Source organism: Theropithecus gelada, chromosome 8, assembly GCF_003255815.1.
Source record: "Theropithecus gelada isolate Dixy chromosome 8, Tgel_1.0, whole genome shotgun sequence".
In the NCBI taxonomy this organism is placed as follows: Eukaryota; Metazoa; Chordata; class Mammalia; order Primates; family Cercopithecidae; genus Theropithecus; species Theropithecus gelada.
In genome coordinates, this window is record NC_037676.1 from 84667332 (window position 1) to 84739420 (window position 72089).

Genomic DNA, 72089 nt, shown 5'->3' on the forward strand with positions numbered 1-72089 from the left:
CAACAGTGTAAAAGTGTTCCTATTTCTCCACATCCTCTCCAGCACCTGTTGTTTCCTGACTTTTGAATGATCGCCATTCTAACTGGTGTGAGATGGTATCTCATTGTGGTTTTGATTTGCATTTCTCTGATGGCCAGTGATGATGAGCATTTTTTCATGTGTTTGTTGGCTGTATGAATGTCTTCTTTTGAGAAATGTCTATTCATATCCTTTGCCCACTTTTTGATGGGGTTGTTTGTTTTTTTCTTGTAAATTTGTTGGAGTTCTTTGTAGGTTCTGGATATTAGCCCTTTGTCAGATGAGTAGATTGCAAAAATTTTCTCCCATTCTGTAGGTTGCCTGTTCACTCTGATGGTAGTTTCTTTTGCTGTGCAGAAGCTCTTTAGTTTAATGAGATCCCATTTGTCAATTTTGGCTTTTGCTGCCGTTGCTTTTGGTGTTTTAGACATGAAGTCTTTGCCCATGCCTATGTCCTGAATGGTACTACCTAGATTTTCCTCTAGGATTTTTATGGTATTAGGTCTAACATTTAAGTCTCTAATCCATCTTGAATTAATTTTCGTATAAGGAGTAAGGAAAGGATCCAGTTTCAGCTTTCTACTTATGGCTAGCCAATTTTCCCAGCACCATTTATTAAATAGGGAATCCTTTCCCCATTTCTTGTTTCTCTCAGGTTTGTCAAAGATCAGATGGCTGTAGATGTGTGGTATTATTTCTGAGGACTCTGTTCTGTTCCATTGGTCTATATCTCTGTTTTGGTACCAGTACCATGCTGTTTTGGTTACTGTAGCCTTGTAGTATAGTTTGAAGTCAGGTAGCGTGATGCCTCCAGCTTTGTTCTTTTGACTTAGGATTGTCTTGGAGATGCGGGCTCTTTTTTGGTTCCATATGAACTTTAAAGCAGTTTTTTCCAATTCTGTGAAGAAACTCATTGGTAGCTTGATGGGGATGGCATTGAATCTATAAATTACCTTGGGCAGTATGGCCATTTTCACGATATTGATTCTTCCTATCCATGAGCATGGTATGTTCTTCCATTTGTTTGTGTCCTCTTTTATTTCACTGAGCAGTGGTTTGTAGTTCTCCTTGAAGAGGTCCTTTACATCCCTTGTAAGTTGGATTCCTAGGTATTTGATTCTCTTTGAAGCAATTGTGAATGGAAGTTCATTCATGATTTGGCTCTCTGTTTGTCTGTTACTAGTGTATAAGAATGCTTGTGATTTTTGCACATTAATTTTGTATCCTGAGACTTTGCTGAAGTTGCTTATCAGCTTAAGGAGATTTTGGGCTGAGACAATGGGGTTTTCTAAATATACAATCATGTCATCTGCAAAGAGGGACAATTTGACTTCTTCTTTTCCTAACTGAATACCCTTGATTTCTTTCTCTTGCCTGATTGCCCTAGCCAGAACTTCCAACACTATGTTGAATAGGAGTGGTGAGAGAGGGCATCCCTGTCTTGTGCCAGTTTTCAAAGGGAATTTTTCCAGTTTTTGCCCATTCAGTATGATATTGGCTGTGGGTTTGTCATAAATAGCTCTTATTATTTTGAGGTACGTTCCATCAATACCGAATTTATTGAGCGTTTTTAGCATGAAGGGCTGTTGAATTTTGTCAAAAGCCTTTTCTGCATCTATTGAAATAATCATGTGGTTCTTGTCTTTGGTTCTGTTTATATGCTGGATGATGTTTATTGATTTGCGAATGTTGAACCAGCCTTGCATCCCAGGGATGAAGCCCACTTGATCATGGTGGATAAGCTTTTTGATGTGTTGCTGAATCCGGTTTGCCAGTATTTTATTGAGGATTTTGGCATCGATGTTCATCAGGGATATTGGTCTAAAATTCTCTTTTTTTGTTGTATCTCTGCCAGGCTTTGGTATCAGGATGATGTTGGCCTCATAAAATGAGTTAGGGAGGATTCCCTCTTTTTCTATTGATTGGAATAGTTTCAGAAGGAATGGTACCAACTCCTCCTTGTACCTCTGGTAGAATTCAGCTGTGAATCCATCTGGTCCTGGACTTTTTTTGGTTGGTAGGCTATTAATTGTTGCCTCAATTTCAGAGCCTGCTATTGGTCTATTCAGGGATTCAACTTCTTCCTGGTTTAGTCTTGGAAGAGTGTAAGTGTCCAGGAAATTATCCATTTCTTCTAGATTTTCCAGTTTATTTGCGTAGAGGTGTTTATAGTATTCTCTGATGGTAGTTTGTATTTCTGTGGGGTCGGTGGTGATATCCCCTTTTTCATTTTTAATTGCGTCGATTTGATTCTTCTCTCTTTTCTTCTTTATTAGTCTTGCTAGTGGTCTGTCAATTTTGTTGATCTTTTCAAAAAACCAACTCCTGGATTCATTGATTTTTTGGAGGGTTTTTTGTGTCTCTATCTCCTTCAGTTCTGCTCTGATCTTAGTTATTTCTAGCCTTCTGCTAGCTTTCGAATGTGTTTGCTCTTGCTTCTCTAGTTCTTTTAATTGCGATGTTAGAGTGTCAATTTTAGATCTTTCCTGCTTTCTCTTGTGGGCATTTAGTGCTATAAATTTCCCTCTACACACTGCTTTAAATGTGTCCCAGAGATTCTGGTATGTTGTTTCTTTGTTCTCATTGGTTTCAAAGAACATCTTTATTTCTGCCTTCATTTCGTTATGTACCCAGTAGTCATTCAGGAGCAGGTTGTTCAGTTTCCATGTAGTGGAGCGGTTTTGATTGAGTTTCTTAGTCCTGAGTTCTAGTTTGATTGCACTGTGGTCTGAGAGACAGTTTGTTATAATTTCTGTTCTTGTACATTTGCTGAGGAGTGCTTTACTTCCAATTACGTGGTCAATTTTGGAATAAGTACGATGTGGTGCTGAGAAGAATGTATATTCTGTTGATTTGGGGTGGAGAGTTCTATAGATGTCTATTAGGTCTGCTTGCTGCAGAGATGAGTTCAATTCCTGGATATCCTTGTTAACTTTCTGTCTTGTTGATCTGTCTAATGTTGACAATGGAGTGTTGAAGTCTCCCATTATTATTGTATGGGAGTCTAAGTCTCTTTGTAAGTCTCTAAGGACTTGCTTTATGAATCTGGGTGCTCCTGTATTGGGTGCATATATATTTAGGATAGTTAGCTCTTCCTGTTGAATAATTTTCTAACTAATCATTTTTAATAATTGAATCTTGCCTATTAATATGGCATATGCTTCTTTTATCAAGAGAAGCAAAAATTGGAACATTGAGGACTGCTACATGTACAATTCTCAACACATATGCTGTCATCAAATTAATCTTTAGAGTATTACAAATAAAACTTTATAAATTCATCTAAAATAGGAGATTCCACTTATCAAAGACTCAATTCAAAATTACCTGTAAGGTTGTTCTCAAATACTCCATATTGTGATTGAAATGACATTTATGTTAAATTGTTAAAATGTTAAATACTATGCATTGAATAAATAAAGAGTGGTTTTTCAAAAATATAGAACAAATCAGTCTTTGGAATTAATTTCACTATTGTTTTAGACTATATAGAAAATTACACAGAGAGCACAGTAGTTTGATAGACAAATATGTATCATGTTTGAGGGTGGATTTGTTTAGGCAGAATTCTATTTTCATCCTTAGAATTAAATGTCTACTTTGCACCATTAATTAATTTATTTATCTAAGTGCTGAGTAATAATGCCAAATTACAAGACATAGCTTCTCTTCTACAGTATACAAAGGACTAAATCTAACAAATTGGAAAGTGAGTATGAAGGAAATTATGGGAAAACTAACAAAGAGTGTTACTGGGGAAAGGGGCAGAGATACAACAATTTACATATATACACATTGAATATCCCCTTATTTATTCCACTAAATACTGACCAGGTCCTAGGATTCACACCAGCAGCAAGAGGTGACTCAAGGGGGAAAAAGGCAGATGATGTTTTTGCCCTTATGATACCAATAGTCTAGAAGAATCATAATTCACGAGGAGATAATTATGTGAATAATTCGACCATCCCAATTGTGGCCAGAGATACAAAGGCTAATTAGGCTCTGAGAAAGTTTACTGAGGTACGTAGCCAAGTCTGAGAGGGAAGGGAAGGCTCTTTTGGGAAAATGGTATTTAAATTGGAAGCTAGAAAGGGATTGGAGGAAGTGAGGCTCTAGGGGAGGATAGCATTTAACAGAGCAGAGAGCAGGAAAAGCCTGTCCTGAAGAGAGGCAGTAACATCAGCTGGGAATTAGACTCTGTCAGGCCTTTTGAACAAGATCATGGACTTGGGCCTTTATCCTAACAACAATAAAAAGCCATTGAGGGATGTTAAGATGGATCATTATGCTCAGATTTGAATTAAAAATATTACTGCATTTTTAGCAGGGGAAATAAATTAGCATGCAGGAGATGAGTTAATGAGCTATTTTGAGAAATACTGCTTTAGCAGCAATTTCTTTAGAAAGGTGATTCTGGCACTGAAATCCATAGCAAGGAATCACAATCAGTGATCCTTAACACTGGACATTGCAATTTGAAAGGAATGAATTTTGTGTCTGACAAAAGTCGCCGTAAACATAGGCACCTGCTAAAGATAGAGATGGGACTGTCATAAAGCATTGGGCAAATATCTGAGGAACCTGATTAATATATGAGGAACCTTACATGTTGACAAGAAAAAAAAACAAAAAACAACCTATTAAATATATGGACAATATATAGTAAGTATATTTTTGCCAGCAAATGCATATTAAATGGTGCTCTAATTAATAAGCAGCCAAGAAAATGCAAATTCTAAAACTCAATTGAATGCTAGAATATTATTATTTTTAAAGTAGATGACAATGGTCAACTATTACTACAAAATAAAAATTAACTTAGTAAGAATGTATAAAATCGTGATTGCTGATATCTTAGATCTATGTTACAAAAATGTCACAGTTCTGAAGTTTAAGAGAAAATGTTAGAAACCACAATCTGTATTCTCTGGAATAAGTCTGAGGAAGACACATAGTAAGGGTGAATTAGAGAATAAAAACAGAAACTTGTTAAAATAAACACTCCAAAAAAGTTCTGAATATGTAATATTATTGGTTTACCAGGAAACATACTCTTGCTAGAAACTAGGATGCTACCCTATTAGTATATAGTCTTGCTTATCAAATTAAACAGAGACTTTTTGATGGTAATTGATAAAGTAACATTAAAACTTATTCTAGTGAAGACCTCTATGATCTTACATTTTAATGAGACCACAATGCAGAGGAAGAGGGCCACATGAATAAACCCAATATAACAGAATTTAAGTAGTCTGAGTTCTCATAAAAAAAATAAGTATTAGTGTCAATATTTTGAAGAAATATTTAAAAAGAAAAGATAGCATTTTGTTTGTTTTGTATTGTATTTTAAGAGTAGTATAGTATTTTTATTCTTTTGTTCATAAAACATAAATATAAAAGTGCATTAATCTGAACCTTCAAAAAACAGATGAAGAAATATATATATATAACCTAATGAATTTCGTTCACCTGTCACATGGGTAAATCTATACAGGTTCCTTGACAGTATTTTGTCAAGAGCTTTATAGTGTTGTGCAGCTTTGGTCTGATAAATGACTCAAAAAATGTACTTACACTACAATTGCTGTTATATCATCCTAAAACATTGTAAGATTAAATGCTCTTTAAGTATCCCCTGCCCATAGGGAATAATAGTATTATTTTTACCTTCATTAAAACTCTACAGAGTTATGAAATGTTGCATAACTGTGTCCCAGGAAAGTCTAAAAGCAAGGCAGCTGTTAATTGGTTATGCTTTCTTTTCCTGTAATACACAAATAATAAAAAAAAAAACTTCCTCCGTACTTATTGCAATTAGAGTTACTAAAACATAGTTTCCTTGACCAATCCTACTGATTTCAAATATTACTTCATCATAATGTGGTGGCTTGGATATATTTTCTTAATAAAATTAAATTTAAATGAACTGTAATCCAAGTTTTGTTGTGGGTGTAATTCATTATTTAAATCTTTATTCATAAATTGTAAAAATTTAATTCATAATACATAAAAATAAAGATTTATAAAATAAATTTCATTTTATTTTATTTTTAATTACAATTTTTGGAGATGTAAAAAAATCATTAAAACTATTTGTGCCAAAAAATTACGTAACAATAATGAAAACTACATACTGGCAGAAAAGTATCAAGATTAAATGGACTGAAAAAAAATCTGAAAAAAAGTGAATGAAATTTATCTTAATTCTGACCCTGATTTGCAGTCTGGAAAGGAGCATATCATTTGGAGTCCTCTTGACTGGACTTTTCACCTGAAAATAAACATCATCATTATACTCACCATGTTCCAATATAACATGATAATATAAAGTTTAATGAGCGTATTTGTAAATTGTTTTGAGTGCTTAGAGGAAAGATGCTTTATTAACTTGAGAACTTTTCCTCGAGGCTTGAATATACAAGTCATAATGTTAAAATAATTTTATTTTCAGATTTATTACATCTATTTTAAAGTGCCATACTCTTAAAAAACAAGAACAAAAAGCAGTTTCTTGTAAATGTATAACAGCCAACCATTTTAATAGTATGATATTAGGATTGAAATTGTTTTAGAATAGTATTTATGATCAATAATAATATATAGCAGTCTCAAAGTCAGCAAAGAAAACAATGTAATAATAAATGTTAAATACATTTAAAATTAAATACATTGTTAACTAAGAAAATTAAATATATTGTTAACTAAAAAAAGTTAATGCTATAAATCAGTGACTTTGGTTTAATTTCAGTAAATTCATTGAAAACAAAATTTCGTTTAGATTTGAAGACCCATAGCATAGTGAGTGATTATATACAGGGTTGTGTCCCAGAACTGATATAAAAGAAAAGCAATCTGTAAAAAGCGATGTGTCTTCTTTTTGTTTTTTAGTTTTAAAACTTATTTGTGTAATTTTTTTTTAAGTTAGACCTATGGAATTTACACCCTGTATGCTATGTTTTTGATCAACAATCTATCTTTCCTTTTACTTAGTAAAGGAAGATTAATACTGCACTCATATTTCCAAGTATTTAGACTCTTCTAAAGTTCATTAAGAAAGTTGGCTAAAAAAGAAGAAATTTTAATTATTTGATAGTGAAAGCCCAAGCTACAGATTATTTTATTTTTAATATTTTTTTAAAAATATTTTTATTTTTTTATTTATTTATTTTTTTAAAATTTATTTATTTATTTATTTATTTATTTATTTATTTATTATTATACTTTAAGTTGTAGGGTACATGTGCATAACGTGGGGAAACCATCATTCTTAGCAAACTATCACAAGAACAGAAAACCAAACACCGCATGTTCTCACTCATAGGTGGGAACTGAACAATGAGATCACTTATTTTTAATATTTAAAGACCTTGAGAGATGTCTTATTTCAGTGTCATGCCTAAGTCAAATCAATGAGTATGTTTCAAAATTACATGTGTTGCATTAGTATAATATTTTAAAAAATTTCACTAAGATGGCAATGCCATTAACAATAGTGGGATATCTAAGATTTCTGTTTAAATTTACTTTCATTCATATAAAGCTTTTATTTCTTCCTTTGATATTTTATTTAAATATTCTTATTAAATACTTGAAAATAGCACTTTAATGCTCTGTTCTCAGCTATACATACTCAATTATTTGAACTCTAATTTCTCACATTTAAACTTTTACTACTTTTTCTTCAGTTTAATTTTATTTTAGTCATGCCAAAACTCACTTTATAAGTTAAGTTACACTTATGATAAAGCAATGTGAATGATACAAACTACAAATAAATATATCAGAGAGTTCTTTTTGTATGGCTTATTTAATTTTTTAATGGTTCTAAAAAATGTCTTAAAAGAGGTTTAAAGGTAGGTGTTTTTCAAATTACCATCCAATATCTTTGTTTTCTGACATTATGGATAACTTGAAAATATTTGAATTTAGTTGCTGTCAATTTTTAAGACTTTGGAAATTAAATGGATATATTAAAATGCATACATCAATTTCAAAATAATTCTCATTTTCCATAACTTTAAATCAAAATATTGCATTTATATATCTTTCCAGAAATCATACACTTTTGAATTTTTAACACTTGGCAAATTTCATCATTTATACATTAATGTATCATCAAGCTAATTGATGCTTGCAAATATAATTGAAATGAAAGATTGATCTGATTTATACATATTCAATGTCATTTCACATTCCTATCTGTTTGTGAGTTAAATTATGTAAATATGTGTAAGAGAGAAGTAGGTGATGGAAATATGGTTTGAGATATTGACATCATATTCTAGTATATATTTGGTTAACTACAAAGTAGAATCAATTGAAGTAATGAAATATTTTCCACTTTTTTTCTAATATTAAAAATGTTTAACATTGTTGATAGTAGAAGGAAAATTCACTAGATCATAAAGAACTCAGGGTTAAGAATCAGACTAACAACCAAGTGCAGCAAATGTCATAATGATAACCCATTTGTCAGAGTTGTAAGAAAAAAGTGAGATACAATATATGTAATTTCTAGAAAAATATTGGTTACAAGTATGCATTAGTATGTATTCGATTTATTCTAGATGTATTTTAAGTGTTATTTTTTTCTGCAATTGCTGATGGTTCATTACCATTAATATCTGCTTCCTTAGAAACAGAGTTGCCTAATAGCAGCCATTCTTTTTGCTTACTTGACTGTTTTACAATTATGAAATCAAAGACATTTTAAGGCAGTCCAAATAGAATCTTTATTTTCCCAGAATATTTCTGGAAATGTGGCTTAAGGATGAACATAAACAAAATTAGCTCGAAAATCGAGAAAGACATAGGCATGAAGTAATTTATTAAAATTTATGTATCATCTTAGATTCCCTTTACTGCATGAACTAAGCTGTTAACTAAGTCTTTTAAGGAAAATATGTTTTTGCACAGAATTTGCTTTCAGTGAAGTAAGAGACATTTTCAAATGCTTGTGGCTGTATCAGCACAAAACTAGCATGTATCTTAAACAGACAACATACTTGGGGTATCAGTATTTGGTCTTGTATCAATTTGGGTTTGATCAAGGAAGTGGAAACACTGTGAAAGATATGGCGTAAGGTACTCATTAAAGGGTATACAATTTTTGAGTTATTTTCTTAAAAAAGGTTCTATGAGAGCCTATGGTTTCTGTAATTGGTGGAGGACCTGAATTTGCTGTAGAACTGTGGGCTGGTGTCAAGAAGAAATGTCCTAAATGAAGCAGAGGTGAGTGAAGATAAAATATAATTCAAGAAAATAATATGAAATTTGTATCCTTCACTCACTGCAGGCACTCTTTGCCATGGTGCTACAGGCAAACCTGTCCCAAGACATTGTTGAAGGAAGGTGTCCATTGGGACAAGAAGCAATTATACATGGCTGCTTCCTCATGCTCCAATGTGACACAGCAGATCAGGGTCAACAGGGAGAAATTCAATAGGTCCTGGTGCTCATCATTGATCTTCAGAGCCAGGTGGTTCTTGCCTCACTCTGACTTCCAACTCATGCCTAACCTGTAATCATACAGGGAAAGGGATTTGGGGAATAACTCAGCTTAGCTAAATTGAACTAGTACACAAATCAGAATATATGGACTCCTAAAAGATATGGCCCTAGGCTTAGATAATTTAGCTTAATACAAGTATTAAGTATTATTAATAATAAGGCATGGGTTACAACAAATGTCATATAAAATAGACTGTGCTATGCCACACATAATTAGAGCCTTAGATCTACAGTGTCATTACAGCCTTAGAAATTACCACCTTCTTTCTGAGTGCTGAAGAGAGAAATATTGTTTTTATATATAGAATTTATTTACATCCCATCTCTTTGAAGTGTTGACTTGTGACCATTTCATCAGCAATTCCTTTTTTTATTAATTTTTTGAATAGCAACAACTAAAACTAGAAAGGAATAGATTAAAAGTTACTGGTTTAGATTTGACAATGTGTTTCAGAAATTTATTTCAATACATGTTCGTATGTCTCTGATTCCTGGAAGTCATTGAAAGCTTATCCACAAAGGACAAAGACCAAGGAGACAGACTTCACAGAGAGCCATTTATAGCAGAGAAGTCCTGCAGATTTAGACAGAGTAAGAAGGCTTTCCTTTTCTCCCGAGTTTCTACCGAATGCCAGTGTGACTTGCTCACTGGCATTGAGCTCAGCCTTAAAATCAAGAAGCATGAGGATCAAATTCCTTAATGCCAATAATTGGGATGTTTTGGAGAATTTAAATTATTAAATATTAGAGATGAAAAAATTTAATAGCATTGAAGCGTTTTTTAGCTCCTGTCATACCACTATAAATCTGTTTATCTGTACTATAATTTTAAAATCGTGCTTTTCCTAGGCATATTTTAAATAAAATTGGTTAACTGGTTGTTGAACAGTTTGAACTCAGTAGGGGCACAAACATGAAAATCAATTAGCATATTCTAAGTGACTATTATGTGCCAAGCTTCACAGGAAGCACCACAAATTATATAAAAATGAATTAAGCATGACCTCAGCCTCAGAGAATTTAGCTTAGTAGAGGAAATAAGGCATGAGTATCAACAATTGTGCTATAAAATAGACTGTGAAATGCCGCAAGACTATTAGAATCTTACATTCAAGCTATTATATGACTTTAAAGATCAATCACCATATTCTTTCTAAGGTTGGACAAGAGAAGCAGCATTGTTAGCGGCTGAATTTATTTAAACTGAAACGTCAATTTGTGGGCATTGTTATCCAATGAAAAAGTATACACACATTTATGAAAAGTAGACTGCTTCTGACTGGCAGAATTTAAAAGTGGTGTCTTAAAGGAGAGTATAGTATGGGAAAATAAATACTAGTTTTTGTAACTAAGTAAATTTAGATATTAACTTATTAATAATATATTTTGGCCAAATGACCTAGACAAATTTAATTATACATTTAGGTTATTAAAAGCAGTCAAGAGCGTTAAATGGACTATTCAACTAATAATAGGACAATAATTTTTATCTCTAATGTGGTTGTTATTATAAATATTTTAATGAACATTTATATTTTAATAAAATTCAAAATATTCAGACTATTGTATTATATGTTATTTTAGTAGTTTTGGGGGAACAGGTGGTGTTTGGTTACATGAATAATTTCTTTAGTGGTGATTTCTAAGATGTTTGTGCACCTGTCACCAGAGCAGTGTACATTCTACCCAATGTATAGTCTTTTATCCCTCATCCCCTCCCACCCTTTCCCACAAGTGCCCAAAGTCCATTAGGTCATTCTTATGCCTTTGTATCCTCATAGCTTAGCTCCCACTTGTAAGTAAGAATATATGATATTTGGTTTTCCATTTCCATTCCTGAGTTACTTTACTTAGAATAATGGTCTCTAACTCCACCCAGGTCTTTGTGAATGCCATTATTTTATTTCTTTTTATGGCTGAGTAGTATTCCTATGTGTGTGTGTGTGTGTGTGTATGTACTATGTTTATATAAATACATGTACTCTATATATACACATGTACTATATATATACACACACACACTATATATATAATATTTATAAATACCATATTTTCTTTATACACTCATTAGTTGATTAATATTTAAGCTGGTTTCATATTTTTGCAATTACAAATTGTGCTGCTATAAACCTGTGTGTGCAAGTGTCTTATTCACGTAATGACTTCTCTTCCTCTGGATAGATATCCAGTAGCGGGATTGCTGGATCAAATGGTACTTCTACTTTTAGTTATTTAAGGTATCTCCATACTGTCCTTCATAGTGGTTGTACTGGTTTACACTTCCACCAGCAGTGTAAAAGTGTTCCTTTTTCACCACATCTACACCAGTATCTATTGTTTTATATATTTTTTAGTTATGGCCATTATTGCAGGAGTAAGATGGTATCTCATTGTGTTTTTAATTCGCATTTCCCTAATAATTAGTAATGTTGAGCATTTATTCATATGTTTGTTTTCCATTTGTATACAAAAGATCATTCAAGGCTACTATGCACATATTCAAGGCTACTATGCACACACCTCATGACTGAATAGGCACAGATCTCCTGATTGAATATTTTCATGAATTTATCTCCTCTGGATTTTGTAGTTTGTGTGCATAAGGTAAACATTTTCAATCAGGAAGAAATAGAAACTCTGAATAGACCAATAATAAGTAGCAAAATTGAAATAGTAATTAAAAAGTCCAGGACCAGACGGATTCACAGCTGAATTCTGTCAGACATTCAAAGAAGAATTGGTACCAATCCTATTGACACTATTCTATCAGATGGAGAAAGAGAAAATTCTTCTAAATGATTCTATTAAGCCAGTATCACCCTAATACCAAAACCAGGAAAGGAGATTAAAAAAAGAGAAAACTTCAAACCAATATCCCTGAAGAAGATAGATGTAAAAATCTTCAACAAAATACTAGCGAACTGAATCCAACATCATATCAAAAGGATAATACACCGTGATCATGTGGGTCTCATACTAGGGATGCAGCGATGGTTCAACATACCCAAGTCAATAAATGCGATATACCACATAAACAGAATTAAAAATAGAAATTATATGATCTTCTCAATAGACACAGAAAGAGCATTGACAAAATCCAGCATCCTTTTATGATTAAAACCCTCAGTAAAATTTGCATAGAAGGGACATACCTCAGAGTAATAAAAGCCATCTATGACAAACCCACAGCCAATATCTAGTGCTCAATCAAGACTCAATCCCTTTTACAATAGCTGCAGAAAAAAGAACACTTATGAATATACCTATGGAAGTGAAAGATCTCTACAAGAAAAACTACAAAACACTGTTGAAAGAAATCATTGATGATACAAACAAATGGAAACACATATCATACTCATGAATTGGTAGAATCAATATTGTGAAAATGACCATACTGCCAAAAGCAATCTACAAATTCAGTGCAATCCTCATCAAAATACCATCATCATTCTTCACAAAACTAGAAAAAAAAAAAATCCTAAAATTCATATTGAACCAAGAAAGAGCCTACATAGCCAAAGCAAGACTATGCAAAAAGAAGAAATCTGGAGGCATTACCTTATCGAACTTCAAACTATACTACGAGGCTATAGTTACCAAAACAGTAAGGTACTAGTATAAAACAAGCAGATAGACCAACGGAAGAGACTAGAGAACCCAGAAATAAAGACAAATATTTACAGCCAATTGATCTTTGACAAAGCAAACAAAAATACAAAGTGAGGAAAGGACACCCTGTTCAACAAATTGTGTTGGGATAATTGGCAAGCCACATGCAGAGAATGGACCTGAATCTTCATTTCTCACTTTATAAAAAAATCAACTCAAGATGGATCAAAGACATAACTGTAAGACTTGAAACCATAACAATTCTCAATGATAACATCAACAAAAACTCTTCTTGACATTGGCTTAGTCAAAGAGTTCATGACCAAGAACCCAAAAGCAAATACAACAAACACAAAGATAAATAGATAGGACCTAATTAAACTAAAAAGCTTCTGCATAGCAAAAGAAATAATCAGCAGACTAGAGAGTTAACCCAGAGTAGGAGAAAATATTAACAAACTATGCATCCAGGAAAGAACTAATGTCCAGAAACTACAAGGAACTCAAACAAATAAGCAAGAAAATATCAAATAATCCCATCAAAAAGTGGGTAAAATACATGAATAGACAATTCTCAAAAGAAGATATTTAGAATATGTAAAGGAGATAGGTTCTAAAAATTTAAGAGTTAAATCAATATAGAGCATCACTTCAAATCCTTAGACTAATTTCATTTGAAATCAACTCTTCTTTGTTTCTTGGCACATTTTTTCCAGCACTTTCCACTGGGATAATGCTGTTTTATTAATAAAATGGAACTTGCATAAAAACACGAAGAATGAACATGTCTTCAATTATAGTGTCTACAAAGAAGTAGTTGAGACTATTCTGGCATAGCAACATCCTAAACTCTAATAGTGCAAACATACTTTTTAGCTCTGAAGTCACCCACTGACTTAGGTTGTCTATTCACAACATTGTGTATATCTTTTTCCTTATAGGTTCATTCTTTATTTTTTCATTGCAAAATAGCCAAAAAGAAATGCAGATGAAGGGTGAAATTCCTGCTTCCCAATAGTTTATAGGAGATGGGCAAATTGTTAATTAAATCAAAGAGCAATAATAGCTCAAGTATTGTAGGGGTTCTGAAAAAAGTTAAAAAGAGAACTACTATATGATCCAGCAATCCCACATTGGGGTATTAATTATAAATGATTAAAAACAGGATTTTAAAGAGATATTTAAACTCCGTGTTTATTGCAGCACTACATACTATAGTAAAGAGCTAGAGACAATCTAAATGTTCACTGACAGAAAAATGGATAAGCAAAATGCAATATATGTGTGTATGTGTGTATATATATAGGAATATTATAAAGCCTTTAAAAAGAAAGGACTTCTGTCATATGCAGAACATGGATAAATGTTGAGGATATTACGCTAAATGAAAGAAGCCAGTGACAAAATGAAAAATAATGCATAATTCCACCTATATCAGGCTTCCAAAGTAGTCAAAATCATCCAGACCTAAAGTAGAAGTGTGGTTGCCAGGGTCTGAGAGAAGAGGGAAATGGGAAGTTGCTGTTCAATAGATACAGAATTTTAGCAATGCAAGATGAAAAGTTCTAGAGATCTGTGGTACAACAGTGTGCATATTGTTAACAGTGTTTTATTATGTTCTGTTATGACCTTAAACGTTTGTTAAGATGATAGGTTTTATGTTATGTGTTTTATCACTTTAAAAAGAATAGTAGACTGCATTGAGACTGTTTCTGGAAAAAATAAATAAATATTTGCATGTTCTATCAAGAAAAAGAACAAAAACTGCACTAAGCATTCTAAATTTTGAATAAGGCCCACTGCAATTTCTGTTGGCTCTGTACTTTTAATGATACCTTTCAGCTTTATTCCCGTACACCTAGCAGTTAACTCCTAAAAAGTGTGTATCTGCTTCTAAGTCAGAAACAAACATATAAGCCATTAATTGGAATTTTAAAATGAAAATGTTTTCCCCTTTCCCATAAAGGACACATAACAATATTGGTTTTGCAAAGTGTTTTTGTTAAGTCGGTACCTATAATTCTCTGCCCAGGATCCTCTTCTACCACATTTCCCCACAAAACTCTCTGTGTGTCATAGACAAGCGGTAAAATATAAATTAGAAAAGCTGACTTTCAGTAATAGTCATTTTATGCGAAAACAGAAACATTGTTTCTGCCTTTTTCCCCTTTCTCCATCTCATATTCTTTTCATTACAGATTTATATCAATAAATAAAGTAATACACTAAAAATATTTCAGTCATAAGAATTAACTAAAAATTCTTCTATATGAATGCAACACTATGTTCATTATTTTGCAGATTATATGAGATATGCTCTTCTTATTAATAGGGGTTGTTTTTAATTTAATCACTATCCTTATAATCTCTTTTGCATATTTTTGAAGTTCAGCTATTAATATTTTGTTAATACAGTATTTACATGCTATGGGTAAAATATGATATATTCTTATAGAGCATAAGATTCTAAATAAAATTAATGTACATGTTTTAGAAAAACTAAAATACTTTTACTTTTACACTTCCATGATTCATCTAAACTTAGCATGTATTCATGAAAGTTGCTTGAGAAGATGAAAACACTGACCGCTTACATAAAATAGATTAATCTTGTCTGGCCACTATTGTAGCACAACCATTATCCCAACAGCTAGAATCACTAAAATATAAATATAAAAGAAAATTTAAAAATCAAGCCTTGACTGTCAGAAAAAAATTTAAAGTAGAGTAGCTAAGGAACAGGAAGAAGAGTATTGCCTGATTTCATTCATGTGACATCTAAAAAAGTTGATTTCACTCATGCGACATCTAAAAACGTCGAACTCATAGAGGTAGACATAGTATCATGATTAACCAGAGGCTGGGGATGAGGAGTTGGGGAGAAATTGGTCTAAGAATATAAAATTTCAGTTACATAGGAGAAATAAGTTCAAGAAATCTGTGATACAACATGGCTGAGAGTATATTTTAAGCATTCTCACCCCAAAAAATTATAAGTATGTGGGATAATGCATATGTTGATTACCTTGAATAATTCCATAATATATACATATTTCAAAATATAATTTGTACACAAAATATATATACAATTTTTATTTGTTAATTAAAAGTAACATCAAAAAATAAAGTCAGGTACATTTAAAACCCTGCTTGCCAATTAAACCTGTTGTTTCTGAGTAATAATAGATAGCACTTCTTTAACTTTCAAAAGTATCTCCTTAAAGGTTCATCTTTCTGCCTTTGAAAAACTGGAATGTAATATACTGAGCCAGCAAAACATTAAATAAAAAGCTATTCCCTTCTGTATGAGTTAGACAAATTCTGAACAGTTTGTCTGAAACTGAGTTTCTCATTAAGGCTGGCATAATGTCTGACTCCTACTAGAAATTACAATATTTGAACATAGAAACTTAATTTAAAAAACCCACAAGAACTTATACATCACAGCTAACCCATTAGTACTAAAGAGAGATACACCGGAAAGTATGTCATACTTTAGCAAGATTTTCACCAAAATGATAACTCTAATATTTTACAAGAACACCTTAGTTCATTAAAAATATTTAGCAATTGCTTTTGATTGCCATATTTGATTGTTATGGGATGACATTGGGAGTAAAGATTCTTAGGGGACACAATGAATCTTTGGGGTCCTCAGTGAACCCTCTACAATATCACTAATGCACTATATGCCAGTAAGTGCTCATTGAAGTTTCAATGTTACCATTACATAAATTCTAACTTGCAAATAATATGAACAAGTAATAGGTATAATAATGAAATGGCAGTTAATACATTAAATTATTTTTTAACTATTTTAAATAATTAAAAGTTCAAAATACGATTTCAAGAGGAAAACAAATTTTATCATTCTTTTAGAAAATTTATTACTATTTTTTTGAGACAGCGTCTCACCCTGTCGCCCAGGCTGGACTGCAGTGGAGCAACCTCAGCTCACTGCAACCTCCTCTTCTTGGGTTCAAGCAGTTCTCCTGACTCAGCCCCCGCAGTACCTGGGACTACAAGTGACCGCCACCACGCCCAGCTAACTTTTGTATTTTTAGTAGAGATGGGGTTTCACCATGTTGGTCAGGATGGTCTTGATCTCTTGACCTCATGATCCACCAGTCTTGGCCTCCCAAAGTGCTAGGATTACAGGCGTGAGCCACCACGCCCAGACTCATTCTTAAAACTACACAGAAGATCCATCAATTTTAACAAATGTACCACTCAGGTGTAGGATGTTGTCGATAAAAGAGCCTAAGCATGTATTGGGGCAGGTGGTATACTAGAACTCTCTGTACTTTCTTTGTAATTTTGCTATAAATCTAATATTTCTCTAAGAAAACAATTTTTAATAGAATTTAATAACAAAAACAAAACAAAACAAAAAGCTATATATACATAGGAATAGTGGCTCTCAATCTTTATGTGCACCAGAATCACCTGGAGTGCTGCTTAAAATAGGCTGTGAGCCTATCCCTAGTCTCTCCCATTTGGTTTGGGTGAGCACAATGATTGCTTTTATAAATATTACTTTTTTATGATTGATTCCCAGGCGGTAACAATTCTGCTGGTCCTCAGAGCACTCTCAGAATGAAAATGTTTCGTCTCCAACACAGCAAAAAATAATGCATGCAAAAAGCATTTCTGTGCAAGTAACTGCTAATTTTGAAAGAAATTTTGAAAGACTGGTTAGCTAAACGTGAGAGATTATAGGATTCCAACCAGGTAAAAATCTTTTCAGAAATTCTACTTAAAATTATTTTCTGAACCATGATTGGTGTCATTCTCTTAACTGAAATGGCTGGCTCTTCTCCAAGTTAGGTTTATAAATGGTTGCTGAAACATAATAGAGTTTTTAGAAAAAAAAAATAAGGTGCTTTTCTATGTAATATTTATCAAGAATGATTCAGTAAATAGATAATATAATAAACAATCTCATATTAATAGTTTTTTAAACAATGATTTACTATCCTAGATGATCATATGTATAATAATTATAATTTTAGTAAAGTAGTATAGAATTCAAAGTTTTTATCAATAAATTATGATTGAGGAAATATATGGCCAATATTTCAGGATCATAAAATGTAATTAAGTATTTTATCAACATCACTGAATTAAAAGAAAAAAACGTATTTTACTGACATTTGAAAAGACTAAAAGTAGCAATTACACAGATGCATTGTGTTGTACAGATAGATTATTATTACACAATTTTATCATATTAATGCTGCTTAGACTTGTCTCAAGAGTCAAGAGAAAATAATGAGAATATAGGCTGACACAATTATTCATCATTAGCATTATTATTAACATCATTCATGACTACATTTATCATTTCTAGATAAAGCTTGAACTCAGACATTCTACAACTTATTAGGAACATCATTTTTCAATATTTTAGATTTTCTGTCTTGCTCGTTGATTGAAACTCATATAATTATTTAAATACATAAGTATAGATATTTTAGACTCATTAGGAACATTAAGAATAATTAGGAATGATCTAACAATTTTAGATCACAAATAAACAGAGGCCCAGAGAGGTTTTGGTGGCTCTTCCAATTTGTTATAGTCAGTGGCAGAACCCAGGATCAGAACTTAGACCTGAGCACTTTGCTCAGTGATCTTGCCTCTCAGTACCTTTCTGCCTCTCTGCTTTTACAACCTGATGAGGCAAATGAAAAGAACAGTGGCATGCATCGTAACAGACACCAGAAAACTAACTAATGAGAACCAGCTCGTGAATGCTTCTCCACCTGAAATTCCCCTTAGGCAGCTAAGGTTAACAAAGTACTTTCTGCTGAGAGTAAAAAGATGGAGAGTTATTCTCTAGGACAAGGGCAAGGTGTTTCCAGGAAAGGCCATAGATCTGGAATTTCTCACTCATTTATGAACTAATGGAGCATGATTTCATCAGTTTTCAGGATGTTGTCAAAACCATTTAACTGACTTTTGTGTAAATTTAGACTTGCTACCTATTCACAGCCTTTCAGAATTGTATTTTCAATCCCAAATATTGTTTACCTGTTAGATTGAATGATGTTTTGGATTTCAAAAGATAGAAATTTAAATAGGAAAAAGAAATTTGAAAGAATAGTTGATCAAGATTTGAAATAGTATTAGAGATTCAGGAAACTGCATTTTACAATTTAGCTTTTTTCTGTGTTACAAGAAGTGGTGTCTATTGTACTCTGTGTGGAAGTTAGACTTCTGTGGGCACACAGTATCTGCCGAGTCAGAAAATTCATTTTCATGACCAGAAAAATCTGTTCCATTGGTACCAAACAGAAAGTAAACATTCAAAAATGAAGAGAACACAGGCTGGGTCAGAAAGAAAGATTCAAATTCTAGACATTTCACTTTATGAACTTGGGCAACAGCACGGAGAAAGATGAGGACCTCAGGACTCATTATTTGTCTATTCAGGTTTTCTATTTCCTCATGATTCAGTCGTTGTAGGTTGCATGTGTCCAGGAATGTGTCAATTTTTTTCTAAGCTTTGCAATTTGTCAGCACATAGTTGTTCATAATATTTTCTTATGGTTCTTTGTGTTTCTGTAGTTTCAGTTGTAATATCTTCTTTTTCATCTCTGATTTTATTAATTTGCATCTTCTCTCTCTCTATCTTTATAGTTAGCCTGGCTAAAGTTTTGTCAATTTTATTTATTTTTTCAGAAAAACAATTCTTCATTTCATCAATCTTTTGTATTTTTTAGTCTCAATTTTATTTTTTTAATTTATTTTTTCCTAATAATCTTGGGTTTAGCTTGTTCTTGTTTTACTAGGTCCTTGAAAGGTAATATTAAATTGTTATTCAAGATCTTTCTTTATTTTGAAATAGGCATTTATTGCTATAAACTACCCTCTCAGCACTACTTTCTCTGTATTACATAGGTTTGGGTATTTTTTCTATTTTCATTTGTCACTAGAAAATTTTTAACTTCCCTTTTAGTTTCTTTATTGACCCATTGGTTGTTCAGAAGTATGTTAATTTCCATGTATATGTATAGTTTCCAATGTTTCTCCTGTTATTAATTTCTAGTTTTATAACATTATAGTCAAAAACAATACTTAATAGGATTTTAAATATTAAAAAAATTAAGATTTGCTTTGTAGCCTACTATATAAACATTCTCTTGGATAGAGAGTATTTCATGTCCACTAGAGAAGAATATATGTTCTGTTGCTGTATGTATTATCAGATCCATTTTCTCTAAAGTGCATTTCAATTCCAGTGTTTCCTTGTTAATTTTCTGTCTGGTTAATATGTCCATTGAGGAAAGTGGGTATTGAAGTGTCCTATTCATATTCTATTGCTATCTATTTCTCCCTTCATCTCCATTAATATTTGCTTTATATTTAGATGCGCCAATGATGGATGCATATATATTCACAATTGTTATGTCCCTTAATTACTTGAGCCCATTAGTATTAAATAAAGGCCTCTTCTCTCTCTTCTGTCAGTTTTTGGCTTGAAATTTATGTTGTCTAATATAGCCATTTCTGCTCTCTCTTGATTACTGTTTGCATGAAACATCTTCTTCAATCCCTTTATTTTCAGCCTATATGTTCCCTTAAAGCTAAAGTAGGTCTCTTATGGACCGCATATAGTTGGATATTGTTTTTTATTTTTCAGCAATTTATGTCTTTTAATATGATAATTTAATTTATATTTGAAGTAATTATTGATAGATAAATGCTTATTGCTGACATTTTGTTGTTTTCTGGTTGTTTTATAAATCTTTAATTCTTTCTTCCTCTATTTTTTACCTTTGTGATCTGTTGATTTTATTTAATTCTAAGTTTTGATTCATTTCTTCTTATTGTTTACATATCTGTGATAGTTTTTGCCTTGTAGTTACTATTATGCTTATATAAAATATATTATTATGACTACTTTACACTGATAACAACTTAACTATAGTCGTATACAAAAACTCTAAATTTTATCTTCCTTCCCACTATTTAAAAATATGTCACTATTTACATCTTTTGATAATAAATATTTTTAACGACTTATTGTAACTATTTTTTTACTATTTTAGCTTTTAACCTTAATACCAGAAATATGTATGATTTACAGAGCACCAAAATAGTATTGGGTTATTCTGAATTTGACCATATATTTACCTTTACCAGTGAATTTTACACTTTCAAATGATTTCATGTTATCAATTAGCATCCTTTTTTTTATAATTCAAGAATTCCCTAAGCATTTATTGTAAGGCTAGTCTAGTGGTGACAAATTCCTTTAACTTTTGCTGGTCTGGAAAATACTTTATTCGTCTTTCATTGCTGAAGAACAGCTTTGCTGGATGCAGTACGCTTGCCTAGCAGTTTGTTTCTTTGGGCACTATAAATATATTGTCCTATTCTTTCCTGGTATGCAGTTTCTGCTGATAAATCTGCTGACAGTCTAATGTGTATTCCCTTACATGTAACTTGACACCTTGCTTTTGCTGTTTTTAAATTCTTTCTTTGTCTTTTACTTTTGACAGTTTAATTATAATGTGTCTTAGTGAAGAGTTCTTTTAGTTTAATCTCTTTGAGAAATTTTGCACTTCATGTATCTGGCTGTATAAATCTCTTTTAAGACGAGAAGTTTTCAGAAATTATTTTATTAAATATGTTTTCTGTTTTTAACATTGTCTGTTCTCCTGAAAATTCCGTAGTGCAAAATTTTGTTTACCTAATGGTATCCTAAGTCCCATAGTCTGTCTTCATCCTTTTCCATCCTTATTTTCTTTTTCTCTGACTAGATAATTTCAAAACACTTACCTTCAAGTTCAGGTTTTTCTTTATTGAATTTAGTCTACTGTTAAAGCTCTCTATGACATTTTAAAAATTGTACTCATTTAATTATTGAGCTCCAAGTTTCTGTTTGGTACAATGTCTCTTTGTTAAATTTCTCATTCAGATCACAATTTGATTTTAGATTTTGTTAAGTTGTTTACCTGTATTCTCTTGTACATTGCTTTGTTTCCTTTATGTCATTATTTTTCATTCATTTTCAGGTAATTTGTGGATTTCATTTTCTTTGGGTTCAGTTACTGGAGAGTTATTTTATTACGTTAGCGGTGTCATATTTCCTTAATTTTTCATGTATCTTGTGTGCCTGCATTGATGTCTGCACACATAGTGGAACAATCCCCTCTTCTATTTGCAGAATGACTTTTGTAGAAAAACATTTTCACTTTCAGGGGGTTCTTTGTGTGCTTGTTAGAAAGTACATCATGCCTCTGGTTTTGATTAGATTCAGTGGTATAGGCTGCATGCAGCTTCTTCAGCTGCAATCAACATGAGCAATGACTGTAGGTGTTCCAGTGGCCTAGAATATAAGAGTTTATGGCAGTAATTGTGGAATGTGGGTTGTTAAAGTTCTTGGTGGCAAGGACTTTTTAAGGTTTTCCTATTCATGTTTTCCCCACACAATGAGAGACTTAGCCAATGAGATCCCTCTTGGTGTTGGTTTGACACAACATACAAGCAGCTGTGGCAGCACTGTGTTCTAGGATACAGATCCTTGGAGTGGCTGTGGAGCTTGGATCATTGGCTTAGGGTCTTGCAAACATATTGTGGCATCTGAGTTTTAGGGTGCAGGTTCACTCTCTGAGGCAGGCTAGGATGTAGATGTCCACAAGCCAGTGTCTGTGACTCTTAGGCAGCCTCCTAGAAGCTTGGGTCCAGGGATCTGGGTTGCAGCTGTGATTCTGACCCTGGAAAGCAGGGATCAGCACTGGCTTAGCACTAGGAAAGGGAAACTCTGGAGATTTGGGCCCAGGGAACAGTGTACTGCTGCAATTTGTAAACCAGAGCCAATAGCAAACAGTGGCAACTGGGGTTCTGAGATAAGAATCACTGTTTAATGGACCCTCACTTGGTGGAACATGGCAGTATCCCACACTGTGTGAGGTCATATGCAGTGGCAGCAAGAACCCTGGAACACAGCTATTGCTTGGGACCTGTGGGGTGGGGAACATCACAGTGATGACTCAACTTCTTGGGCAAGGGGTTGTCTCAGTAGCTCAGAATCTAGGGAGGTACTTCATTCCCAGGTAAGCAGGATACTAGAGTCATTTCACGTGTAGTAGGGGGTGTCTAAGTTCAGCCAGTGCTCCATTTCCTTGGAATGTGGGGTACCCCATCAGCTCAGTCCTGGGATGCACAGATTCTGTGTTCAGCCAACACACTGATTGTCTGGGTTGTGATGTATTACCTCAGTTCAGGCCGAGGAGGCATGATTGCTCTGAATAATCAAAGCATTGTTTTTTGAGAGGCGGGCACTGCTTCAATACAGGCATGGAGAGGGGAGTATGACTGCTCCAGATGGCTAAATCATGATTTCTCCAGAATGCAAGTCGTTAATTTAGCTCATGCATAGGGTGGCAGGATGGAGCAGTCACTGTGAGGGAGTAAATGGAGTTGATCTACCAAGGCACCATATTCCCTGGGGGCAGTGCACAGCTTCAGCTCAGGCATAAAGAAGCAGGCTGCAGCACAGATTAGGTGAAATAAATGGAATGGTTCTGCTAAGACACTGTTTACCTGAGAAACAGTGGGCAGCTTCAGCCTGATACTCAAGATGGCAGGGGTGCAGCAAAAACTGGGAGTAGACTGAGTTGCTTCACAACCACTTGCCCCCATGGATTTGGGTATAGCCAAAGTTTGGCTGGAGTATGGTCGGCCAGTGGATGGGAGTTGTTTAATAATGGCTAATCTTTCAGGAATGAAAAGGTGCTGTGACCACTTGTTCCCTGAGCAAGAAACACTCCAGCAGTAGTTCCAGTTTCAAGGTGTCGTAACACAGTAGCCACATGGGCCTCAGTGTGTGGGGCAGACTGTTGGCTCCTTCTCTGGAGGGAGAACCGCTGTGTGGACTCTAGGTAGCTCTCTGCTATGCTTAGTCACTGTGAGGATTTCATGGGTCTCCAGTAGTGAGTGCTGTAGGTGTCCATGATGTTAAAGAGTGTTGCTGGGTTCCTCTTGCTTATATTTTCCCCACAGGGTGAAGTCTCTTGTCATTCTGAGCTGATACCAGCTATGGGGTGGTAAGTTGGTTGCCAGGTATTTTCTTCTGTCTTGTATGAACACCTGGCCTCCACCTTACCATCCCTTAGCTGGGATTAGCTCAGAGACTTTTGTGCTCTGACTGGTTTTCGCTCCCCTTTGATGTTTCTGGCACTCTCATTTAGTTATTTTCATCAAAATGTAGTTGTTTTTCCTGTTGAGGGAGGGATAACTACTAAGATTTCTAGTCAGCCATCTTGCTGATGTCACTTAATTTTGCCTCATTGTAATTGAATATAATTAAAATAATCGGCTTTTGTAATACAGCTTTTTATTTATGTTTAATATTTGGAAAGGCAGTTTGAGAAATGGATTAATTAACTATGTAACAACATGCCAAAGGCAGCCCAATGACAGAATTGGGAGGGTTAGAAAAGTTGTACTGCTTTTAAATAACTTCTTTATATTTCATATATTTTAATCATGAGCAGAAGAAATCTTAGGGAAAAAATAATATTTGTTAATTTTTGAAGGTGCTATGTGAGAAAATGTGCTGTTTGTGTAGATACATACCTTATACTGAAATGTCAGGGCAAGAAATCTAGAGGGCAAAAAATGGAATAAATAGTGTAAATCTAGAGACTACCTGAGATGTGGTCGTCCTAAGAATTTTTTTTTTTCAAAATAAAAATAATAAAAGAGTATTCAAGGTACATAGAGGCTAAGTAATGTATTCATGAAAATCCATATAAGCACAAGAATACTAGAATTTTTACAGCTAAATTTGAAGAACCTGATAAATGTATGCAAAATATTTTAAGCACCTTAATACTTGTTGTTGCTTCACACATCATGGAATTAGGACAGTAAATATGGAATAATGATTTTTATGAACAAGTTGCAGAAGATGATCTCTCTAATGAAAAGTAAATGATTGATAACTCACATTTGCAATCTATACAATTTACATATGGATCATTTCATTTCTCTGAAATGACTCAAATATTCATGAAAACAGTGAGCAAACATATATCCACAATTAAGAGGATATTCTTATTTTCTAATCTAGATGCAACTTTGGAGAATATTGATGTAGCTTGGAATATCAAATTAGACTTAAGCTGAGCACTCAAACTCTAAATCTAAATGTCTGAATTTTTATACTAGTTTCACAACTTTTAAATCTATGAGCCTTGAAAAAATAGCATAATCCTTTTAGTAACTAGTTCCCTCATATATTAAAGAGGAGACTAAATAAAATAATTTCCTCAGAGGAGTTTACGAGTCTTCTGCTGTTAGAAGTCTACCTGGCTAAGTCTTATAATATTTAGGAGACTAATCATCAAGGAGATTTCCTATCATGCATTACTGTTTCATATATATTCTAGCTCCAAATGTGTGAAAATGTGGGAAGAAAATGGGATTAAAGGATTATAAAGTCACAGGTTTGGAATAGCTCTCATTGAGATGATACAGAAAGGGGTAAAAAGCAAAAACATATCACACATAGCCCAATTCAATACGAGTTCTTCTGAAAATGAATATCCACTATCCTCAGACAACATAAATCAGCCCTCCTCTGGGATACCCTGAAATTTAATATACTGCACTTTACTCAGTGTACAGGCAAAGTACTACCTTATTTTATGTCAATATTTCCCACTATATAAGTACATCTGGATTAGTAAATACAAGGCCTCCTTTTAATAAAAATTATAATAATAACAATACTTTTTATTGAATTAACAACAATTTAATAATTGTCAAACATTATCTTCCTTTGGGCAGTATGAATGTATCTATTTATCTATGAATATAGATATAGATATAGATATAATAAACCTTAAAAAGAAAGCACCACAAAGACTGAGGATTTTATTCTTACAGATCAATAGTCTTTCACTCTAATGGTGTACATAAGAAGATATAAAATTTACTTTAAAAACTCAGTTTTATATTTTATAATTTGTATTTCTCACTGGGTCACTTCTTAAAAAATATAAAACAGATATGTGAAAGGAGTATAGCTATTATACTTTTAAGACTTTTTCTAGGAACTATTTTGCTTAATTAAGTTAAGGTAATAGAATTTTGAAATATCTTTTAGAAGATATTACTCTATGGGAAATATTATTATTAAAATATCAGATAAAATCTATACAGGTCATTACCTGAGAAACAGAAAAGTCTACATTTGTGAAGGATTTTAAAAAGTAATTACACAACTGATGTATTATTTCTAATTTTTTTTTGTGAGAACAAGCTCTGAAGTCTTGATCCAAAACAGACAAGTCTTTAATACCAAAGCATTTTTCTTTGAAGAAGTTCACCCTGAAGCCCTGGCTCAATGATCTCAGAAGATGAGAGAGAATGGCAAACCAAGAAGTAAGATAGATAAGTGAGGCAAGACCAAAAAGTCATTTAAAGGTCAAAAGAAGAAGATAAATTCAGTTACATTATTCTTTGAAAAGTGGCTTCTGCTCATGCATAAATGCCAACATTTGGAAGTCATTATCAAGAATATCAAAGGAGAAAATGTTCTTCTTTGTACCTTTCAAGGTACTGAACAAGAAGTTTCTTTGGTATAGAATGCTAAAACGAGAAAGTATGCAACTGAAAATGTTTGTGTTATCCCTCAGTAACATTTGATAACCTGACATATTTATGACAAATACATTCTTTAGTGGTTGGTTGGGCACATTTGTTTTGGCTTTGGATGGGAAATAATACCGTCAACAACATTCAATATCTCTGTGCCATTCAGCCAGATATGGCAAACCCAGTATTTATGAAGTGCTGCCTCCTGCTTCTCTGGGTGTTTCTAGACCAGAGGTGGGACCTGATAGAGCCTTTTCCATAGGCCCACATAAGTAGTTCTAGTTTAAGGGTAGGCAGTGGTAATCCAAATTCCTGAATTCAGCCCATGTCCAACTTGAGTGAGAATCACTCTTATTCGGGGTGTCAACACCATTCTGCTGCCCCAGTCTTATAGTTCTGGGTGAGTTCATGAAGGCAATCATGTCAGCGAGTGGGTGATGGTAATGTTGCATGCAGGGTCTGTGGGCAGGGTTGGTACAGTATTGGACAACCTCCTGCAGAGGAGATCAAAATCAGCTCCACACAGGTCCCTATCCAGATTTGAGGTGCCCTGCCTACATGGCACTGTAAGCTCTAGTTTTTGAAAAGTAACAAATAAAGTGGATTTAACTGTGGTTAATTTAAATAGGACATTGGATTTTTGTTCCTACTCATGAACTTGGCTGGCTCATAATTTAATATTTATTTGATATCTAATTAGGCAAGTATCTTGTTAACTGTTAAAGTTAGAAATGGAATATATTTTAATAGTCCCCTTTGTTATAAGAATGATATCTTATTCAGATCACTCAGTTTCTCCTCATTCTTGAATAACTTATTACTTATTTTTATTAATTATTTTCAATGAGTAATTTTCAAGAAAAAATTAACTTCAAATTTTAGACCAACAAAAATATTGTACTCAACCCATTTCTGCTAATGTTAACACTTTACAAAGCCTAAAAATTGTATGAAAATCGAACATTAACATTAATGTAATTTTTTAATTTTTTTAATTAGTTTTTTTTTTTATTATACTTTAAGTTCTGGGCTACATGTGCAGAATGTGCAGTTTTGTTACATAGGTATACATGTGCCATCATGGTTTGCTGCACCCATCAACCCGTCATCTACATTAGGTATTTCTCCTAATGTTATCCCTCCCCTAGCCCCCCAACCCCTGACAGGCCCTGGTGTGTGCTGTTCCCCTCTCTGTGTCCATGGGTTCTCATTGTTCAACTCCCACTTATGAGTGAAAATATGCGGTGTTTGGTTTTCTGATCTTGTGATAGTTTGCTGAGAATGATGGTTTCGTGCTTCATCCATGTCCCTGCAAAGGACATGAGCTCATCCTTTTTTATGGCTGCATATTTTTCCATGGTGTATATGTGCCACATTTTCTTAATCCAGTCTATCATTGATGGACATTTGGGTTGGTTCCAAGTCTTTGCTATTGTGAACCAGTGCCACAGTAAACATACGTGTGCATTTGTCTTTATCACAGAATGAGTTATAATCATTTGGGTACATGCCCAGTAATGGGATTGCTGGGTCAAATGGCATTTCTAGGTCTAGATCCTTGAGGAATTGAAACACTGTCTTCCACCATGGTTGAACTAATTTACATTCCCACCAGCAATGTAAAAGCATTCCTCTTTTTCCACAACCTCTCCAGCATCTGTTGTTTCCTGACTTTTTAATGATCACTATTCTAACCGGCATGAGATGGTATCTCATTGCGGTTTTGATTTGCATTTCTCTAATGACCAGAGATGATGCGCATTTTTCATGTCTTTGGATGCATAAATGTCTTCTTTTGAGAAGTGTCTGTTCATATCCTTAAATAAACTCGAGATGGATCCAAGACTTAAATGTAAGACCTAGGACCATAAAAATCCTAGGAGAAAACCTGGGCAATACCATTCAGGACATAGGCATGGGCAAAGACTTCATGTCCAAAGCATCAAAAGCAATGGCAACAAAAGCCAAAATTGACAAATGGAATCTAATTAAACTAAAGAGCTTCTGCACAGCAAAAGAAACTGTCATCAGATTGAACAGGCAACCTACAGAATGGTAGAAAATTTTTGCAATCTACCCATCTTCCAAAGGGCTAATATCCAGAACCTACAAAGAACTTTAACAAATTTACAAGAAAAAAACAACCCTATCAAAAAATGGGCAAAGTATATGAATATTAATGTAATTTATTAATTGAACTACAGATGTACTGAAATTATACTAGTTTTTTTTTGTTAATGTCCTTTTTCTCTTCCTGGATTCTATCAGTGATTCCATGTTGCATTTTGTTTTTATGTCTTTCAAGTCTCTTTCAGTGTGTGTCCATTTCTTGGTCTTTCCCTGCTTTTCTTGACCTTGACAATTTTGACACACTTAGACTAATGATTACTGTACAATAGTGCCATAATGCCCATCAGCCTGAGTTTGTCTGATGTTCCTTATAATTGGAATGAATTTATGCATTTTTGCAAGAATAGCACAGAAATAATGTTATGTTCTCAATACATCATATCAAGGACTTCATGATATCACTATGTCTCATAAACAGGGATGTTTACCTTGATCACTTAATTAAGGTGATTTTTGATGGGTTTTTCCAATGTAAAGTTACTTTTTAGTCTGCTTGCATTGCTATAAAGGAATACCTAAGACTGGATAATTTATAAAGACAAGAGGTTTACTTTGGCTCACAGTTCTGCAGATTGCACAGGAAGCACAAACCGATATCTGCTCCTGGTGAAGGCCTCAGGAAGCTTTCACTCCTGGTGGAAGGTGAAAGGAGAGCCATTGTGTTACATGACAAGAGAAAGGTAGAGGGGTCACACTCTTAGACACCAGATCTCACATGAATTCAGAATGAGAACTAATTCATTACTGTGAGGAGGGCACCAGGACATTTATGAGGGATCTGCCCCCATGAACCAAACATCTCCCACCAAGCCCCAACTCTAATATTGGGGATCACATTTTAACATGAAATTTGGAGGTAAAAATATTCAAGCTATATAAGTTATTATCTTTCCCTGTGGAGTTAATAAATACATTGGAAGAAATACTTTGAGGATATGTAAATCCTGATTCTCCTCATACTTTCACCCACTATTTTAGAATCCATTATCTGCAACTAAGTAAACATTCTTTGCTCTCTTTCTTTTTTAACTCCTAGGAAGTTATACATTAGGTTGGTGCAAAAGTAATTGTGGTTATTGCAATTACTTTTAGTTTTGCTCTAGTCGTTGCTTTTGGACTTATATCTTCACTAACACCATTAGTGCTAAGTTTTATTATTTGACTATTTCATATCTTCTTAATAACTCATTGCCTTGGTAACATTTATCTTTTTCTGTTTATGCTTTCCTCTCATCTAGTATTTTATCTGCATTATTACAATTTTGTCAGAATATATGACATTAATCATCCACCTTCATCTTTACCTTTGTTTTAATTGTATATGTATACTTATATGTTTTATAATGCTCACCATCAGTCTTCAGCCAAAGTATTCTCCATCATCGATGGAATAACATCATCCTGTAGTAGATCCTGTGAGAAAGATTAGTAGTAGATCCTTAGGGAATGGCACAGATTTCTCTAAGTCTTATATATTAAACACTCTTTTTGTAAAAGAGTTGATATTCCAAGGCATCTTGCCTAGATGTAAATTCCTGGGTTCAAACTGTCTTTTACTGAATTTTTAAAAATTGCTGCTCTATTGGTACCTTGTTTTGTATGTTGGTTATAAAAAGTCTGCTGCTTGTTTAATTATTTTGCTTTTATGAATGGTTTGGTCTTTTTGTCTGAAGACCTTGAAGATTTTATCTTTATCTTTGAAATGTAATTGTTTTACTGGGAAATGTCTAGGTAGTTATTATTTCAGGATAACTTTCTCAAGTGTTTGGTAAGCCTTTTCAATGTGTAGTTCTTTTCTGTCTGAAAACTTTTGTTTATAGTTTTAAATATATTTAATGTTTTCACTTTTTTATGACTCCAATCTTATAAATATTATTCATTCTTTGTTGGTTTGTTGGTCTTCAAATTCCACTAATTTCTTTTTAACAATTTTGCATTGTTATGCCATTTTCATTATTTTAGTTATATTTTTCTTTTTCTGCTTTCTTATTTTTTTCAAGATAGGTTTACTTAGTTTATTTGTGTAAAATTTTGTTTTTTGATTTTTAAAAATAATTTTCTCTTAACTGTACATTTCTTTTATTCATTTAAGATGTTGAGTAATTTTACTAAATTCTTATATTAGTGGTGTCTTTTTCTGCCAGACTAGGATAATTCAAGTACAAAAATCAGAGTTAGTTTACCTGTTTATTTGATCATCTGTTGGTTTAGGTGGTCTGGATATGTGGTAGGTCTTTCAATCTGATGTGTGGTTTTTCTTACACTTTAGTCACACAAGACTAAAATTTTCCTTTGTTCTTGTTTCTGTCTTTACTACCCAATTGCCAAAAGACACCTTCTCCTTCCTATTTGTCTTTTCATTTCAAATAAATTATGTACTTAGAATCCTGTCCCTTATATCTTACTCATACCTTTAAACTAAAGTTGTGCCATAAACTACACACCTAGTCCTTTCCACAGCGTCTAATGGATGGAAATGGCACCTTCTCTGAAATCCCTTCTCTGTGGTCTACACTCTGACCTGCTAAAATACTATTTTAGTATTTTAAATTTTTCAGATATAATGGTTTTAATTTTTCTGGTGGTTGCTCGAACTCTTCCCTAGGAACTTCCTTTGTCTTCGTTGCAGTTTTGCTCAGTTGGCCTTTCCTCAAAGCCTTGTGGAGGTGCAAAGGTGCAGATGGTGATTCTTAGACCAAAATGCTGGGGTTTCGAATTTTTTATTTCACTTACACCTTCCGGTTTTGGCATTCTCTGTTATCTAGTAATGCCTAGGGTATAATTTTATGTAGAATTTTCATACTTGTGAGGTTATTTCATACTATTTGAGAAGGAATTTTGAGAAGGTGAATTACACACCCACCATTATCTTAAGCAACCTTAAAAGCCCCTTTTGATAAGTGGACCTTTTATACTGATTCTCACATGCTCAGAATTCTGTCACAAAGTGGAAACTAACATTTCTGGGTCCAGCAACACACTTAATATATCATTAGGAATATTTTATATCTTTCTATAATGTATGATATCTAAAGACAAACTGATGGAAGTGATTAACTCAGGTCATACTAGGTTTCATTGCTCCTTAGACAATATCCTTCCTACTCTTATGTTATCTTACTATACATATACTAAATTCTAAGGTGCTTTTGATCAGTAATATACTATATATTTAAATTTTATAGTATAAAATAATATAGTACTGACAGTAGTAAAAGGATAGAAATTAAAATTGACATACTTATCTGAAGAAGGCTTTCATCACAGTAGAGTAAGATAATTGGATATGAGCATAAGATAAATGGAATGAGTCCATGACAGAATACACTTTCTGTGGGCACTTAAACTAAGATAGGAATAGCTATTATTAGGTTTTACAAATAGCTCACTCTAGGTGGAAGGCAGACCACTTCAGTGTCTACCTCTGGGAACCAAAAGACCTAAGATATATGAGGCTCATGGTGTCTAAAGATGTTCATGTAGATTCATAGCTCCAAGTACTATGATTGAAAAGTGGTGCTTCTCAACTAGAGACACCACCAGCAAATACGCGATCCAGATAATTTTACCTCAACCTATATATTTTAACACAACTTCCATTCTATAATCAACCATCCCTCTATGTTGTATATCTTCCTTTCTATTAAAGCCTTGTGTATGTACGTGCATATGCATGTGAAGATGAAAGGTTCATAAGCCTTTTCTGACTAAAGCGTACATGGTTAATAACACTGAAATATAATCTCATTACATATTTTTATTTGTAATAGGTAAAAATACCTACATCTATATTGGTTCACTGAAAAGGCTCTTTAATTATATAATTTCCTACCTCAGAAATAAGATGGGGGAGGAGGATGCATTAAGGAGTACAGCTTCTTTTACACCATTGAAAGCATAACATGTATATACATTTTTGTAGACATATATATAAAAACATATATTAATTTTCCCGTATTTGTCATGCTTCTGTTGTTACTCTGTGAAACTTTGAAAATATTATTTTTGGCTGAAAAAGAGTTTTTAAAATTATTATTAAAGTCATCAGAGTGGTTTTATTTTAGCATAACCACATTAAAAACTGTTTATTGTTGAAAATGCCCTATTTTTATGAAAACATAAATTTTACTTGCTTTAATTGTATTTTATACATACAGGCAAACATAAACATGTTTACACATAAATATATTGATTTTTGCCAACATAATTAAATATCTACCCCCTAAGCACAAACTCATGTATACACACATACTATATATACATGCTTAATTCTATTTTATAAACATTAACTTGCTTTTATACTCATGGTAATTGGCCTTATTATCATTTTTCCAATACAGATAACATTTTCCAACATAAAATTTGGTAGGACTGTGTCAACAGGTGTTTTTATAATAATAATATAAAGTAGAAATAACAAGATACTTTTCTGACTAATCTTGATATAACCAAAATAGTTGGTGTCACAAAGGTGAAATGCCTTTCATTGTTAATCATGAGTATCATCATCCTTTATAAAAATAATTTAATAATACAGTAATTTATAAGATTAATTATATTGAAAGCATATTTTTGGTACTCATTTTCATTTAGTATTTTGTACTCTTATTTTAGTGTAATGATATATGTTCTTCTAAAGTGGAAAAAACGTGACATAAAAATCCATGGCTCTGCTTCGGATCACTATTTCCCACTTTCTATCACCCCTTGTATTCTACTAAATGTTCCTTTGAAAATAAGGTTAACGTGCTAATACTTTAAAAAAGTACTAAATAATATAAAGTTCTTTTGGAGAGTCATGCTGCACATAAATCAATTATAGCTTCTGTGATAATATGAAACATATTCAACTTACATGAAATGTCACCATCTTTAAAAAGACAGTGTTATTTGTTAATATGCAAATTGTGAGCAGGATTTCAATGCATTCAAATATTATTTATTAAAGTTATTCACAATGTATGTCATAAAAGTTAATGGGAGAACTTAGTTTTTAAAATTCATATACTCTTGAAATCAATAAACACGACTAAAATTGCCTGAGGGGGGAAAACATATTATTTTATCTTGCATAAAATATGTAAACACTTTTTACATATCTTAGGAGATGAACCTGGATATGGGCATTTTTAATTCTAAGGAAACATCTTGCAAAATATATTATTTAAGAAACGTATTAGGGAAAAGAAAGGAATACTTATGTCTGGTGATAAATTTTCTTTTAGTGATTTATTTTGCTTACGTAGGAAATATAAAATTAAAACAGTGCTATTATGGAAAACTCAGAACAAGAGTTAAATAATGTGAACTTGTAATATGCTTGGCATGAGACCAAGGTCATGATTATTATCAATACATATTGTTGGATTCATATCACAGGTAGCACATGTTTGCTTAGTCAGTTTTCTTGGAAATGTCTTGAATTGATAACAAGGAAAACTAGAAAAATCAAATAACAAGTTGTCAGATGAAGGAAACATTCCTGATTTTCACATAGAAGTTTCCATCATGAATATAATTCACATAGAGGTTTCTAACTCGAATTTGAGATACAGCATAGTGGAGAATGAGGATGTGCCGAGAAAAGGATATATTTTAAGACTGTGAGTCAAGTGATCAATGGCATTTTCATGAAAAAGTTTCAGCAGGTATTAAGAAATTTCAAGACTGTCTAGATAGGCAAAAAAAAAAAAAAAAATCACTTCTTTTTTCAGAATAAAATCTATAAGAAAAGTCCAGAAATAAAATGAGTGATAAAGCAAAGTAGTTGACAAACTGGGTAACGAAAGCAGTATAAAGAAGATGTCAGTGAGATAGATTGGGTGATTTGCAGATCAAAGTGGAACAAGGAATTCAAGAGCAGAGATTCAACAAAGAAAAGGACCAAAAAATGGCATCTATTTAATGAATGAAAGTGAAAATAAATCAGCTGAGTGCAGTGGCTCATGCCTGCAATCCCAGCACTTTTGGAAGCTGAGGCAGATTGCTTGATTCCAGGCTTCCAGACCAGTGTGGGCAACACAGCCACAACCTGTCTCTACCAAAAAAAAAAAAAAAAGAAAAAAAGTCAGTCATGGTGGTGTGTGCTTGTAGTCCCAGCTACTCCAGAGGGTGAGGCAGGAGGCTCACTTGAGCTCAGGAGTTTCAGGTTGTAGTGAGCTATGATTGTGCCAGCGCACTCCAACCTGGGTAACAGCATGAGATCTTGTCTTGAAAAAAATAAAAGAAAAGAAATTGCAAAAGCATAGAGCTTTTAATAGCAATATATGGGCAGATTTTATTCAGAATGCAGGTACAGTCATGCATCATTTAACAGTGAGACTATGTTCTGAGAAATGGAATGGTAGATGATTTTGTCATTGTTAGAACACCATGCAGTGAATCTTCACAAACCTAGATGGTATAGCCTACTATAATATACCTAGGCCATATGGCTGAGCCTATTGTTCCTAGGCTACAAACCTATATAGCATGTTACTGTACTCAAATTTAGGCAATGGTAATATAATGGTATTTCTGTACCAAACATATCTAAGTGTAGAAAAGGTACAGTAAAAATACAGTATAAAAGATAAAAAATAATAATAATAATAAACAGCTAGTACACCTGTACAGGGAACTTACCATAAATAGAGCTTGCAGAGTCAGAAGTTGTTCTGTGTGAGTCAGTGAGTGACTAGGGAGTGAATATGAGGTTCTAGGACATTATTGTAAACTACTGCAGACTTTATAAACACCGTAAATATAGGCTTCAATAAATTTATTAACAATATTTTTTCTTCAATAATAAAGTAACATTAACTCATAACTTTTTTACTGCATAAATTTGATTTTTTAAATTTTTAACCCTTTGTACAATAAAAACATTTAGCTTAAATCATACATTTTACCGATGTATGCAAATATCATCTTTGTTTATATCCTTACTCTATAAGCTTTTTTTAAATTTTAGAGTTTATTTGTTCTTTTATTTTTTAAACTTTTTAACATTTTTTCTTAAAAACTAAGACAGTGTATTAGTCCATTTTCACACTGCTATAAAGAAATGCCTGAGACTGGGTGATATGGTTTGGCTCTGTGTCTCCACCCAAATCTCACCTTGAATTGTAATCCCTATATTGCCACATGTCAACAGTGGGACCAGGTGGAAATAATTGAATCATGGGGCCTGTTCCCTCATGGTATTCTCATGATAGTGAGTGAGTTCTCATGACATCTGATGGTTTTGTAAGGGACTCTTCCCTCTTCACTCAGCACTTCTCCTTCTTGCCACTTTTGTGAAGAAGGTGCCTTGCTTCTCTCTCACCTTCTGCCATGATTGTAAGTTTCTTGAGGCCTCCCCAGCCATGCAGAACTATGAGTCAATTGAACATTTTTCCTTTAATAAATTACCCAGTCTTGGGTATTTTTTTTTTATTAACAGTGGGAGAACGGACTAATACAGTATATTGGTACTGAGGTAGTGGGGTAATGCTATAAAGATACCTGAAAATGTGGAAGCTACTTTGGAACTGAGTAACAGGTAGAGGTTGGAACAGTTTGAAGGGCTCACAAGAATATAGGAAGATGTAGGAAAGTTTGGAACTTCCTAGAGACTTGTTGAATGTTTTTGACCAAAATGCTGATAGTGATGTGGACAATGAAGTCCAGGTTGAGGTTGTCTCAGATGGAGATGAGAAACTTGTTAGGAACTAGAATAAAGGTGACTCTTGCTATGCTTTAGCAAGGAGACTGGCAACATTTTGCCCCTTCCCTAGATCTGTGGAACTTTGAACTCAAGAGATATGATCTGAAATTGGAACTTACATTTAAAAGGGAAACAGAGCATAGAAATTTGGAAAATTTCCAGCCTGATAATGAAGTAAAAAAGAAAAATCCATTTTCTGGGGAAAGATTCAAGCAGGCTGCAGAAATTTGCATAACTAATGAGGATCCAAATGTTAATCACCAAGACAATGGAAAAAATATCTCCAGGACATGTCAGAGGTCTTTACAGCAGCCCCTCCCATCACAGACCCAGAGGTCTAGGAGAAAAAAAATGGTTTCCTGGGACAGGCCTAGGGCCCCACTGCTGTTTTGTGCAGTCTTGGGACTTGGTGCCATGCTTCCTAACTGTGGCTAAAAGGGGTTAAGGTACAGCTCAGCTGTTGCAAGCAACAGCTTCAGGGAGTGCAAGCCCCAAGCCTAGGTAGCTTACATGTGGTATTGGGTCTGCAGGTGCACAGAAGTCAAGAACTGAGGTTTGGAAACCCCCGTCTAGATTCCAGAGGGTGTCTGGAAATGCCTGGATGTCCAGGCAGAAGTTTGCTGCAGGAGCAGAGCCCTCATGTAGAACTTCTGCTAGGGCAGTGTGGAAGGGAAATATGGGGTCAGAACTCCCACAAAGAGTCACCACTGGGGCACTGCCTAGTGGAGCTATGAGAAGAGGGCTATCATCCTCCAGACTTCAGAATGGTAGATCCACTGACAGCTTGCACCATGTACCTGGAAAAGCCAGAGACATTCAATGCCAAACCACTACAGCAGCCAGGAGTGGGGCTTTACCCTGCAAAGCCACAGGAGCAGAGCTTCCCAAGACTGTGGAGCCCACCTCTTGCATCGGTGACCTGGATGTGAGACATGGAGTCAAAAGAGATAATTTTGGAACTTTAAGGTTAATGACTGCTCTAATGTATTTTGGAATTACAAGGGGACTGTAGCCTCTTTGTTTTGGCCAATTTCTCCCGTTTTGAATGGGAGCCTTTATCCAATGCCTGTACCTCCCTTGTATCTAGGAAATAACTAACTTCCTTTTGATTTTACAGGCTCATAGGCAGAATGGACTTGCCTTGTCCCAGATGAGAATTTGGACTGTGGACTTTTGAGTTAATGCTAAAATGAGTTAAGATTTTGTGGGACTGTTGGGAAGGTATGACTGTTTTTGAAATGTGAAAAGATATGAGATTTGGGAGGGGCTAAGGGCAGAATGATATGGTTTGGCGCTGTTCTCACCCAAGTCTCACCTTGAATTGTAATGCCCCATATGACAAGGGCAGGACCAGGTGGATATAACTGAATCATGGGGTGAATTTTTTCACGCTGTTCTGATGATTATCAGTGAGTTCTCACAAGATCGGATGACTTTATAAGGGTCTTTTCCCCCTTCGCTCAGCACTTTTCCTTCCTGTCCACTTGTGAAGAAGGTGTCTTGCTTCTCTCTTGCCTTCCACCATGATTGTTAAGTTTTCTGAGGCCTCTCCAACTATGAAGATCTGTGAGTCAATTAAACCTCTCTCCTTTATAAATTACCCAGTCTTGAGTATATCTTTATTACCAGCATGAGACCAGACTAATGCACTGGGTAATTTATAAAGAAAAGAGGAAAAGAAAATTCTACATCATACCCTAAGGTTGACAAATAAAAAAAAAAGAGGTGTAATTGACTCATAGTTTCACATGGTTGAGGAGGTCTCAGGAAACTTACAAACACTGTAGAAGAGGAAGCAGGAATGTCTTACATAATGCCAGGCAAGATAGAGCAAATGTGAAGGAGGAACTGTCAAACAGTTATATAACCATTATATAACCATCAGCTCTCATGAGAACTCACTATCATGTGAACAGCATGGGGGAAATCTCTCCCATGATCCAAGCATCTCTCTCCTTCAACATGTGGGGATTATGGGTCCCTCCCTTGACACATGGGGATTACAAATTGAGATGAGATTTGGGTAGGGATACACAGCCAAACCATATCAGACACAAACACACACAGTCTAGAACTACAAGGTTCAGGGTCCTCAATATTACTGTCTTCCTCCACCTCCATATCTTCTTCCTCTGGAAGGTCTGAAAGACTGGAATGTCTTCAGGGGAGACAAAACACATGATGCTGTCACCTCCTAAAGTAATTCTTTCTTCTGGAATACCTCCTGAAGGATCTACCTGATATTGTTTTACAATTAATTTATTTTTATACATGGAAGAAGTAGAGTCTAAAATAACAATAAACAGCATAATAAATATGTAAACTAGTAGCAGTCATTTATGATCACTATCAATCATTTCATACTGTAAATAATTGCATATGCTATACTTATACACGTGACAGGGAGCACAGTAGGTTTGTTTACAGCAGCATCACCACAAACACATGGGTAATTCATTGACCTATGGCATCACGATGACTGATGTCACCAGGTGATGGGAATTTTTTAGCTCCATTACTATCTTATGAATTTTTTAGCTCCATAATTTACCATTGTTGTAAATGCATCCATTGTTGACTAAAACATTGTTATGGGAAGTATGACTGTATTTTAAAAATGAATGAAGGGTAAACTGATGTTTGGAACTTTTTCACTTTTACAAAATTGAAATAGAAGATAAAAGATAGCGAGGCCTAGAAAGTTTTTGTTTGCTTGAGTTCAGAATACTCGTTGGTTTTCTTCTCTGCTTATGGACATTTTAACCAGCAGTGGGAACTGAAAATGTTTAGGCCAACAATAACAAATAGTTTAAGAGAAAAGTTGGTGCCACCCCCACATTCAAATAAATAAAAGATGCAAAAGACAGAAAAAATAAGGTAAGTACAAAATACAGGGAAATACAAGGCTAAATGTCAAAGGGAAAATGGTCAGCTTCTTAGTAAATCTACAGGAACAAAGTAGAAAATGAGCAAACTTATTAGGAATTTAATGAGGGCATATATTGTTTTTCATTCTTTTCACTGAAATAGGATTGTTTCAGAATTTAGTTACCCACAGTAAGATTGAGGGTGTGGAGACTGTGGGAAATTGCAATATTTCCATTATTCGTGGGAAATTCCAGTATTTTTCCTCAAGTGTTATATATGCTCTTAAATAATTCACTAATAAATGTAAAGATATATTAGTAGATAATTTGATGGAGTGCCAAAAGAGTCAAAACAAATGATCTAATAAGAAGAAATAACATTGCCTTGTTATTTTCCTGAAAGTCTCTCCAGTTTCTTTCAACATCAAAATGTGCGTGATAGCTAAAGCTACTTAAAATGTAAAAGTGGAAGAGCCAACCATCCTTCTGTGTATCTACTAGATGTTCTCAAATCTTCTGAAAAACTTGGATATTGTCTTTAAATAAATACATCAGATACCTCCACATTAATTTCTAAGGTTTCCTGGGGGACTTACCCTCTCATGTTCACAATTCACACAAAACTTATCGGTAAATATTACATTATTTCACTTGTCTTCTCACCAAATAGAGTATAAGAAAGAATGAAGTTTTTCCTAACACAGACCAAAGAGTGACTGAAGATTAGTTGCTAGGTGTCAGGTTCTTGTGTTCTTTAGTCACTCCGCTTGTCAGAAACAGATCATCCTGTCCCAGAACCCTACGCTAGACAGCCACATGTAGATGTACAGACTGTGCCTTGCACAAGGACACTAAATTGAATGAATGAATGAATGAATGAATGAATGAATGAATGAATACATGTGAAATTCAGCTCTGAGTTGTGGCCTAGGGTTAATCTCAGACATCAGCTAGTTTCCACAAAAGAACGCTATGGGGTAACATCAGCTGTGCCTCTTCTGGATTCCATATCCCTTTCAATTCCCTTCTCAATAAAAATCTTTCTTCATTAACTTTCTGTACTTTCTTAAATAAACCTTTTCAGCTCCTGCTACCCATTGCACACTCACTGAGTTACAATTTATATTATTTTAATATGTGTAGACTTCTATTTAGGCTATATGCAGTGCCTTCAACTTTTCATTTAAGCTCCACAGTAAAATGGATTTCTAAAAAAAACTTTCTTTCCTCAATATGATTTTTGTTTTCCTACAACTCTTAAATACCCTTTTCCTGCCTTTGGCTTTCAATTATTTTCTGTCCTTATAAACAGGAAACAATATTAATATTTATACCTAAATTTTAAAGAACCCCTTTAGAACCAAGTAATGATGGAAAAAGCTGAGCTTCCTTACATGTATGGTCAATGCTACACGACCCTTCTTCAAACTGCTTGTTGACATCGTTATCAACGGTATTGAAATAAGGAAAAGACTTAGCAGAAAAAAGCAAGGGACAATTACTTCAAAGAAAAGGAAAAAGAATGCACAGAAGAACAATTTCCCTGAATATTACAGAACATCTTGCCCAGGAAAGAACACAAGGTTTCTTTGAAGATAACCAGAAAGGAACGGACAGTTCACTGATTCAGAACAGTGTTGGAGTGAGTATAAAGATCAATTAAACCTGGCCTTTGTCCAAAGGAAACTTTTCTAATATATGTTAAAGCAGTCCTAAGTAAGATATATGATTTTCCTGATCATTTAGAATCATCAGAAATACAATAACAAGGTAAGAAATTATCCATTAGCATTTTAATGAAACTGCATCAGTGCATTGACAGAACATTTTTGCTTTGCTTATCTCTATAAGAAGAGTCATAGACTCTGTCTTCTAATAGATGTAAATGCATTGGGATCTAACACTAGGTAACATTATAATTTATGATGGAAAATATTGAATCTAGCCGATTTTGCCACATGCTTTTCTATTTCCTAGAGGTGGTATTAAACCACATTTTTTATTGGGCTGGTGCCTCACGCCTGTAACCCCAGCACTTTGGGAGGCAGAGGCAGAAGGATTGCTTGATAGTAGGAGTTTGAGACCTGGGCAACATAGCAAAACTCAGTCTCAACAAAAAATTAAAAAATTAGCCAGGCATGGTGGTGCACACCTGTAGTCCCAGCTACTTGAGAGGCTGAGGCAGAAGATTGCTTGAGCCCAAGTTCCAGGCTACAATGATTTATGATCACACCTCTGTACTCCAGCCTGGATGACAGAGTGAGACTGTCTCTAAAATAAGTAAATGAATAAATCGCATTTCTGTACCTAAAAAGAGATTTGCATTTGCTCCAGGAAACTTTTCTGTATACATTTTATTAATGACCGTTACAAAAAGAAGTTTCCATGAATTTATATTAATCATTTCCATGTAGATTATCTTCTCCCAAATAGTAGAATAGATTTATATGTATCAGTACATTTAAATTCTGTTTCATTATTTCACAGAGTTTGCAGTAAACTTATTAAAGAAATAAATTAAATTTGTCCTTCAATTACTACAAAACTGCAGAGATAATTATGTTACCTAGTAGTTTGATGCTATATTTTGGATGACGATGCCTTTTAAATCATGAGATAGAATGAGATGCTTACATTGTATAAGAAAATGGAAGTATATCTTTACATCAAATAAAGATAAATGTGAACTCTAATAAAACGATTATCATAACCTTGTAATCTCAGCACTTTGAGAGGCTGAGATGGGCAGATCACGAGGTCAGGAGATCGAGACCATCCTGGCTAATACAGTGAAACCCCGTCTCTACTAAAAAATACGAAAGAAACAACAGGTGCTGGAGAGGATGTGGAGAAATAGGAGCACTTTTACACTGTTGGTGGGATTGTAAACTAGTTCAACCATTATGGAAAACAGTATGGCGATTCCTCAAGGATCTAGAACTAGATGTACCATATGACCCAGCCATCCCATTACTGGGTATATACCCAAAGGATTATAAATTATGCTGCTATAAAGACACATGCACATGTATGTTTATTGCAGCACTATTCACAATAGCAAAGACTTGGAATCAACCCAAATGTCCATCAGTGACAGATTGGATTAAGAAAATGTGGCACATATACACCATGGAATACTATGCAGCCATAAAAAAGGATGAGTTTGTGTCCTTTGTAGGGACATGGATGCAGCTGGAATCCATCATTCTTAGCAAACTATCACAAGAACAGAAAACCAAACACTGCATGTTCTCACTCATAGGTGGGAACTGAACAATGAGATCACTTGGACTCAGGAAGGGGAACATCACACACCGGGGCCTATCATGGGGAGCGGGGAGGGGGGAGGGATTGCATTGGGAGTTATACCTGATGTAAATGACGAGTTGATGGGTGCAGCACACCAACATGGCACAAGTATACATATGTAACAAACCTGCACGTTATGCACATGTACCCTACAACTTAAAGTATAATAATAATAAATAAATTTAAAAAAAAAGAAAAAAAAAGAAAAAAAAAAAACTAGCTGGGTGTGGTGGCCGGCGCCTATAGTCCCAGCTACTTGGGAGGCAGAGGCAGGAGAATGGCGTGATCCCGGGAGGCAGAGCTTGCAGTGAGCTGAAATCCGGCACTGCACTCCAGCTTGGGCGACAGAGCAAGACTCTGTCTCAAAAAAAAAAAAAAAAAAAAAAAAAGGAAACCAACAAGTTGCAAAATAGTTCTCCAAATACTTAGAATATTTTAGGATATCATTCTATAAAAAGCTCAACTTAAACTATTCAATTTGTACTATTTCTTTCTTGCAAATGTTTGGGTGAAAACCTGAACAGCTTCTGGTTGTTTTCATTATTCCTCTATACTTCCAGGTGGATCAAAGATTGAAATCTAACTGAAAATCAAATCCCAACATCCCAAACTTATCTCACCTGTGCCCCTAAGTTAATGATTAGAAATGACAGAAACTTGAACCCCTGAGATTCTTCTAACATACAAATCTACATACCTTCCAAAATCAGAAATATTTTTCATACTGAGAGGTCATTAGTATTTTCCATGGAGTCTTTATTCATAGGGTATACAGAGTTCTGTAATGTAAAAGGAAAATTAAAGAAAGATGATTATTGTAAGACAGAGTGCGTCAATGAAGAGATTTGAAAATTAAAACCACATAATGTATCTATCTTCTGTTTGTGCAAAGTACATAGAGATAAATCTTTTATATTCCAACAGAGGGAAATGTAAATACTAAGATAGTTATTTATATCACACAGGGTGCAACTAACTATGCTTCAAATTTTAAGCTTCCAACGGTTCCCTGATAGAAATCTAAAGCTGCCGAGACAATATAACAATCAGCTGACCAACTGATCTTATAATGGTAAGCCATCAGAATTCAATTTGGCTACTGCAAAGCCTGTAATTTAAACAGAACAATGCTGGGATTTTCATAAATTGAAGTTACAAGTAAGTGCCAAAAGAAGCTTATTTTTTATCATTTACACATTACATTGAGTTTTGGATGATTCTAATTTCTAAAATACAGTTTATTATTATTGTTTTTTTCTATTCTCTTACAGTCAGAAATCAATCTTTGATAGAACTCTGTAAAGATATCACTTTAATAAGAAAGTCACATATAATTAAATTTTTGTAAGATCACAATGAATTGCTAGAAGAAAATTCATAATTCTTTTGATAGCAGGGTTTAAATATCTTGATTTTCATTATCTGTATAGATGTATGTGTCAAATCATTTCTAAACAAATGGCTGGAAAGCCTCTTCTGTGCACCATCTTACATTTACATTTCTTCTGCCTAAACAGAAATAAAAAGCAGCCTAAAACTATAGAAAATTGGGTAGAGATATACATAATGATTATTGGAAGAAACAAAGATATCCACAAACACATGAAAAATAATACAACTAATAGCAAAACATAGATATAAATTTTATTGTGTCATTAATGCCCATCAATTTATCAAATATTTAAAAAATATAATTTTAGTACTAATAATGTTAGAGAAGTATCCTTATTCTTCCCTGAAAAGCAGTCTATAATAAGGACTATGGCCTTAAAAATTTGTTGTATCTACTTTTACTTAAAATATTAACTTCTATCCCTAATGAAATAATCACAGGTGTACACACGTTACAATATTTAATAATGATAATAATAATGATTACGAAGGCAGGTAACATTTTATAAACCATTGTCATGCTAACTTGTTAATTATTACAACAATCCTATTAAATATGTACTATTAGTATTCCTATTTTACTTATAGGAAAATTGAGGACCATAGGGTTTAAGTAACTTTCACACTTTCACAGCTGTTTAGAAGTGTATTCAGATTAGATACCTAGGAAGTTCTTGGAGACTATGTGCTATTACATACGATGTTATGTTAGGGATAACAATAATAACTGAAATAGCCATAATACCTTATAAGGGTGAAATACTTTACAAAAACTAGGAAATATAAGATGTGCAACAATTGAAATTTACTTTTTGAACATTTCTACTGATAGGACAAAGTGCTAGTATTTTATAAAATAAATATGAGATTAAAAAGGCATCTAAATATATTATCGATTATTTATAAATGTATGCATATATAAAATAGCAAGAAACTTATCTTTAGCAACTATTATTTATCCTCAAGATGGTATGGTCTTTGTTCAACAAAGTACCCTGATAATTGTCTAAGTATAGATTATGAGGCACTGATGTCATTACAAGGTAGGGGCCAAGAAAATCATTGGTAAATCACAGTACAGAAGACAATAATTAATATATATTTATATTTATATATTAATGTATAGGATTTTAGGGTGGGAGAAGAATGACATTAAAGCAAAGAAAAGTCAAGATAAAAGAAGTGGAAAAATAATTGGAAAAATAAGAATAAAAGAGATGAAAGAGAAAGAAAATGAAATCAAAACAAATAAAAGGCAACGGAGACTTGCAAGAGGCTAGAGTCAAGTCAATGAGAATTTTTGTAAAAAGCAATATTTAATTTTAATGTTTTTGTTTTGTGGTTGCTATAGTGAAATTACATCTATTTCTCCTAAAACTGAAGTACATAAAAGTCAAAGCACAGCTGCCTTGTATTAGTTTTGTTTTTGTTTTTCTTCTCATTTTAGTTTGATAGGATGAGTTAGCAATAAGAAATATCCTCAGACCCGACAGATCCCACTCAGGTGTATTGTCAAATGCCACTTTTTCAGTTACATCTTCCCAGATACCATTTTAGAAATTGCAGTCTGGGTGTGGTGACTCATGCCTGTAATCCCAGCACTTTGGGAGGCCAAGATGGGCAGATCCCAAGGTCAGGCGTTTGCGACCAGCCTGACCAACATGGTGAAACCCCGTCTCTACTAAAAATACAAAAAATTAGCTGGGCGTGGTGGTGGGCGCCTGTAATCCCAGCTACTTGGGAGGCTGAGGCAGGAGAATCACTTCAACTCAAGAGGCGGAGCAAAAAAAAAAAGAAAAAAGAAAAATTGCAGCCTCCAATTCTGTAACTGTTCCTCTAGTCTCCTGTTTTATTTTTCTCTATAATACTGAATGTCATGTGAAATATGACTTACTTGTACTTGTTCATCTTTTTTCTGCCCCACATCCTTTTCACCACCCCTGGAATACAACTTGACAAGAATGGGATTCCATCTATCTTTCTCACTGTAGTTTCCCTAGTGTCTTAACAGTGCCTAACACAGCACTGGCATTCACTGAATATTTTTTGAAGTAATGAAAGGATGATTATTAATGCTGGGGTGAGCAGATGCAGGGTAGAGAAAATGAACTCAACAGAAGGCAGTAATCAAAGCCAGAAATAACTAGAAAAAGAAAAGAAAGACAGGAAGAAAAAAGGAAAGAAAAATAAATTTCTCCCAGGAATTCACTAAATTCTTGGGAAGATATCATCAGATATACCACAGAATAGGGGAACACTGTTTGCCATATTCTTTCCTGAGTCTTATGAGGAAGAGTCAATCTAGGTAGCATATGAAATGGAGATATAACTAGAGGGTATAAAAAAATGTTGCTAGTCATTATCTGTCTCTTATGAGCCATTTTTTTAAATTCCATTTTTCTTTCTATATATATTCCCATTAAACATAAACATGTATTACTTTTAAACAGAAAAATATCAAGAAAGAGAAAATATCTGCAAACATCCTCAAATGTGAGATAAAGAATTGAAACCTTTCTCTTTACCTTCTTCATCTTTATCCGTTTAAAAGTTGAACTTTAAGAGAGGCATAGTAATTTCAGCTTCAGTAATGGAGGGCTTGAACACATGATTATTAAACAGCAAACCCACATATAACGTGGAGCCAAAGAATCTTCTTCCAAATCCTTATAAAAGTATAAGAGGAATGATTGACCTGCCACAGAGAATTCAGTGAGAACTAGCCTAACCACTCACAGTAATGTTTTTCCTAATTAAGAAACATTACTCTGCCATGAATCCTTCCAATTATAGATCTGTTTTTGTTTTCTCCTTCTTTACCCCATTATATTGATTATTTTCATTGAAATATACTCAATTTCTCAGAAGATTCTCATAAAACATACAAAGGCATGCAGTCTTAATTTAATTAAGTATGGTGTATCTTAAACTTTGAAATCTATTGAGTCTAAACACTGCACGATGACAACTTAGAAAGTATGGCAATTGGACTTTATTTAGCTTCTATGAAAATTCCCCATCATATATTTGCTTTCTGGATTAGTCTGTTCAGGCTGGTATAAAAACCATACACTAAGTGGCTTACAAACAACAGATATTTATTACAGTTCCGTTGGCTGGAATTTACCATCAGTCTTGGCAGATTTGGTGTCTAGTTTCCCTGTTCATGGATGCTTCTCCCTCTGTCCTCACACAGCAGAAGGTGTGTGGGGGTTCTTTGAGGTTTGTTTTATAGGAGAGCATTATAATTCACTCATGTGGGCTCCACCTTAATGACCTAATCACCTACTTAAAGTTCCATCTTCTAATATCACCTTGGGAGTTAGGATTTCATTATATAAATTTTAGGAGGACACAAACATTGCTTATAGCATTCTTCATTTTCAGATTGTCATTCCAGTAGCTTCGTTATTTGTTATGTATTGCTCATTCATCCAGTTATTTATTAAATGAGCCAATACTTGTTGAACATGTTCACACAAAATGAAGTAGAGGAGCTCATATTCATTATGAGTATTCAAGATATTCACATATGAAGCAGTTAATCAAGACCAGTAATAGTGTATTGAGCATCATTAAGAGTGTGTAAATAAGACTAAGTTTCAATTCGTCTGTCATCACATCAAACAAAATGGATGAAAATATTTAAACCATGTTTTGGAGAGTATTTCAGTAACAGTATGTCTTTAAATATAGGCTATGTGGTACAGGGGAACTCGGAAGGACTTTGAGGCATTTCATAGTGAAATACAGTCACATAGTGAAATGATCATGACTGAAAATACAGAAAGACTCTGTGTAATTAGTAATTCAAAGGAGTGGTTTAAACCCCCTTGGAAGAGAAAACACACAATTGTTTCCACGATGATTTCCAAAGCAATCCAGAAGAAGATTCGCTAGGAATTGCAGATGTTGGTTTGTTCCCAAGGCGCTTTTTGCCTGGGCAACTCTAGGGAGTGCGCTGCGCATTGCAAAGCAGCAGGGGTTTCTTTAGGCTGTGGTTCTAATTCACCTGAGCAGGGCTGGGAAGGCCAGGAAGCAGATAATAAGCAGGAGGCTTTCCAGGAGGAACAGGGTTGGAGGAGATAGGACCTCTTAACTATCCAAAAAGAATACAAATAGAAGCATAGAAAAAACTCTGAAATAGGTCAGATTGTGTTAGATATTGGTTTTAGAATTCACAATGTATCTGTTCTTGAAAAAAATTATTTGAACTCCTTGATTCTTTTCGTTGCTATGTGAAAAGAGGAAATAGTTTTAATTTCTCAGGGTTCCCATTTGGTAAGTATCTGCCTTCAGCACACAATAACAATGATGACTATTGTTATTACCAGATTACATGACGATTTTAAAATTGTTGTCCATATGTAGATTTCAGAGGAGTAAATCCGAAGTTCTGTTATGGAATAACATAGAAGTGACCTGTCTCATACAGAGGAAGTGTCTATTCCACTGGCATTTCTTTCTAGTAGGTTCAGATCAGTTTATGTCTCAAGACAAGAGCATTCATTTTGGTTGAGCTGCAGCTTTCTGACACTTGAGGAGTCTAAATATCCAGACTCATCAAATATGGGACATGATGGTTAATTTCTCTCTCTCTCTCTCTCTCTCTCTCTCTCTCTCTGTCTCTCTCCACCAATAGGATGGACATATGCTTCCAATTGGTTGAATCTATTTATCTGGAGAATCCTGAAATAGGAGGAAAAGTAAGAGAAAATGACAGGTACAGCATTAGAACTTTAATAACTTTAGTAATTAAATTTTATAAATTATTGAAGTTATATATTTTATTAAAATATACATCATAGTCATTATTCTGTCATTATCTTTTCCTGGAATCTGATGGCTAAGAATGACTGTATTTTAGGGTTGGAAAGTACACAGAGAGTTATTCATCAACCCATTTTTTTTTTTTTTTTTTTTATTGAATAAAGGCAGTTGACTGGACAAGATTATGAAGGTCTCCCGACTTTCTATCCGTTAGCTCTTATAAGACCTGACACATAAGGCCTGATGCTATTGGCAAAAGTAAAGCATGGCAGAGTTTGACTTTGAGGACTTTAAAAGTGCTTCAAAGGGTCACTATTTATCAACTTATTTGCTGACTTATCTTGGCTTGGCTGGAAGGGATATTTAACTGCTGAAGCACATAGCTGAGGCAATTGAAATTTATGATATTTTTGTAGGTCACCTTTAACATAATTAAACAGGAGTTAATTATACATATATTTTATTCTACAGGTAATAAAGACAAGTAAAGTAGGTAGTCCATTCATTACATTTATAAATTATTTTTAGGCTCAAAATATCAAATGTACATATCACTTCTTAAAGCTTCCATTACATTCGGGTTTAGATTAGGCAACTGTCCAAAATCTACAAGGAATATGAAGAAAGCTTTTGGATTTTATTATTAGCTCTTTCACTTCCTGAACAAACTTAATCTCTCCTCTTCTATGTACATCTTCACCTTAAGAGAAAACATATTTCAAGAAGAAAAAAAAATCATGCCTCTTCAAATAAAATTAAACCACAACTGCTATATTCTTTTCTGTACCTATTTTTGATACTAAATTAAATTCTTAGTATAATATTTTCAGCTTCTGACTAATTTCTAGCTCTTTCCTGAAAAGAAACTAAACTTATTGTTTTTGTTTTTAATTTCCACCCATCTCATAGATTTCTAAAAGCACTTCAAAATTCTCCTATATGACACCTGTCTAAGAGGTTACAATAAAGTTTCCTTTTCTACCTCATCCTTATTCTTAGACATGATTTCTTTATTTATCCTTTTCATTCAATAACTCACAATAGGACACAGTATGATTTTTTAAAAGCCTATGTGTCTATATGTTCATTTTAGCTAAGAAAACTGCCGCCTTTTATTTTGAAGTTTGGCCTCATTTATCATCATCTTTTAAGGTTCAGATAATCTTCCATAGCATAAAACTTGTATTAATTAAGTTGGAGTAGTAAAAGCAAGAACAGATGTTGTGTCCAGGAGGGAATTTTGATTAAAAAAAATAGAGTGGAGAAACATCATTAAATTAATAGAATTAATAGTGCTCTGAAGTCAAGTATTATTGTTTTAATTTCTGCCTCAGAATACCATTTTGCCTTTGTTACAACATAGGTTGATAGTGCAAGGATCATAACATAGTAATAGAATTTTAATAAGTGAAAGTACAAAGCCATTATTTTATCTACCCAGAAAACACACAGTATCATTGATAAGAAAACTATTTCAATGGAAGTTTTGCATTTAAAATAGGTTTGTAATGGTCTAAAGACACAGTATTTGCTGCCAGGATTCTGAAAATGTTATTGTTATATTTTATAATTTGGGCATAATATGGGATATTTAGTAAGTAAAAATAGAACTGATTGATTAAAAAATTAAAATGCTTAATTTAACACGATTGATAAATTCATGGCCTTTAAATCTATTGTTCCTACTTAAATATTTAATATTCATCAGTAATTCTTTTTAGGTAATTACATGTGCTTCAAATTACATGTGCTTCAAATTAAACTGATTTACAATTATTTTATCTTCAATATAGACAGTTATTGTTAATATAAAATAGGATTATTTTTGTGAATCTGAATGCTATTATTATATCATGGCTAAATAACTGTCACCTCTTTATTCCGGAGTCCCCTTAAGCCCTGTGGTCTCTGGTTCCAATTATCCAAATTAATTAATTAGTTCATCTCCAATTGCCAAGGTAATCAAAGTCAAAATCCATAGAAGAGATCATGGAGAATATAAGTGAATCTGTTTATTTATTTACGTTTGAGTTGTTCAAAAAGTCCTTGATGGCTGTGAAGAAAGTTTCAGACCTTTTAGTCCATCTTGTCAGATAAACTTTTCAGAGACCCCTCTAATTACCCAAATGGAAATACACAGAAATAATTGAAAGCTTAAATAAATAAAAATATAAATATTCTTATGCCAAGCTCATTGGTTTTCAATGTTGCACTAAAAGAATGGGAGGCCTGTGCTGAGCTTCTAAGCCTGGTATAATATTTCCCTTACCTTCATGAAACACAAAACACTTTTTATTGGGCAACCAAATCATGCCAATAGCTTAGATTGCATTGGCAAACTCTTAGAATAGGGCTTCCGTTTGTATTTCAGCAACTGAGAATTTGAACTTCTGGGTAAGAATACAAAAAAAAATTTTTAAAGTTAAATAAAGTTAAAAAAATTTAAAGTTTATGAAATAAAGAAGTTACAGTAAGATAAGGTTTGCGTATTATTTAACAAAAAGAGTTTAAAAATAAATGTAGTGTAGCCTAACCATACAGTGTTTACAAAGTTTATGGTAGTGTTCAATAAAATCGTAGGCCTTCCCATTCACTCACTGATCACTCACCCAGATCACTCACTGATCACACCTGGTGGGCTGTGGCAAAGACAAACTCAACCTGCCCAAACTAAACCAAGTCATCCCCTCCTGTTATCTCCACAGAGTGACCTTTTTCCAGTGTGTCTTATTTGCATAAATGTAATAATAATCCACTCAGCTCTGTAATGAAGAAAATGCAAAGTCATCAATGACACCTGTGTGTTGCTCGTCACCCCTTTTGCTATACATTTTTAAAATCTGCCAGCTTTTTTCCCCAAATGTTTTTTACATATATGTATTTCTCTGCATATCCATCACCACTGTGCTTGAGAAACTATCATTATTCTCCTCCCTGGATAACTGAAATAGTCTCCTAGTTGGTTTCATCACATTATAATACGGAACTTAAGCCAGAGTGATCTTTCAAAATCTAAGTATGACTATTTCAGATCTTAGTGTCAGCATGTTCAGAGTATGACAAGAGGATAAAGTATCTATCTTAAATGGATCCCAACAATCAAGCATAGTTTTGCCTCTTAATTCCAAGTGACAGAAAATAGTTTGACATAAAAAAAAATGTATTAAAATATATTGGGTAGCTCACAGAATTTTCCGAAGAGACAGAGAGCAAAGCCCACATGCTATGCCACTAGCAACAGTAACCAAGATCACACCACAGAATTGATGTCATAGAGATACTTTTGCTGCCAATGCTGAGAATAAAGACTTTATTGTCAGATACAGGACACCATTGATAACTGATCATGAGACACTGATTTCAAAACTGTTCCTGGAAACTAGATATAGCTGCTACTGTTCACATCACTCTTCAGCTGGAAAGAGGTCTAAGACATTACTAATTATTCCTGCTCTGGCTTCTGATTAACATAGTGATGGACACTGATTCGTATAATCTAATCCATATGTACAGGTCCTCTAGATTTGAGAGAGTAGGGAAATTGTATGGAATTATGAACTTCCATGATGAGAAACAGGATTATCCCAGTGAGGTTATTTCACAATTGGGATGCATTTCAGACCAGTTGACAGAAGGATTAGAAAATGTTCAGTTAATTTATCTACCTTTTTTCGATTTATATAACCATTTTACAGATATTGTCAATATCTTATAGTCCCTCTCATTTTTAAAGATCCTTCTTGTCTCAAATGTTTTGCGCATTCAAATCTCCATCCTTTAAGCCTTCAACCTTCCATTTTACACTTGGTAAACTCAACTGACCCTTTAGGTCCAAGCTTAGGCATCAGTATCTCATAGTGATAACTTCCAGTTAGTTAAAGACCTTCAGAGATATACTCTCACTCAAACATTTGTCACAACTTTAGTTTTACAATTTTTGGCACATTCTATTGACATACTACACATTTCATAATTATCAGGGAACATGGTTGTGCTTACACAAATTGGGTGTTATCAGGATGTAGATTGTTGTGTGGCAGAGAGAAGATGCTCAATAAATATTTGTTGAATTAGGTAATGAATCAATTATTTTCTAAAAACGAATTTATAAGTTCTTGACTATAGTGTCTGCATATGTATTAGTTATCTAGAGCTTCCTTAACAAGTGTCCACAGACTTGGAGGATTAAACCAACAGAGATATTTATTCTCTCAGGTCTGGAGTCCCAGAAGTTCAAAATCAAAGTGTCAGCAGGTGGTTTCTTCTGGTGGTTCTTAGGAAGAATCTATTTAGTACCTCTCATCTAGCTAGCTTCTAGTGGCTCCCAGAAATTCTTGACATTCCTTGATATATAAACATATGACTTCAATCACTGCCTTTATTTTCACATAAATTTTTGTCTTCTGTGTGCCACTGTGTCTCAAATTTCCCCCTTCAATTTTCCATTTTTATACAAGAACACAAGTCATTGGATTTATGACACACACTCAATATAGGATGATCTTATCCTCAGAATCTTAACTCAATTATATTTGCAAATATTCTACGTCCAGATTAGGTCACATTTACAGGAACTGGGGATTCTAAATGGGATATATCTTTTTTAGGAAACATGTTCCAAACCACTATATTCCACCTTCTGTCCCACAGTATTTCATATCTGTCCCACGTGAAAAATAAATTCACTCCATTCAACAGTCCTAAAAGTCTTAATTCATTCCAGCATCAACTCAAGTGCAAAATCTCATAAATCATCAATTCAAAATGTTCCATATACCATCTAAGTCAGGTATATAGGTGAGACTCTGAATATGGCCAATCTTTGGGTAAAATTCCTGTTCATCTATGGACTTGTTGACTAGAAAACAAGCTATATCCTTCCAAAATGGAGTGATGGAGAGACATAGAGTTAAAATTTTTATTCTATTAGGGAAGCAGTAGCCCAGGAGAGCCAGGGTGACACCATTTAAAAAATGACCTCATCTTAAAACTAGCAAAACACATTCTTTGCTGGCCATTATCAATGGTCATAAGATGTTTACAGTTAAAGAAGTAGCTTAATAATGCCTGTGAGGACAAACTCCTACAATAGCAAAATGTCCAGCTGTCCTGATAGCACATAATAATATATGCTTTTAAAGGTTATTATAGTCATGTTTGAAGTGCTTGTTCATGAATATGCCAAGGGTGACTCACTTTAAATCAACAAATTAATAAATTTGGTCACAATCTCAGTGTACTCACACACAGAGTTCAGCTTTCATATATATAAGACCCCGATTTAAGTCATTAAAACAGAGACAGCACATTCTTCTTGCTTTCTGAGGATGCTCTACTCTAACTGGGTAGCTTTCGATGAATTATATCTTATTCCTGTACTCTGCAGCTTGAATGAATTTTTTCCCTGTTTGAGATTCAAGAACCCTGTCTTGAGGTCTGGATTGGAATCCTTTTTTAGCAACAATTCCAAAAGGGAGAAATCAGAAGAAATTTTTAAAATTCATTGGTCCTAAGGGAGTGTGAACTCAGAAGGACAAGTTCTAGTAGGTTTCAAAGACTGAGATAATCCTCCGTGATTAGGCCTTTATCCCCTGAGCACGTAGAGGTTCCCTTAGCCCCAACTTCTGGGCATGCCTCTCTGCCCTTTGCCTCTGTGTCTGTGACTCTGCTTTTGATGTCATTATTTCTTTTTTCTTGAAAGTTAGTACATGCTCACAGCCAAATAGCTCTATCAGCATGTTTTCTGCCTGTAGAATCCTAGAAGTCTAGCACCCTTCTTTTACTATGTCCCATCTCTGCCCCTTTCAATACAGCTTGGCAACGTTTTTGGAGGTATAACATTCCCCGAAGCATTGTGTGTCTTCTGTGCATGTCAAAGTGATATGTAACAGTAGACTAGCTGGTCGCCCAAAGATCCTCCCTGGATAACCCCATCTCTGTCCGTGGCTTATGTTGAGATGGCTGATGGGATCCTTGAGTCATACACCTAGTCTCTTCAGCCAAAGGTTTTCTGGGCACACGATTGGCCTTCTGGCCAGAGCACACTTTCTCAGCAGTGAATTTCCTAACTTTAGAATCCCTTGCAATCCAGATAGGCCAATAACTTCCAAAGTTATCAAGTCTCTTTCCTTTTTGCTTATGGTTTCTTCCTCAATTTCTCTCTTTCTTCTCAGACTTTATTATGAGTAGCAAGAAGAAACCAGAGCTTCCACACTTTGCTTGGAAATATTAGCTAAATATCCAAATTCCCTGCTTACAATATATGCTTTCTGTCCAACTCTGAAATATAATTCAGCTAACATTTGTGTAATTGTATGACAAGGGTTGCCTTCCCTACAGTTTCCAATAATATAATAATATGTTCCTCATTTTATTATGAGATCTCACCAAAAGCATCTTTAAAATCCACATTTCCACCTCTAGTCACTTCAAGCCAATCTATGTATAATTTTTTATCATGTATCTCAAAATACTTCCAGCCCCTATCTATATTGTCCAATTTCATACTCACTTCCATATGTTTGATATTTGTCACAAAAGCTCACCTTTCTGTGTACCAAAATCTGCTCATTTCCTAGGACTACCATAAAAATGTACCAGAAACTTGGTAACTGACATTTTTCCTCTCACCGTTCTGGAAGCCAGAAGTTCAAATGCAAGGTGTTTATGTAGGGTTGTTTCCTTCTGGAAACTCTAAGAAAGAATTCGCTATATGCTTTTCTCTTAGCTTCTGGTGGTTGAGGGAAATCCTCTCTGCTTCTTGGCTTCACATCACTTTAATTTCTGCCTCAGTCTTCACATGGCTGTCTTTCTTTTTGCCTCTTTATTTCAAGTCACCCCCCTTTTCCCTTATAAAAACACGTGTCATTGGATTTAGGGCCTACTGTAAATCCAAGACGATCTTATTTGGGGAACCTTGGCTTAATTATATATGCAAAGATTCTATTTCCAAGTATGGTCACATTCACTACAGAAGATAATACTTGAAAATGTTATAATTGTTTTGAAAAACAGAGTAAAAATGTGTAAATACATATAGCTATACACTCATAACTATGTATATATACACACATAAAACTATATATGAATATCTATGCATATATATCTGTGCATATATATGTGTACATACATATGTGCTTATGTATATTATATATGTACATACATATGTACATACATATGTGCTTATGTATATTATATAATATATTATATATAATATACATAATATATGATTTAATTTATAAATATATAAAATATAATTTATAAAAGCTAAAATATAAAATATAATTCTTAGGAATGTGCTCTATATAATAGGGTATATATAAGATACATAATATATATTTGATATAATATATATATTTATATATATTATATTATATATTATATATTATAATATATATTATATCAAATATATATCATGTATAATATATAATTATAATATATCATGTATAATCTATAATATATTATATCATGTATAATCTATAATATATTATATCATGTATAATCTATAATATATTATAATATATCACGTATAATCTATAATATATTATATCAAGTATAATATATAATATATAATATAATATATCATGTATAATATATAATTTATATGTATAATTTATAATTATATGTATAATATATCATTTATATGTATAATATATAATTTATTATATAAATATTACATATTCTATATATTACATTATACATGATATATTATAATATATTATATCATATATGATATATTATAATAGATATAATATATATCCATATTATATCAATATATCATATATGATATATTATAATAGATATCCATATATCCATATATCTTATATAGAATATAACCATATTATATATGATATAATATATTATAATATATCATGTATAATATATAATATATATTATAATATATAATATTATATATAATAAATATAAATAAATTATAAATAAAAATCAATAATTTTATATTTTAGCATTTATAGATTATATTTTATATATTTATAAATTAAATCATATATTATGTGTTATAATATATGTATATTATAATATATATTTATAGTATAATAATTATATACAATATATAATATGTAAAATATTATGTATATTATATATATCCTATTATATATAGAACAATCCTAGGAAGAATTATATTTTATATTTTAGCATTTATAAATTATATTTTATATATTTATAAATTAAATCACGTTTTATCATAGATGTGCATAGTTAATTTGATTATAAGCTTCTTTTCTTTCCAAAGTCTGTTATTAAAATGCAAAATTTCTTTGAATGAGGGAAGTATGATAATTTAAATAATCTTGACTCATTGGTTAATGGACCAAAATCAACAAGAGAAAAATTATTAAAAATATTATGTCAATTGCATGTGTGTATGTGGAATAAATGTGGCTACATGAGTGCTTATATAGGTGCGATTTTAAAACCGATCATTTTTAGAATGGAATGCACTAGTTTAGAGAAGTCTATGTGAGAAATATCCAAAGATATAACTTGGCCACATTTAAGTATGTCAGCCATGTAGAAAATCTTAAAAAAAAAAAAAAAAAAAATCTTGCATTGTTATACATAATTTTATACCATAAGTAGCAGATCTTTCTGTGTTCTTGTAAGTCAGTTTACTTCTGAATCACTGTGTTTATAAAACACAGAGCACCAGAGTTTATGATGGGCATTGAGGCAGCATGGCATATGGAAATAAATTAATTAATACTTTTGAGAAGGGGTCTCACTCTGTCACCCAGGCTGGAGTACAGTGGCATCAACACAGCTCACTGCAGCCTCAGCCTCTTGGGTTCAAGTGAGTCTCCCATGTCAGCCTCCCCAGTAATTGGAAACGCAGGTGCATGTCACCAAGACTGGTTAATTTTTTAAAATTTTCTATAGAGATGGGGCCTTGCCATGTTGCCAGGCTGGCCTTGAATGCCTGGGCTAAAGCAATCCTCCTGCCTTGGTCTCCCAAAGTGCTGAGATTACAGGTGTGAGCCAGTTCGCCCAGTTGACATTAAGTTATTTTTGAAAATTTGAAATGATTCCAGGCAGTTGGGTGGAAAGTTATAGATATTCTATGTTGGGCCAGAGGAAACAACCACTGAAAACTGTATTATTTTGTATTGCTATCATTTTTATTTACCACAAATTTGACACCTTAAAACAACATAAATTATTTTATAATTCTGTGTTTCACAAATTAGGGGGGGCTTGGCTGTTCCCTTTGCTTTGGTTCTCATGAGAAAGGTCACTATAGGCTCTTATCTGAAGGTTCTGCAGAGGAATTCACTTCCTGGCTTTTTCAGGTGGTTTTCAGAATTCACTGTCATACAGTGTTAGGACTAAGTACTTGTTAGCTCACTTGTTTTAACTGGGCGCTGTTGTCAGGCTCCAGGAGCCTAAGGCACTCCCCAGCCTATGGGTTCTTCATCTTCAAAGCCAGCAATGACAAATAGAGCCCTTTTTATGCTTCAGATTTCTCTGACCTCCACTTTGGCTCCATGTGTCTTGCTTCTGGCTAGAAAAAGTTCTCTGCTTTTAAGGCCTCATGTGATTAATCATCTACAACCTACCCATCTCAAAGTCCTGAACCTTAATCACACCTGCAAAGTCCTTTTCCCATGTAACAGGACATATTTACAAGTTCTAGGGATTAGGATGTGACTATTTTTTTGCAGAGTCATTTTGCTACCACAGCCATAAAGATGAGTTGCAGAAAAGCAGTTTTTGGTTCAATATGAAAAACACCTTTCAAAAAAAGAATTCTGTCCAACACTGGGAATTTATTTGCTTTAAAGTGAGCTTTCCTTATCAGAATTGTTCAACAACATGGTAAGTGCCCATTTTTCAGATTCTGAGAGATCAATATTTCTGTCTTCAGACCCATAAGTAAGGCATTTATTCAATTCTGTAGTTTATTAAGCACATTTAAAGTTCCTTCTAATAAATATTTCCTTGCTTCAGTATTGCAATTATTTGGAAATCTTCTCACATTTAGAAAAACTTATATTTCCCAAGTGTCTCTTGCATTTTTTTCATACTTCTGCTATACTTAACAGATAAGAAAATTGTTCTTATTTTTCCAATCATAGGCCAGAGTTCAAAGGTGGGTGGGAATCCAAGGAGTTCTCCCAGCCTAATTTACTTCTGTTCTGAAAGTGACTTTAAATTTAAATTAGCTGTCTCCTACATTAAAAAGCAAATGAAGACTTGGAATTTTGCCATGAATTTAGCTTTTATCTCAACTTTCAGACCTTTAAACTCTAGTTTATCTAAGCTTTATCTTGCATTACATGATTTCAGAAGAATAAGCACAGAATAACTATATGTGCAAAAAAAAAAAAAAGACTCATAATTATATCACCTACTGTTTATAACACTATGTGTTATTTCCTAAAATGACACTGAAATAAATCTGTAAAAGATGAACTTCTAACTTATTTCTATTGTCAATACACAGGTTTTAAAAAATACTTTATTGACACTGGAAATAATTATCCTGGGAAAGAAAGTGATAACCTTTAAAATGTCAAGCTGTTTAAACTTTCAAACATTAAAAGCATACTATTTGTGAGATTCTGCCAAGAATTTTTTTTTTTTTTTTTTTTTTTTTGAGACAGAGTCTCGCTCTGTAGCCCAGGCTGGAGTGCAGTGGCCGGATCTCTGCTCACTGCAAGCTCCGCCTCCCGGGTTCACGCCATTCTCCGGCCTCAGCCTCCCGAGTAGCTGGGACTACAGGCGCCCGCCATCTCGCCCGGCTATTTTTTGTATTTCTTAGTAGAGACGGGGTTTCACTGTGTTCGCCAGGATGGTCTCGATCTCCTGACCTCGTGATCCGCCCATCTCGGCCTCCCAAAGTGCTGGGATTACAGGCTTGAGCCACCGCGCCCGGCCAAGAATATTTAACTAATAAGAGCTCTACAATCATGTACTGACAGTAGGCTGACAAGCTCTAAGCCAGAGCAGAATCAAGGCTGCTTAGAACCTTGTGGCAATTATCTTTGTAAGTCATACAATGATCTCCTCAATGTCATGTTTGCAGGAAGAATGGGAGGAGATACCTTAATGCGATATGCAGTGCCAGTGTTAGAGGGCTTTAAATTATGACTGACATTAATAAGTGGTGGCAGACTAGTGGGATATATCATGAAACCAGAATTAGAAAAATTTTAGACATTTTTCAGTGGAGTTTCAAAAATGCCTTTATCTTTAAATAACAAGAATCCTTGCCCAACATGTAAATTTCTCTGTGTTGAATCATAGCTAAATTTCATTCTGGTTTTTTTTTTTTTTTTCCACTTTGGTAAGGAATTTGATATGTTGCACAAGTCAATGAACAGTTGAACTGAAATGAACACAGCCTGTCACTTCGACAATCCATCTCCGTGGAAAATAATGAAGCTGGAATAAAAAAGGAAACAAAACATATTTCTTGTCTGTCAACTGTCAGGGTGTTTATTTGTTTCTTTAAGCATAGCACTCAGATAATAGCAGGGAAAACAGGTTTTCACTTATAATGTTGTTTAATAAAGAATTTGGGCCAATTGAGCATATTTTCCATTTACCTCTCAGGCAATTCCAGAATAAAATTCTTTCATAATTTTAAGGAAGTGAGAAAACCTTTTCTTCAAATTGTCCTACTCTTATCAGAAGGCAAAATAAACCAAAACATTTTTGAAAAAGTCAACTAAATGAATATACTTGAAAGAAATAAAAGACACTAACATGCTTTTCTGCACTTACAGTTTTAGGCCTAATTATGGTTGATGTCAATGAAAGCAAAACCATGTTGTTTAACCTAAAATATCTTCTATCATTTGTTTTAACTGCCTTCAAACCTGGTAATTACTTAAATGGGAGAACAACATGATTTGTGTAGACGTTCTTGTCATGTGAACGAAAAATCGGTACTAAAGTTCACCCATCCTCACATATTTCCATCACAAAAGCCACTAAAATGAGCTACTCAAATCATCCCACTTGGAGCCCTCCATTCCTTCAGGAACTACTTTATGTTCTAAGGGTCTAAAGGTACAAATTAGGAACTGGGAAACGAATGAGGTAACATATTGTAGGCAGTAGAGGTGATTTTCTTGTAAATTACAATCAGATTCATTGTACCAGATACTCTGCCCTTATTAGGATGCAACTTTGAAGAAAGCCAGGACTTTTGTGGCCAGTTTGCACATACACTCAGCCCTCATGTCTGTGGGTTTTGTTTGCATCTGTGGATTCAACCAAGCAGAGATTGAAAATATTCTGGAAAAGAAAATGTTTCTGTACTGAAAATGTATACACATTTTTTCTTGTTATTATTTCCTAAACAATACAGTATTAACACCTATTTACATAGAATTTACCCTGTATTAGATATTTTAAGTAACCTAGTGACGATTTAAAGTATTTGGGAAGATGTGCTTAGGTTCTATGCAAATATTATGGCATTTTATATGGGACTTGAGCATCCTTGAATTTGATGTCCAAGGATTTTGTCATCTGCAGAAGGTCCTAGAACCAATCCCCTGCTAATACCAAGGAATAATGTGAAGGTCCTTTATCCTGTTGAAATTTCTCCATCTGCAGACATTTGACTTTTGAACTGTATGCTCAAAATTATCTTTCTGCATGTCTTCAGAATATATCAAGCTCCACATAATGCTACTCTTTAAATCCCAGTTCTTGCCCTTCTTAAATGTAGGCTTTGTTGTTATAGTCACTCAACGTTTCCCTCCATTTCCTAACACAATATTACCTTTTCTTTCTTTTTTCTCCATTGCTTTTCTACTATATCAAGGCATAACATTTGTCTGATTATTCTCTCCTGGTTTTCTAAGTTTTATCCTAATTTTACCATTAAATCACAAAAAAATAATGTTTTATACTCTATCTTAAAATATATGGCTAATATTCATTAATACTTAATGTAAATGTATTACTCCTCTAGACCTTTCTTAGGAATGTCTCAGAAGCTGTTTGTTTATGTCAACATGAATATCATCTGAGATTTCAGAAGAAACAGAATACATAATGTATACCTTTAGTTTTGAGTTAAATTAGTATCATGTTCACACCCCGTAAACAATTAATTCTCTAAGGAGTTGGCTCTCTCATTGAAATGGTAGGTTAGAAATAAACTACATACAGGAATCTGTAAACTAATTATGTTTATTATTTTTGTTATATCTAAGTCTTCAAATAGTTTTCTTTTAATTAAAAAAATTGGTTATTCTAGAAAAATACTTTTTTTCCATCCAGTTAAATTGAAATAAAACTATAGAAGAAGTATGTAGTTTGTGATTCTATTCTCTTTAATCAGAATGATGCTACTGCTTTCTTTCTAAAAAGTCAAGCAGCCAGGCAAGAAAAACCAGAAACCACATTGTCAACTTTACTGTCTAATGTGAAGGACCTCAGGAATTAGGAATTACTCTAATTGTATCCAGAGGATAGATATGTCTCATCAAATACTCTACTGTGGCTGCTTCTGTGAAATGTATACATTTTAGGATCATTGCACTGCATCATATTGCATTATACACTCATTTCTTGAGGAGCTAAATGCACATGAAGATATTAAAATACCTGAGAAGACCTGTAGTAAGGAAATCTACTTTAAATCATTCTGAAAGTTATTTGATGATAAGCCTTCTCTTGCACCTTATGTTCAAAATCAGTATTCACAAAACATCTCACAAAACAAAACACTTATAAAATAAAAATAAAGCTGGAGTTCTGAGGTCAGAGTACCTTGATTCATAAGAAATGAACAAAGCACAACAAAAAACCCAACTATCTCAGAAGTCATTAGTTTGATTCTTAGCCAGTAATTTACCTACCTTTGAACTTTAATGTCCTTATCTTCAGAATGAGTACCATGTAAATGATACCTACCTAACACGGAAACTGTTAAAGATTAAACAATCATGCAGAATAATTGTAAACTACAAATGACCAAGCAATTGGTTAGAATAGGGAAATGTTGTATATTTTGATGTATAGTTTTGGGGTCAGACAGAAATCTGCCATTTACTACCTATGTAGCGTTATGCAAACATCTTTCCATCTGTGAACATGAGTTTCCTCATTGCTAAACTGAGATTAATAATATTTAACTTCAATGGTAAGAATTAGAAATAAAAGGTTACAAATTGTATAATACAGTTGTTTTCAGCATATTATAATTTAATCTGGAATTTTATTGTGAAAATGTGTATTATTTGTTATGAAAATGGTATAAGAGATGTGGAAAAGTAGCAAAATACATGTGTAATCAGAAACCTGGTAAAAACGTAATATTTCATTTTCCTCACAGTATGAAAGAATAAGTTGCTAGTGGATTTTGTGTTTTCTTAGGAAAAAGGATAGGCTGTGTGCAGTGGCTCACACCTATAATCCCACCAATTTGGGAGGCTGAGGTGGGTGGATCAGGAGGTCTGGAGTTTGAGATCAGCCTGACCAACATGGCGAAACCCTGTCTCTACTAAAAATACAAAAAAATTAATCAGGCATCATGGTGCATGCCTGTAATCCCAGACACCTGGGAGGCTGAGGCGGGATAATCACTTGAACCCTGGAGGCGGAGGTTGCAGTGAACTGAGATCATACACCACTGCACTCCAGCCTGGGGCCAGAGCGAGACTCATCTCAAAAATAATAATAATAATAATAAAATAAGTAAAAAGAAAAAGGATAAAGAAGAAAATCTAAAAAACAGCAAACATTCCCTTTCTACCATATTGTTGAAGATAAAAATTATGATGAAATAGTGCTAGGTTTAATAATTTACACTATATGTTAACCTTATGATAAGAATTCTACATTCAATATCTAACTACTTGAAGCAGCTTTATGGCATAGGCACTATAATAATTATATATTTTTTATTTTTGTGGTACATAGTAGGTATAGATAGATAGATAGATAAGGTATATGAGATATTTTGATACAGGCATGCAAAGTGAAATAAACACATTATTGAAAATGGGGTATCCATCCCCTCAAGCATTTATCTTTTGAGTTATAAACAATTCAATTACACTCTTTTTGTTATTTTGAAATATACAATTAAGTATTTTGCTTTAAAGAACCAGGAGACATAAATGTAGTAGTCAATAGAAATTTTCATCAAATAATTCCAACTCTTTTCTAACTGGGCACAGTTTAGGGCAATTTCCTGGTCCCATCTCTGCTATTTCAGTTATGTGACTGATGAGTGGCCAATTCATTTTGACTAAAAGTCAATAATTTAACTGCCAGGTCAAAACTTCGCAAAACTCTCTTTGTCCTGGAAAAGTTATAGAGAATATTTAATTGTGGCAGTTCTTCAGTATTTTTTCATGAGTGATTAAAATGAGCATAGTTTCAATTTACATCTACTTTTTCAAGATAAACCTCAATGGACATGTAGCATGAGTTAAAAAATAACTTTCTATTGTTTTAAGGCAATAAGATTGGGGGATATTTGCTACTCCAGCATAACTTAGTCTATCCTGATGACTAAGATATTAGAAATGTTCATGGTAGTATAGCTGTTAAGTGAAAGATCCAATATTTGAACTCCTCTTTGATACCAGAGCCTTTGCTCATAATCCTACACCTTATTTTGCCTCCATAAGTATGGAAAGTATAGTATGAGATAAATGTCAGAATTATGAGAGGATCTTGTCTAATGACACATGGACTAAATCAATAGCAGCCATTATTGAAAGTGTTACAGTCAAAGCATATATTAGGCAGGCTTAATAGGTATTTTAAGAAGATTAATGATAAATCTAATGAAAGAACACATCAGAAACCCAAAGAAGGTCAAGGATAAACTTCAGGTTAGATTTGTATGTTTAGTTACATTTTTTTTAAAAGTGATGTCTCAATATTTAGTTTCCTTAAGGGCCAGCTTAATTTCATCTGTTTCACAGAGTCATACCAATTTTCATGTTTCAAGTTTCTATTCTTCTATTTTTGACAAAGTTACACGAAAGGGTAGTGAGCTGCATCATTAGTACAGTAGTGTTTCCTTATCCATGGTTTCATTTTCCATTGTTTCAGTTACCTGCAGTCAACCTTGGTTCAAAAATATTGCAGTCCTTTGAGAGAGAGGGAAAATGGAGAACCCATTCACATAACTTTAATACAGCATATGCTTATAATTTTTCTGTTTTATTATTGGTTACTGTTGTTGCCCTTTCTGATTGTGCCAAATTTAAAAATTAAACTTTATCATAGATATTTAGGTATAGCAAAAAGCAGTATATATATAGTTCAGTACTAGCCTGGTTTCAGGCATCCACTGGGAGTCTTGGAATATATATCCCACAGAGGAGGGAAATCTACCGTAGCAGCACTCAGAAGAGTACTTTTACCAGATTTACTCACAGGACTTTCTCATTCAAAAAGATGATTTAAAAGCATATGAAAAGATGCAGAAAGTAGACAATCAGTTTACCAAAGAAAAACGAAAAAAATAAAAACAAGATTGACTTAACAGTAAAATTATATTAAAATTAATTAAGAGAAAATATAACTTTGAGTTTGCAGAGTTTAAATAATAATTTCCAACTTTGTAAGTAGAAATTTGGAAAGTCTTTTGGTAAAGTCATTGCTGAGTCTCTTTTCTAGAAGATTTACATTTTCAATAACACATAGGGTACAGAAAAAGTAGGAGGATATCATTTATCAGAAAGACAGAGAGCAGACATATGCTGTATAGCCAGAAAAATTAACTGGAGACACATTAACATGAAATATCTTAAAAGGAAGTACTCAACAAGAGCCTCAGAATTCAATGTTTTGTATCCTATTAAAGTAATATTTTGTACTTTGTAGCAGTTTTATACTTGGATTTGCAAATACTTTAGAGGCAGAAGATGATCATTATCTTTATTCTATCTATGTGAAATTAACTTTGGCTAAATTGGTGAGAACTTTTAAAGTAATACCTATATAAATTTAAGTTGGAATGAAACCAAAAACTGAAGAAATCAACCTTGGATCTGTAAGACAAAAATACATTTATTTTAAGTCAACTCATGCCTTTCTTTGATCACGACGAACAATCAAACACCATAGAAGAATAATCTTTCAAAGATAAGAAGTGACCTATTTTTATTCAAGGGATATTTTGTTTTCTCCATTCAGTTATTTTGAATTTTAAATATTCCAAAATTTTAAAGAAAATGCTGTAAGGCCATTCTTAAAAGAGGCATATTTCATTATGATCAATATATTGTCCATAATTATTTTATATAGTATCAATGCAGTCATCTGAATATAATCAATTTTCAACTGTCTTGTGAGCAATAAAACCCCAGATGTTTCTCGTTTTCTATTTAATACTGCATTATATAGAGCTCCTGAATTATTCGTTTAAATGTTATATAAATTGTCGTTCTCTATATTGTTATAATTGATCCTCTAATGTCTAGAAAGTCCCAAAAGTAGGGGCTTTCTGAATATACAAGGGCATCAATTGCATTTATCAAACTGAGCCAGTTTGTCACTGTGGCTGTAAATATGAGTGCCATTAGTAAATTTTTACTGGTCTGAATGCTGAAAGCAGCAGTTTAAGGAGATTGTTAGGAGATAATTAAATCTAAAGATACAATTATCAACATTCTTAATGGAAGCCACAAATGAATACTTCCTTTCACTCATCAATCTGACTAAATTTTGAAGGATTGAAGGATGGGCCTGAATGGTGTCAGAGAAGATTAGAAGGTAGATAGTAAGAGATATTGGTTAGAGGGCCATCTTCCAGAAAGAGATAATAGTATATTGGTGAAAATGGCTGTGGAGATAGTAAAAAATAAACAAATTCAGGAAATATTTGGAAAGAAAAGGTGACAATTCTGACACCCTGGAGACCTTTTAGAAAAAAAAAAGAGAAAACATAATGATTATTGTTTAATGAAATAAAACATCCATGAATTCCTCCCTCCTGACCAGATGTCCTCCCTTTTCTGACTGACTAAATAGAATCCTATTATTGCCACCTTAATTTAGTTTTCTTGTTGAAAATCGGACTAATTCTATCTTGGTAATTAAATATTACAAGGAGTGGATTGTTGGAAGAAGGAGGTAAAGCTCAAGTGATAGGCAGAATTCCAAGATGGCCCCCCAAGTCTCTCCCCATGATTTGTATCCCTTGAATAATTTCTTCCCATTGAGTGTGAAAGAATCTGGCCTAATTTAGTGATACCTTTTAAAAAGATAATTTAGAGGTCAGAGAAAAGTCAGAGAGATTTTAAAAAAGAGACATTCTTCTGTTGGCCTCAAATAAACAATTTGCTGTGTTGTGAGAAAACCATGAGTCTGCAACCTGAAGACAACCTCTCTAAGCTGAATGCAGCTCCGGGCTAACAGTCAGCAAGAAAACAGGTACGTAAGTTTCACGACCACTGGAACAGAACTCTGCCAACCTCCAGATGAGCTATGGATGAGAATGCAGTCGGGCTGTCACCTGGATTTCAGCTATTTGAAATCCTGAGCAGAGTGCCCAGATATGCCATACCTGGACTTCTGAATTTTTTTTTTAAGCTACCAAGTTCATGGTAATTTCTTTCATGATAACAGAAAACTAAATAGATGATAAGAGTGTTGAAAAAACAAGAAAGATGCAGAGTCTGTTGGAGAAATGTGGTGTCAAAAAGTCAAGAATTGCGTTTCTATAGCATGTATTAAAGTTGATGACAAATAATAGCACAATTCTAAAAGTGGATATTATAAAACCTAGGGTAACCACCAAAAATTATTCCAATAACAAATATAATTAGCCCATAGTGGAGATAAAAGAAAAACAAATTTGAAACTCAATTAATTCAAAGGATTGCCTGTAAAATGAAAAAAATACACAAAGAACAGACATAAAAAAAGATGAGTGCTAGCAAGATGGTAGATTTTAACAGAATATCAATTATTACTTTAAATGTAAATGCTCTTACATCAATTAGAAGCCAGAGATTTTTCAGAATGGATAAAGACACAAAGTCTAACTAAATGCTGTCTACAAGAAATTCAATGAAATACAAATATATAAGCAGGTTAAAAGACAAAGAATAGAAAAAGATTTACCATGAAAACAATAATCAAAAGAAACCTAACATAGCTATATTAAGTACATTTCAGAAAAATAAACATTACCAGAGATGAATAGGGGAATGCATAATGATAAAGAAATCAATTATCCAATAATATATGACAATCTTAAATGTGTACACATGAAAACAAGAGACTTTTAAAATACATACATTCTAAAATTCATAGAAATAAAAAGAGAAATCAAAGTATACTTGGAAAGTTTGGGCATGCATTTCTCAATAATTAACAGAAAATATTGACTGAATATCAGTATAGATACAGAACACCGATGAAACACCTCCAACTTGACCTGTTTGACATTTATAGACTATTCCAAAAAGTAGTAGCAGAATATACTACTATTTTGTATTTAAAACTATTTAAAAGAAAATACTTCCAGATCAGTTACATAAATTAATTGTTTAGTTACATGGAAGCCAGACTGTGTTTATATTCAGTTGAAGCGAAACTCTCAACTGACGAGATATTAATAAGTTTGATATCTGAAGATATTCTCATACCAAACTCTTAGACCAGTCACTTACCATGTCAAAGAAAAATGCTTAACAAAGCAGATTTGGTAAAGGGATCAATGCAACAAGAACAGGTAACTATCCTAAATATATATGCACACAATACAGGAGTACCCAGATTCACAAAGCAAGTTCTTAGAGACCTACAAAGAGACTTAGACTCCCACACAATAATAGTGGGAGGTCTGTTTGCTTCGGTATCACCAGCAGAAGCTGCAGAACAGCAAACATGGCTGCCTGCTCCTTCCTCTGGAAGCTTCATCCCAGAGGTGCACTGGCCAGATGCCAGCCGGAGCTCTCCTGTATGAGGTGTCTGTTGACCCCTGCTTGGAGGTGTCTCTCGGTCAGGAGTCATGGGGGTCAGGGACCCACTTAAGGAGGTGCCCCTTACCATAGCTTGAGTGCTGTGCTGGGAGATCCATTGCTCTCTTCCTAGCTGGCAGGCAGGAACGTTTAAGTCTGCTGAGGTTGCACCCACAGCTGCCCCTTCCCCCAGGTGCTCTGTCCCCAGGAGGTGGGAGTTTTATCTATAAGTCCCTGACTGGGGCTGCTGCCTTTCTTTCAGAGATGCCCTGCTCAGAGAGGAGAAATCTAGAGAGGCAATCTGGCTACAGTGGCTTTGCTGTGCTGCAGTGGGTTCCACAACCAGTTCAAACTTCCTGGAAGCTTTGTTTACACTGTGAGGGGAAGATGCCTACTGAGGCCTGAGTATTGGTGGATGCCCCTCCACCCACCAAGCTCAAGCATCCCAGGTTGACTTCAGATGCTGTGCTGGCAGTGAGAACTTCAAGCCAGTGGATCTTACTTAGCTGGGCTTCATGGGAGTGGGATCCACTGAGCAATACCACTCGGCTCCCTGGTTTCAGCCCCCTTTCCAGAGGAGTGAACGGTTCTGTCTCTCTGGCGTTCTAGGCACCACTGGGAAAAAACAAAACAGAACAAAAACCAAAACAAACAAACAAACAAACAAAAACAACTCCTGCGGTTAGCTTGGTGTCTGCCCAAACGGCTGCCCAGTTTTGTGCTTGAAACCCAGGGCCCTGGTGGTGTAGGCACCAGAGGGAATCTCCTGGTCTGTGGGTTGTGAAGACCGTGGGAAAAGCGTAATATCTGGGCCAGATAGCACCATCCCTCACAGCACCGTCCCTCATGGCTTCCCTTGACTAGGGGAGGGAGTTCCCTGACCCGCTTTGCTTCTCGGGTGAGGCGATGCCCCACCCTGCTTCAGCTTGCCCTCTGCCATCCTTGAGCTACAGCCACTGTCTAACCACTCCCAGTGAGATGAACCGGATACCACAGTTGGAAATGCAGAAATCACCACCTTCTCCATTGGTCTCGCTGGGAACTGCAGACCAGAGCAGTTCCTATTCAGCCATCTTGCTCAAAACTCCCAGTCAAGGGTTTTCTAACCTTGTCTCGTTTTCCACTCCAACTTGTGTTGTTCCTTTAAGTGCAGGAAGGGACTCTGAAAGTTTCTTAACTGACCGAGAAAGTCTCTTTCCAGAAGAAATGCAAGTGTCTCTTTTGTTGTTGTTAGACAGGGTCTCACCCTGTTAGTTTATCATCCAGAATTCAGTGCACACTTTTTAATTCTACAACTTTCATTTGGTTTTGTACATGGTTTATATTTCTGTGTTAAGATTCCCTACTTTACTACTTATGTCTATTTTTTAAATTTTAATAAAATAGATAATTTGAAGTTTATATCTGATTATTTGAAGTTTATATCTGATTATTTAATATAATAGAGATTTTGAAGTTTATATCTGATTATCTCAACATCTTTGTTATCTTGGAATCTGTTTCTATTTACTGCTTTTTTGATTCATTGTGTGTAACATATTCTAGTTCCTTCTCGTATCTAGTAATGTTGATTGAATGATGGACAATGAAGATTATATTAATTATTGAGTTTGATTATGTTCTCTTCCCATTATGTTTTCATAGACAATCAAGTTACTTGATGATCCTGCTAATGCTCTCATCCTTGGCTTTATATTCTGCTATTTTTTCTTAGGGAAGATCTGGCTCAGTTTTGGTTTTTAGTTGCAGTGTGTGTTCCATTCACCTAAAATGTTTCTGGAGACTTTATTTCATTTCCGTGGTGTCAACTGAATGTTATGGATACTCATCAAAGTCTCTACCATCTGACTTGACTAAAACTGTAAAACCTCCCAACACTACACAACCTTTATCTTCTTTTGCCTCTCACAGAAGCTGATGTCTGCTAGGACTCATGAAGACTTCATTACACTTGTGCATATTCCTCTCAACCAAGAACTTATAGAAAACCCCCACCAGACTTTCAGTGCCTCTTTTCTGCTCAGCTATTATTTTCTGCAGCATCCTACTTCACAAACCCCAGCCACCTTGTCAGTCCCAATCTCCAGTATTAGTCCTTAACTCAGCACAGTGATACAATCTGATTGGCTTCCATTTCTCTGCACCAGTCTGAGAATGCCTCTAGGCAGAAAGATTAAACAAATATGGGGCTCTTTTTTAGGTATTTCCCTCTCTCATGCATCAAAGTTCTGCACTATGTTTTCAATATCTGAAAATAGTTTTTTGTAGCTTTAGAAATTCATATTATATAAGGTTTATATTATACATACCTAATAGCAGGAAATCAAACCCCACTCCAGTTACTCCAACATGGTCAGAGGCTTCAAAAATTTCTAGGAATTTCCAGCTGGGCGCTGTGGCTCATGTCTGTAATCCAGCACTTTTGGAGGACAAGGAGGGCGGATTGATTGAGGTCAGGATTTTGAGAGCAACCTGACCAACACGGTGAAACCCCGTCTCTACTAAAAATAGAAAAAAATTAGCCAGACACTTTGGCACATGCCTGTAGTCCCAGCTACTCAGGAGTTTGAGGCAGGAGAATCTCTTGAACTCGGGAGGCAAAGGTTGCAGTGAGCCGAGATTGTACCATTCCACTCCAGCCTGGGTGACAGAGCGAGACTCAGTCTCAAAAAACAAATAAAAATAAAAATAAAAATTCTAGGAATTCCCAAAGATGCCACAGGAAAGAGTGGGTGTGAATGAACTTGGAGAAAATTCTATTCCTATAAATTGTAATGTGTTTGACTCTGCCTACAATTATGTATTGTGATAGCCTTCTACAGATGTTGAATTATTGGAGTGTTATAAAAAACAAGGGAGACGATGCATATAATTTTAAAATTCATTTAGTTGTCGAAAAAAGTTGTACCATTTAAAAAAAAAAAAAAAGACCTGCTCTTTAATAAGACAAGGATGTTAACTACATCCACTGAAATGCTTCAAAATGAAATCCGATTAACAGAAAAGACTTTAGTTTTCATAATAACACAAAAAACTAAGGATAGGTGTGTTTTCAGTAGTGAACAATACTGCTTATTATATCAGTGGTAAAACTGAAATGAAAAACTTCCAAATACAATTTATTCTTAGAAAACTATTTCATTGAATATACTTATTATTCAAAGTTTGTTTCAAGATATTTCTAGTATTAATTGAATTCCGATTCCATTACAGAAACCAAACTAACAAATAGCCCATTTCAGTAATTAGATAACAGCTTGATGAATGCTTCCT